This window comes from Prosopis cineraria, unplaced genomic scaffold, assembly GCF_029017545.1.
Source record: "Prosopis cineraria cultivar Desert tree isolate PC_DT_omini unplaced genomic scaffold, ASM2901754v1 PC15, whole genome shotgun sequence".
In the NCBI taxonomy this organism is placed as follows: Eukaryota; Viridiplantae; Streptophyta; class Magnoliopsida; order Fabales; family Fabaceae; genus Prosopis; species Prosopis cineraria.
In genome coordinates, this window is record NW_026555346.1 from 4,393,580 (window position 1) to 4,454,046 (window position 60,467).

Sequence of the window (60,467 nt, forward strand, 5' to 3'; positions counted from 1 at the left end):
AAAAGATATAAATGATTCATAATTAAGTTTAAGATCATTTGTGATTTTTCATTTGTGTTTCAAGACTTTTTAACCATTAATCCTACATTTTTGTGGGAGAATGATAGGTCTTCAAAATGCTCAGATGATAATTAGATATTGTAAAATGTGATAATTATTATTTTGTTCTTGAAATTTTATTTGTCAATTAATTTTAATGCGTAATGACCTTTTACTCTTTTTTTTTTTTGGGGGGGGGGGGGGGGCGATTGCCAACTGCAAGCGCATTCTTCCTTTATTCTCTTCCTTCTTATAATGATTCTGCTTATTCTCTTCCTTCTTGTTTTTCTCTTCAAGCAAAATACAAATTTGAGCCATAAACACGTGTTGGAGAGCTAAATGTAGGAATTGGCTTGAACCAAATTCAATTCCAAGATGAGAAAACAGAAGCTAGATTGGGGTGGGAATTACTAGATGAAAAAGAGATCGCTTCTAAATTCCCCTTACAAGTCATTATCCTTACTGCCGTCAAACTCATGGCGACCATCATCGAAATCATTTTAAGGTTTGAAAGGGGAGGGCCCTTTCTCCATTGTAGCCATCCGCTTAAAGTAGACTTAAGAGGAATTGAACCTTACAACAGGCAGGTTGCGATCGCCTTGGATCTTGGTGCTGTACCATTTTCAAAGCTTCTCCATCTTCTTGTGTTTAACATCACATAACCAATCGAAAGTAGGAAACAAAAAATACAAAACAAGCAAAACATACAGTTCAAAATACTTTTGACCTCTTTGCGTTCTGTTCTGTGATAACAATAGCCTCTAGGATCTCCCTCAATTGCTCAAAATACCTCATTGATGAGAGCAACTGTCCCCTTAGCAGACCAGCACAGCAATGGAAGGCGGTGAGAGGCGGATGAAGGCTGCAAAGAGCGCAACAACGGCGATATGGACGACGGTGGGAGGATAGCAGGCGGGGTGGTTGTGGAGACAACCGGAAAGGGGGATCCACTGCCAATCTTTTTATTTATTTATTTTCTAAGGTTAAAAAAGTCTTTTCACGTTAAAATTAATCGATAAATAATTCCCAGGTACTATAAAATAGGGGGAAATCACAGCTAAGAACCTTTGTAGCATTGTACCCGCAAGAAGGGATCAAAAGATTTTAAAATCACTTTATGATATTAAGATATTAAAATATAATTAAAATTTATTGTAAAATTACAAAACTACCTCTCGTCTTTTTTTTTTTAACCAAAAAATTCTCCCATCATCACTGGTTGCCAAAACACCACGAGCACTACTTGAAGTCAAACACTAGCCACCGAACCATCACTGCCAAATTGGTCATCTCATCTGCAGCCGGAGCTCTGGTAAAGGTGGCACAATTTTTAATTTTTTAAAGGTGACAAGAGGGTTTACAACCCTTTGACTAGCCAAAAAAAAAAAATGTTAGCCACTAAGCTACTAATAACTCTTGATCATATAATACAAACTTTTATATATACTATTAACTTTTTATTTTTATTTTTTAAGTCAATACTTATTAGAAGCTTAATGATTATTTGTTATTTTATAAATGATTATTTATTAAATTATTAATAAAACTTGTTAAATTACAATCTCGCGAAGACTAGAACTCATCAAAGCCTGATTCTTTACTACACTTCAAAGCCCGTTCTATTGCTCCAATCTTTTCGTCTCTTTCATCACGCCACTACTTCCATCTGTCTTACTCACCTCCCTATAATGCCTCGTTTTTTTTTTTTAATTAAAAGACAACTTTAAATAATAATAAAGGAAAAAGTTCACAATTAAAAGGTTAAACGAGAAGTCCAAAAATTTGGGTCCACCTGCTCCAGAGATTAAAAAAATAAAAAAAGACACCAGACCAAAGCCAAAAGCATGATTCAGATGTCTTGGACTACAACCGACAAGCGTTACTTATTATCGTTTAGAGCAAAAAGAGGCCTGGTAATGTTGCATATAGCAATCCATGTTTTTGCAGTATCACTTCCAGGAAGGAGTTTTGAGATCCAAGAGAGAGCTTGTCGAAGATTACATTCCTAACTCTAAAAAGAATAAAAGAAATTAGTACATGATAACCATGAAGATACAAGTTACACTAAAATCTCCTTTTTCTTCTATCCCTGCTAAACAACAGTTACGAGGAGTCATTCAACTATGCAATGTTATAAGCATTGACTCCAAACTTCCCTGCGTGGACAATTAGAATGATTCAAGTAACCTGATTTCATTTCACCAGAGGAAAGATGAAACAACAGATAGTAAAAGAAAGAAAACTAACGTGACACCTGAAACCATATGAAATAATAAATGTTATGAGTAAATAATGTTAAAAGTCCAAATCATTTTTATGTAACTAATTGGCATTGTAAGTCAACTTAACAAAATGTTTCAAGAATTAAGTAAAGAAAATATGAAAGACTAAACAAAATGTATATTTTAATAAACAAGCATAAGATATTAAGAAAATATATATCAAATGTCAACACGTTCTCAACCTGTCTCATACCTTGAAGTTAAAGTTCAAATTAGCTCACATTAATACAATCAAAAGTGATACAACAACAATCATCATTATCCCACTAAATGGGATCGATTACAATATTTGCATGATATCATTGTACTCTATCAGCAATCAAACCTTTCGGTATATTATTAACCAAAAGGTCTTGTACAGTAATAAAAAATGATACAAAAAATTTAATATGCCAGTGTCCCACTACCAATTCCTCTATCTCCACAACCATCACGAGTTTGAGTAACAGAAGCGTCAATCTTTTAGGAATGGAGACCCAGGGGGGGCAGCGAGACCAAGTTTGCTCATCACTCTCATCCGCCGCTCATTCAACTCCTGGGACGTTCCTCCAGAGGCTATTTCCTGTATCCAAAATGTAGGTGAGTCAACATACCTGACAAAAAAAGGAACTTACCACAAAATGAAATGATAAAAGTTTGAACCCTTACAGTTACAGGGCCTTGGCTTCTAAGGTTATTGTCATTCAACAGCTCCATTTGATTTGAGGAACCTTCCATGTTTTGTGCACCGTTAGATGGCTTTTGTCGTTTTGATTTATTTTTGCCTGAGAATAATTTTCAAATGAAATGAAATGCGGAATATTTAGCAAGTAGATGGAATCACACAAACAGAAAGGGAATAGAATATCCGTTCCTAAAGCCAAAGCAACAGAAGCAAACCGGTTAACAAAGGCAAAGTAGATGAATTATTTGTGCGTTCTTTTCTAAGAGAAACAATGAAGGACAAGATATGAGTTACCAGTGATACATTTCTTGAGTGCCCTATCAACATGCCCTCAACTGTTTTGGGCAAAAACCAATATAATAATTTCTAGACATCCTCAGAAGATGAACTTGTGAACTGCATATAGGAGCATAAACTGGAATATATTCACTCCAAGTTAAGCCCATATAAAGCAGTAAAATGACATTCTAGATTCAGCAATTAAGTGGTAACTTAAAAACATAATGGAATCATAAAAACGCCGAAGCAACAGGGAATAAACATTCACTCCATAGTGGAGAATGACTCTGCAGTAAATATTGCTTCATTTGTCACACCATTTTGTCTTAATCAAATAGTTTTGCCAGATATCATCTCCATCTCTCTTTGGTCTAGATATCATAATTTGACTCAGAGGGGCACATAAGTGATGGGGAAAATCCCTTTCCCCCGAACCCCCACACTAAGCAGATCCTGTGGGGATAAGGGATTTTTTTTTTTTTTTGGGGGGGGGGATGGGGAAGACAAGACTGAAATCAACAAGCCAGATAAGAAATGAGATGCCACCAAAGCCTTGGTTGTTTACCCTACTCTGTTATGTTCCTAGCTACTTGATAAAGAAAGTAAACGTCTATGTAGCTGTATTTGTACACCAACACCATGAGAAAAGGATGATAGGAAATTGGCCAACCTTTAGTCTTGGATCTTGAATGCTTTGATCTGCTGAGTTTTGAGCTAGGAAGGTCCTATATCCATAAACAACAGATGACAGCAGACAGTCAACACAAGACAGAAACGATATTTGCTGTCTAAAATGATTAAGTAAGCTGAAAACCATGCCTATAAGTAACGAACTTGTTACAAAAAATCCAAATAAAGAAAATAGGTTACCTTTTCAAGAGCCTGCCGAAATATTTCCTGGTAAGAGCCATTATGCCGCTTGAGTATCTGAAAGGCCATTTATTTGTCATAATTAGCACATAAAAATCATAATGGTATACAGTGCTCAAAATGATAGGAACAAAGCTGCATGTTTCCAATGGAAGTATGCATCAGATGCTTACCTTCTCAAACTCAGAATGACACTTAATTGGATCCACATATAAACTACAGCAGGGGAAAAACATATCTTCATTTATGGCTGGAAATTGTTAACAACAAATGCAAAAGATATGATCAAAAAGCACTAACTATTCATAGCTCCCATACAGCCGAACACAAACTTTCCCTGCTGATCTTTCACCAGGTCTAGCACTCTTAGTAACAGCCTTTTTATCAACAACCTACCATATAACAATAGATGTGATAGCAATTAAATAACCAATTATATTAATATTAGGCTCAGGATCATGAATTTAGATATGTCTGCCGGATACCTGTGCAGGCCACCATGAACCACCACGAAGCTTGACAGATATGACATCTCCCAAAGCTACTGCATCAGTTTTGACTTGCTCTCTTGATTCTCGTACATCTCCCAAAGCTGCTACATCAGTTGTGAGTTGCTCTCTTGCTTCTCCTACATCTCCCAAAGCTGCTGCATCAGTTGTGACTTGCTCTCTTGCTTCTCCTACATCTCCCAAAGCTGCTGCATCAGTTGTGACTTGCTCTCTTGCTTCTCCTAGATCTCCCAAAGCTGCTGCATCAGTTGTGACTTGCTCTCTTGCTTCTCCTACATCTCCCAAAGCTGCTGCATCAGCTGTGACTTGCTCTCTTGCTTCTCCTACATCTCCCAAAGCTGCTGCATCAGTTGTGACTTGCTCTCTTGCTTCTCCTACATCTCCCAAAGTTGCTGCATCAGTTGTGACTTGCTCTCTTGCTTCTCCTACATCTCCCAAAGCTGCCGCATCAGTCACGACTTGCTCTCTTGGTTCTCCTACATCTACCAAAGCTGCTGCATCAGTCACGACTTGCTCTCTTGATTCTCCTACATCTCCCAAAGCTGCTGCATCAGTCGTGACTTGCTCTCTTGATTCTCCTACATCTCCCAAAGCTGCTACAACAGTTGTGACTTGCTCTCTTGATTCTCCTACATCTCCCACATCTCCCAAAACTGCTGCATCAGTTGTGACTTGCTTTCTTGCTTCTCCTACATCTCCCCAAGCTGCTATATCAGTTGTGACTTGCTCTCTTGCTTCTCCTACATCTCCCAAAGCTGCTACGTCAGTTGTGACTTGCTCTCTCGCTTCTTCTACATCTCCCAAAGCTGTTACGCCAGTTGTGACTTGCTCTCTCGCTTCTCCTACATCTCCCAAAGCTGCTACGTCAGTTGTGACTTGCTCTCTCGCTTCTCCTACATCTCCCATAGCTGCTACGTCAGCTGTGACTTGCTCTCTCGCTTCTCCTACATCTCCCAAAGCTACTACATCAGTTTTGACTTGCTCTCTTGCTTCTCCTACATTACTCCAACCACCATCCATTGAATTATACCTGCACCGCATGCTGTTAGCTCTGAGGTTTTGTTAGTTTTGATGACGTTAAAGATTACATTTCAATCATGCAATGTTTGTTGAATTATCTTTCACTGATGATTATTCTAGAGATTATTACTTTGAGTATGAAGGTCAGATGAAGAATGAAGGAAATCAAATCCAAAAGATTAAAATTAATCAGGATGTAGAATAGAGAATATTCATTGAGCACATTCACCGAATGAAAAATATGAATCAAAATTTTCCTATCTTGGGACAGGACACATGGCAGAATCAACATATGGAGAAATTGAAACCTTTCATTGAAGAAATAAATGCAGAAATGAACACGCATGTGGAAATGAAGGATTTAAAAGCATGATCAAGCAACAATATCAATGAACAAATCATATCGCAAATATCCATGGATGTGATCAAGTAGGACACTTGAACGTTATGAAAAATCACAAAAGTATAGATGCAAGCTTTACTTGTAATGTTATTATGTTATCTAGCTAGTAAAAGCTGCTTTCAGGCATTGTAATCTTTATTTTACTAAGTTGGGATGAGCTTATGCAACCTTCAGACTCAATAAGCGCATGTTCTCTAAGCAAGATGTGCTTTTGAGATTGAGTTTTAGATTTAGCACAAACCTAGTGAATTGATGTTAAGGAAACCCTATAGTTTGAGTTGAAATAGAAGACCTTGCGTTGTAACTTATAAAAAAGAGCAAGAAAACCTTCGGTTTTAACACTGTTACTATAATGAGTAAAAACTATTGAGTATTCTCAAGGAAACTAGTCGTAGGCATTGAGGCAGGACAAGGATAAATTTCGCTGTTGATTTTCTCCTCTCTATCCCTTATATAGCGGTGTGCAAGTGCAATCACCAGTTTGGTTCAATTCAATTGGAAAATACATAAACCAAAATCAGTAGAGGACATGAACAGACAGAAATATTTAGGTTCAATCCAGTGTATTCGATTAGGTCCATTTGGGTATGGTCGATTCAGCCTAATTTTGCTGGCCTTTTTTAATTACATACCTGAGAAGTTTATAGAAATCTAAACTGAAAAATCCATTAAAAAATTACAATAAGCATCCAACCAGATTAGAAATCCGACCAAACTACAAAAGCAACTTAAAGAAAATTTTACATTCACTGCTAAATATATGCACCAACTTAAATGAGTTCCATACAAAACACTGAAAATTAGAAATCTGACCAAACAACAGTTAGCATTTCAAAGGCCATACATAAGTTCAGGTTTAGGGTTAGATATTTTTATCCACTGTTTCAAAAAATAAAGGTCATAACTTTATTTTCAATTCGGATCACTTTATTTTTGTTTATTATCCCCAAAACCAAACCGAGGCAAATAGACTTAACTATCATAGAAAAATAACCAAACTGAACTGAAAACTGAAAAAATCAAACTTAATAGACCGGACTTAATTGGGTTCAGCTTGGTTTTGTACACCCTTTAGTCTTGTCTAAATTATTTGCGTGCTGACCATTCCATTTTTTAGCTAGTTGACTAACAGACGACTATAAGCTATTTTTTTATTGGTGCTCTCATTGTTCCAAACATGGGCCTTAATTTTCAAAATTTACTAAGTTTAATTTCTGCAACACCTATACACCCCTCCCCCTCTAAGTGATATTCCACTTAAGTTTGGATTTACCAGCTAAGAAAACTCAAAGCTTCAATTTGAATTCCTGCTAAAGAATAAAGCCACAAAACACAACTCACCAACTCATCCAGTCATCCTCTGCCTTCGCTATGTAGCACGGATACTTCAAAAAAGTAAACATACCCGTATCCGATACGTATCCGATACGATACTTGTAGGATACTTCTACATACGTATCCCATATTTTAACATTTGTTATATGATTTTTTTTCAATAATTTTTTACTATATCACTTAAAAACTTGAAAAAACACTTAATATTTTAGTTAATTACTATAAATATCCTTATATTGCTTTAGAAATTCTTATTTAAAAATCAAAATACCTATACTTACATCATAAAATGTTGAAATATACATTATAAATATTCCCGTACCCGTATCCTAAAATTTTGAAAATTTGCCGTATCCCCGTATCATGCCGTATCGTATCGGATACTCGTACCCGTATCTATGCACCTAGTGCCTTCGACGAACAAAATTTAATTGTCATGCATAAAAATGCAATGCCTCTCCCTACTTTTGTTCAAAATTCTAGCATACATCATATTAAGCAGTTCTATACTCTTTCTTATCTCTTTTTTAACCGAATCCTGAAAACAGATTAAGGAAATCTTAATATGTCCGCTGTTAGCTATCCACTGCGGCAATCATTCTCGTCCATCATTCATCAGGCACCGAACAGCTCACGTCAAGATAAGAACAGACCAGCCAAATAATAGGGGACAATTTGTTTTTATTAATTAATTTTAAAAGCATATACAGAATAGGACGTATAATAGAAGCATTCAAGTTTCCAGTTTCTTTTAACTACTCACCCACTTCATTCGTCAAGCATCAAATAGTGCATAACAGAATAAAGAAGCTAAATACAATTACCTACAAAGCCTATCAAGATTCAAGAAGGTCGAACAGTGGACGGAAGAGACCCCGCTGACCCAAAGACAAGCAGGAGCCAAGAGCCGGACAATGAGGGGAATAGCAAGAGATCAGAGATTCAAGAATACCTCGCGTCCCGTGAAAATTGAAAACGCCCGACACCGCGAGTCCCCAGCACCACCACTCTTTACCATTTCTATACTTTTTTTCCCTTCAGCATTTCAAATTTCCAGAAAACGAGAAGGAAAGGATGGGTCCAAGGGTCCAAGCCACCGTGCGATTTTATGACGAGTCAAAACAAATTAAAACATTGTTATATTTGTTACCCCGCTCTTTCCAAAAAAAAAAAATATTTTTAAAATAAATTTATCATCTTAAAAATAAGATACTTTAAAAATATTAAAATTTTATTAAATATATTTATTTTAATATTATCATTTTTTTCTTCATTTAATATTAATTTAGAGTAAATTTAATGTTATTAAATGAATAATATTTTAAAAAATAAATTTTATAAGTATATTTAATAAAATTTATTAATATGTAAAATTTTATCTAAAAATATCTTATAATTTAAGATAAAGGGAGTACTTTTTTCAAAAAAATAAATGCTTTTTTATGATAAAATTAATTTAAATCACATCCCACATTTCCTGTTATTCATAATTTATAAATATATTATTTATGTATAAATATGATTTAAAACAACCAAAAAGTATTCATTTATAACAAAAACAAAAAACATTTCAAAATTTTTTCATTTTGAAGTTGTGAGATAAGAAATCATTTATAACTAATATTCATGCCCAATAAAATTTTTTAACTAATTAGATACCTAGAAACTCACGTGATTTTTTATTTTTTTAAGCTAAAAAGAATCTTGTTGTCTAGTTTTATAATATTATAAGTACTATAAGTATGGCAACTCAATGTGTACTCCCTTCATTAAAAAATATAAGACATTTTTAATCAAATCTTATCCTTTAATAAAGTAATTACCTACTTTTTAATTAACCCTACTTTTTATATTTATTCTCATTAAACACCCTATAATAAATATAAAGACATCATTAATAGGAACACTTAAAAAAAAAGCAATAATTGTACCATTAAAAATTAAAAATACCTTATATTTTTAAACGAAGGGAGTATAATATATATTTATATTAGATATTGATGATTTGATAATTTAAACATCAATCATTTATCAATATTCAGTATCTGTAACATGGAGAAAGTCGCAAATTACCAACCGTCTCTGAATTTGTGCAAATGCATGACCTTGAGTTGAAAAAATGAAATAAAAGAAATAAATTGAGACAGGAGGAACTTGGGTGCTTAAAATAAATATAACATCCTAATTTAAATTTTAATAGTTAATTTAGGTTAATAAAAATTTTAAAAAAATAATATTTAGAGGTAAGCAAATTAGTAAGAGATGATTATTAAATACAACTTAGGATATAATTCTAAATTAAAAAAATAATTAAAAAAATAAAAAAATTATTAAATTATTATTATAATAAAAAAGGAAAAGTATTAAAAAAAAGAGGGGGAAGAAGAAGAAAAACGAGTTTGCTTTCGACGGCCGCAATGATTACATGTAAAATAATAAAAAAAAGAAAAGAAAAGAAGAGAGAGGAAAGAGAAAAATAAAAAAAATTATGGGACCCACATTCATTTTTAAAAGCCACCATTCTCTTTTCATTTTCCTTCATTTCCTTCCTCTTTCGTGTGCGATCAGAGAGAGCGTCTGTGAGCGTGAGTCGCCGGTGCGGAAGATTTGAATTTTTAAAGTAAGAGTTTTTAATATGGATATTTAGGGTGTGATTTTAAGCTTTTCAAAACTAAATAAGTATTCTATAAATTTTTCTTAGTCATCCTTCTTCTTTGGTTTCTGAGTTTGTAGTGGTAGAAAATTTAAAATCTGAAAGAGGAATAAATTTATGTTGAATAAATATAGTTTTTGAGGTTGTTAGTAGTATAATAAATGTTTAGAGTATAAATTTATTGATGATCTTTGAATTTGTGGCTTATGGACCAAATTCTAAACTAGATCTGAAAAAATATGTTGATTTATTAAGGTTTAGATGATTATTTGGGATGAGAAATGAATTATTATGGTTATAGGATTATGATTCTCAGCTAGAGACTCAATTTTAATTTTTGGATATTTTAGGTACGAATTTATGAAATAAAAAAAATTATTATAATAGAAATTAGTTTAGAAGTTAATTTTTAGATTATTAATGTTTATTGATAATTAAAAGAGGAGTTAAAAAAATTTTACTTAATAGTATTAACTCTAGATTTGTATTAAGATTGAGATTAGGAATTATGTTATATTTTTAATTCTATTATTAGAATTATTTTATTAGTTTTAAAAATTGAAACTAATATTTATAAATAATATGTTATTTGTAGATTGTATTATTGAAGATTGTGGTGGGAGAGAAATTGTAAGGAATAATTTATTGAAAAAGTCACGAGGTAACCATGCTTTTAATTTGTGATTAGTGTTACTTCATGTTAATTGGGTGATTATTGAGAAAATTATGAATTTTATAATATTGTATAATTGTGCAATATTATTATGAATTTGTTTGATTATTGTGGGAGATGTTGAGAGACTTGCTATTGTTGTTGTATTTATGTGCCACGTGGTATGCCCCTATTGGAGCTCAATAGGTGGCTTGTAAGGGCTCGGGCTAATCTACCTTTGGCCGGGTAATTTAGCACCGAGTGAGGGCTACGGCTCGAGGTTAATGGAGGGATATAAGGATGGTTGTTTGTGTGTATTGTAATATTTCTTATATTTGTTAGAATTATATTATTTTTAATTCTCAATTAGTAAGCACACATTTAACTGTTTGTATACACTATCATAAATTGGCTTTAGTTACTGGGACTTTTGAGTCTCATTATGTGGTTAACAATTTTCAGGAGAAGAGCCATGAGTGACACGTGGAGGAGTCCCAGAGGCTTAGTGGTATAGATCCACTGTCTCTTTTAGGTATTTAATTTATGATTTATAATGTGTTATATTGCCAATATTAGGTTTTCTTTTGTTTATTGTCAATTATATGAATATATAAATGTAATCATGCCTTTCAAACTATTTCTATTTTTGGTACAATTTGGATGACTGTAATTTTAATATTTGATTTACTTTAAATTCGTTAAAATGGCATGATTATAAGGCCAAATAACTGGCTTGTGTTGAAAATTGACTAAATTACTTATTTTACTTGTTGGGAGTATAAGGATGGACAAATGTAATTTAGTTTACTTGTTGGGAGTATAAGGATGGACAAATGTGATTTAGCCTAATGGCATGTGGGAGGTAACAATTTATTCGAAATGTTATAGTGTGTGAGTTGAAATCAATTATAAAATATTTTATATTGAAATTATTGATATAAAAATGTGTTGGGTGGCTGTAACCCAACTATGGTTGAGTTAAATTATTTTAAAAAAAAATTGGTGTGTTACAACAAACCATTAACAGCCAGTTACTTCGTGTCTCTCCGGTTTACTCGAGTGTTCTTTAAATGCAATACACGAGTTCGAACTGGCTTCAAAAAAAAAAACATTAAGACTATATTGCTTAAAACTATAGTTACAACTAATTAAAACTGACGATAAAAATAAATTGAGATAAAATCAATAAGCATGCATTTGAAGTTTTTTTTTTGAATATATATATATATATATAAAGCCCCGTTATTGTTAGGTCATAATAGCGAGACTAAATATTATCAACAAATAAAAGGGATATAATTTATTTATCTGAAAATATTTGGATATTCCAATTATACTTGTATTCATGTTTGTTCTTTATGAAAAAAAAATATAGAATCTTGACACCATTCACAAAACCACAATTAAAATTTTAAGAAATATGATATTCTGATACAACATTTTAAAAATCGAAACTGCTGACATCAAGGGACGGTTTTTCAAGTTTGGGTCTTTTCTCTTTGTTGAACATAGTTAGTTCATGTTGAATGGATTTTGAGTTATCATTCATGGAAGAAGCATTTTCTTTCTTTATAAAAAGATAAACACATTAAAGCCAAAAAAAAAAAAAAGAGATCATAGCATAAGAATTTGATACAAGCGCAACATTGGAAGAAAGAAGTATCTTTGGCAACAAGGAAGAGAGAATAGATGTAAGCATTGTTGGCATTTGAGTAAAGGACGTGGAGGCAAGGAAAGGAATGAGCTGAGAGTGCAAGGGAGCTCGTGGTTTTTGTCTGATGATATCAAAGGACAAAAGTGAAAACAGGCTTGAAGCCTCCCCTCCGGATTTCCCCTCCTTTGAAAGGGAGGGATCCCATCCTCTCCAACCGAAGTACCACGCGGATGGAGGGGGTGAGTCTCTTCATATTTCGTGTTTGAGAGTAAAACAAATGGCCAAACCCCACAGTTAAAAAAATTACTAAACAAATTTGTTTAAATAAATGTGCTTGAAAATTTTATAACTATAATTAATCATTTAATAGAATGATAAAAACATTTGAAAGTATACGCACCAAATTCTTTATTCCATGCAATTATAAATTATTTTTAAATAATATTTATGTTCGAGAGGAGTACTTTGATTCCAACTATGTAATCAATAGGCATATATGATTATTGATGGAGATAAAATCTTAAAATCAGAGAGGACGACTCCTTTTTTCTTTTGAAATAGGTCTATGTAAATTTTGAAAATAATAGAAAAGTCTATGCAATTACAATAAAATAAAGATAAGTTTATTACAATTTACTCAATTATATGCTTCCTCTGATACCAACTTATATGCTCTGTAGTTTTTTTGGTCAAATTATGTCCCCTATGGTCTACAGTGAAGTTTGACTTACCCCAATGGACCTGATAGTGATATGGAAACGAGATTGTGTGCGTTCCTACTAGAACCATGCAGGATAATTCTTAGCAGATGTAGTGAAACCCTCCTTTATTCCCGAAAACAAATGTAAACTTTGACATTCTAGATTCAGACAAGGGATAACAACTTCTCCGAACCTTGAATAACCATGCAAGGGGAGCAATCCATGAGCTTCGAACGTAAAAGACGAAAAAACAAAATCAAAGAACTACGCTCAAGACAAAAAATGCCAAAAAAAGAAAAACAAAAAAAAAATTAGATGTCATAAGAGACAAAGGCGAAAATGGAATGAAACAAAGCGCTTCACTTCACTCTCTTTACATATGAATAAAAGCACTCACACAGCTCCATGCACAAGAGTCGGTCAACACTTTCAGAAATACTACTTACTAATATAAGCTGCTGCAGTAACTCGTTGAAACGTTAGATAACAGAGCAACGGATACTTCTCTACAATCGTTAAATTCCTTGATGCACCACATATACTCATTCTAGATAACTAACCAACCTAGTCTAAGCGCCTAGCATCCAATTCGGCCCGAAAAAGTTTCAGGGAAATTCAAGAATAAGAGAATTTACACGATTTGAGGCCAATCATACAATTCAGATTGCAGCACAGATACAAGCCTTTGATACTGATTACAGCTGCATTACGTTAACCATGTAGTATCATGCATGTCCCCAGCTTTATGTCTGATTAACAAAGTTTGAAAGCTTATAAATCACTTCATTGAAAAAGAGGCATGACCTATGAACTAGCATTGCCATGTGGTTGTCTTCCTTGCTGGTGAGCAAGCTCAGTAAGTAAGCTTCAACTTTCTTTCTTCTTTTTTTTTTAGCGAATAAAAGAGGAGGATTTGGATTGAGAGAAGGGTAAAGAAAGAAATCATAAAGCTGAAATTTCGGAGTGCGCGCCAATCGGCATATGTTAGAAATGCTAAAAATTGCTGTAGTATATATTCTCTAAAAGAAGTTTGAAGAAAGTTTTAGATGTGAAAACAAACTTCACAATGCATGATCATAGTAAATGATGTAAATATTACCTAATTTTTTTTTCACAACAATCACAATCGGGAATGAAATTTCCTAATGCGCTTTAATCGATATATGTTACAAATGCTCGAAAATGCTGTAGTCTAAAGTTCTCTAAAAGAAGTTTGAAGAGTCAAGTATAGATTTGAAAACAAACTTCACTGTGCGTACATGATGTAAATATCTTAATATTTTTTTTTGAATTAAAATGCATTTTTGTCTCTGTACTTTTATTTGAGAAAGATTAAGCACCCTGTACTAATAAATGGCACATTTTTCCTCCTAAATAAATGAAGCATTTTTCCTCTTAAAGCATTTTCTAAAGGAGAAAAATGTACCACTTATTAGTACAGTACATAATGCTCCTCAAAAGAAAATATAAGAACAAAAATACACTTTAAGTAAATATTAGTGACTATCTCAATGTAAGCAGTGACTATTTGTTCCATTTTGGTCATTCTCAAAAAAAAATAATAATCATTATTTAAACTAAAATAATCACAGATATTTACAATATTTGAATTTCAGTGAATCAAAAAGTTATAATTGGTCACTCCATTCAAATCATTGTCAAAAGAAAAATAATTACTTAAACTAAAAGAGTCACTACAGGGATAATTTTAGTTATTTCACGAAAAATATTGATATTAGGAGAGTCCCCAGAGACTTGAGAAGAATCATAATATTTTATAAGGTCTGCAAATTTCAGGGAGTTAAAAGTGCATTTTTTTCATGTATTTTCCTTCAAGGAACCTGGGCACCTGTATGGAGTATTTTTTCCTTTAAACCATTTTATAGGGAAACAAAAATCGAACGTTAAATATATTTACTCCTTTATAAAATAATTTAAAAGAAAAAATGCCCCACTCGTTGAAGAAAATTACCGGAAGAATTTTAACCCTATCTTTTTCACAACAAGCACATTCAGGAAATAATGTTTTCAAGTTCATTTATACTAAAAGTTATTAGCAATGATATTATAAATCTGCATTTAACTAAGATAAATTAATGACATGGAGCTTCTGCAAACCTCTAGCTGAAACAACTATAATAGATGCTACAGAGTCACCTCAAGAATCACCCATGAGGCAGTCAGTGAAAAAACAGCAAAATATTTAGATACAGTCAGGAGAAAACTGGACAGAATGAACAGTACTTACAAGTTTTTCAGCCCAGCAGCTCCGACCTTCGGTCTTCAAACCTAAGAAATTAATAATTCAGCAACAGTAATAACTAGCTCCGCAGTTGCCAAAACACCCAAATGCATTTCAATCGCACCGAACCAAAATCAAATTTCGAACTCCCATCATGCCGGCAAAGGATTTTTCCGAGGCCTTCCTCGCTTCCGCTTAACAATACCCAACTCTGGAGCAGTCCCGTTCGACACAACCGGCGTCGCCCCCTTCGAAGCCGCAGAGCTTGGGGCCGCCTGTGGTTGCCAGTTATGCATGCCATTCGCTACCGGCGCATTTGAGACCGGCGGCGGCGAATTGAGACTGGGTTGAACCGCTGACTTGCTACCCGCATTTCCAACGAAGAATCCCATTGGAAAAAAACCCCAGCAACAGTGATAAGCCTCTTGACCCGGCACAAGCGGCGGCAAAGATGGAATCGAAACGCCATGGAAAGACTTCTCGCAATTCTGGCACCTCAAACAACAGTTCTCGTAAATCTTAGGGTACTCGTATATGTAGTAACAGTACGGGCATGTCGTCCAGAAGGTCGGCCTCCGCCGGGGGTTCTCATCCTCTTCGTCCTCCATCGAGGCGTTGCCACCATTCCTCGGATCATTCCGCCCACTGGGCCCAGGCCCACCCCTACGAACCGGTAATTTGTCTTGTTGAACCCAGCTAGGCACACTCAAGTCTACCCTAGTAAAGAAGCTGAGCTCCTTGTCGAAGTGCGCCTTCTTAGCCTGGTCCGATAGCACGGCCCATGCCTCGGCAACGAGCCTGAAAGCATGATCGGCAAGAGAGAACCTGTTCTTGTCCGGGTGAAGGAGAAGCGCGAGCCGACGATAGTGTTTCTTGATGAGATCGAAGTCGTTGGATCGGCGATCCACCTGAAGAATAGCGTACCAGTCGTGGTGGTTGTTGATTCGTTTATCCGCTGCCAGAAGCACGTCGATGACGGCTAAGATCTGATCGGAACCTTCCAGAAGGGGTTCGGCTTCCTGGGCTAAAATGGCAAAGTCCCTTGAGCTGTTGAGATCCCGGTTCTGTAGGAGTTTTTCGGCGAGCCCGAGCAGCCGCTCGGCTTCCATTCTGCTGGCGCCCATTTCTTTCGACGCAACCGCGCAAGGAGAGAAATCCAGGAATCTCGAATTGCAGGATGAAGATTTATGTCAAAAAAGAACCCTAGTGGGTTTTGTTGGACTAGGATTTTGTCCCCAGCTGCTCTGCAATAAATTTTTTCTTTTTGGAACAATTAAATACTTGACTCTGTACTTCGCACATGTTTGCAATTCTGTCCGTATACTCTTTATTTTTTTCCTAATGAAAAAGCTCCTCCTTCTTTTTTTTGACTTGAAAAAAAAAAACTCCTTTAAATTTGTTCCGTGTTAATCCTTAAACTATCCAAACATTTGTAAACTTGTCGCTAGAATATCAGTTGGCAAGATGCCATCAACTTGAAAGCATGTGTGACAAATATACTAGTAAACACCTTTAAAGGTGATAGAAATTATTATATTATCCAAGTGTAAGTATATTTAAGATGATGTGAAAAATCTAACGTCGAATAAAGTTTGACTTAATAAAAAGAGGGATATATAAATATGAGTTTTAAAATTTTGAGTTAAGACATAACATTATTCTACTAATTTTGCCAATTTCTCCCCCTTTCTTTAACAAATGGTATTAAGGCTAGGTCATGTCAAAATCTCTATAATTCCATTGCTTCACACATGTTTGAGTTCGAAAAATAAAAACCTTGATTACAGTAGATATTTTTGTATGTCATCCCATTTAAAGCTCATGAAATTGGGCTAGCTTTAAAAAAAGTAGGAACTTAGTGTTAGGGTCAGGGATATATTTTATATAGAGAGTTTGTGCACTTGCACCTAATGAGGAGATTGTTATATTGTTCAAATATCAGTAAATTTAAATTGATGTAAGAAGTCCTATATTAAATAAAATTAAGTTTAATAACTAATTATGCCCTGGAGCTAGAACTATAAATTAACATGGTACTTTTTGATTGCATCTTTGCAAAAAGAAAAATACCAAAATGGTTATTTGCCTTACTTGCCAATCTAGTCCTGTCTCTGTTTATTAGCAAATTTCACGTTATATTAGAACGGGATCGAGGATATCAATTCAATAAGGAAGATCCATTACGCCAATTCCATAGCTACTAATTAGCCACACATTGTTCTTATATCGTTAAATTGATGCTTGATTTGGCTTGTAGAATCGAATTGATAATTTATAAAGTGAAAAAAATAGAATAAAAATTTACAAAGTAAAGTAAAAAATCAAACCAAAACTTATAAAAAAAATAGACTAAACAAGAAGCATTCAACTTTAAGATGCAAGAATTAGCCTCAACGCCAAAGAAAGCAATTGTAAACTGATTAATTAAGTTCAGAGAAAATGTCCCTTGGTCCTGTGAGAAATTAACTCATTGATTTTTTACTATCAATAAACCTAACCATTGAAACTAAACATGTCTAGAAAGAGCCAACCTAAGTCCTCTACATCTATATTTTACGAAGCAACCTGAAATCTCATTATTAATTAATGTAATAAGGGTGGCTTCTAATGATTTATGGTTGAAAGTATAAATTTGGCTATGAATTATTTTTTGATGAACACTGAATAGCCTATGCTATGACGTGGTGTGAAGTAAATCATGAACTATTAAAAATGGATCAACAGGCATCTCTCGTTTATTTTCAACTAACGTCCATTTTTTCTACTGTGGGGCCCTTTTTTTCATCTGATGCATCATGGTACTCATGCTCTTCCTTAGGCACCAGGTAGAGCTCCACCTCTTCCCCAACTATTGCTTTAACAACAACCTTGCCATTGTTACTTCCATCCTTCTTCTCTAAGTATATCACAATGACAACAAGACTAATGAAATGGTGAACATGAAAATCACTCACACTCTTAAGCTTGCCCATCGTACTTTGCTTGGTTGCACCAAAGCCTTGACCCCTTGATCACGATACTGAGTCCCAATCTTTTAACTTCCAAGCTGAGCTACTCCCTCATGTCATGGTCTTTGACAATGTGGATTTTGAAAGGGATTTAAGGATCCAATAATGGCTAAGCTAAGTGATAAGATACATTATTTACACACATTTATTAGTTTGTTGAGACTATTTTACATTCCTAAAGAGTCTTCTATTGCATTAATATCATGTTCTTAGTGAAAATTTACTCAAGTGTTAAATTAGATGCATTATGAGTATTTTGGTCATGAAATGCACTTTTTCACCAATGTGAGGTAATGCTTGAGAATTATATATTCTAATAGGTTAAAGTGATTGGTCAAATTAGCTTTCATTGATTCACCCTAAGCCAGGTGTTATTAAGAATAAAAACAACTTTAAGGTTATCTCTTTAAAGGGTTTTCATTTAGACTTTAATTTTGATCTAAGCATGTGCTTATCTACACTTGTGTCTAGTAAGACATTTATATTCATATTCCTTTAGTCATTTTAATATATTGGATGAATTAAAAAATTTTATCTGACTCTAATTAAATAAATGTCACACCATGATGAATTGATTATTTGATTAAAATGTAACTTAGGTAAATAAATGTGAAAATTGAAGGCATAATTCAAGGCAACCAAACAAAGCTTCTAAAGGGGAATTATAGAATGACAAATGCATGTTTAAGAGGGTGCAAATTGTAACCTCCTTAAGGTTAAATCATAATTAACTCTAAATTATGGTAATCTAAGGTTTTACCCTTAAAGATTACTAAACTACAAGATTTTAAAATGAGAATTTCTCAAAATCTTTCAAGGAAAATCCTAATCGTGACAATTTGAATCTTAAACATGATTTAATGAGCCCAAATTAGAGTTTTGAAAATAAAATAAAAGTTTAAAAATTAATTGGGACCCAAATAATGAGTTTTAAAACTCAAAAATAAATTCTATACAAAAAATGACATATGCGTCGTGACTTATGGCTCGTGTGCTGTGATGTGTCCTTTTTGTGCCATGCACCATGGCGTGAGGCACCATGCGCCATGGTGCATTACATGAAATTTGACAAATCAATGCTATCATTTGATAGCATAGGGAGTGAACTTCTAACGCGTCTTAAATCTCCATCCGACGTTCGATTGAGATAGTTTCAGTGTCTACATGAAACTTTCTCCTAGCTCTGGTTAATGGCACAAGTTTCACGTTCAAACTCATTTTTTTATAAAAAGTTGGATACCAAAATCTATTTTGACCACATTTTCACAAAATCTCACAAATGAGGTGTCCCAACTCAACCACATGAGCTAATAACTTACACCAACCCTCTGATCACACTCAATAGACTCTTGCAGACTCGTGACACACCACACTCAACTAAAAGTGCTTATTCATCAAATCATCGCTCAACCCTAATTTTCACAAAATATAAAGGGGGAGGAAAAGTTACATAAAATCAACCATTTCATTCATATTTCTTAAAAATAACTTACATAAGTATTTTGGTCCTATCAACAGGTTTACAACCAAAACTCACTAACCCAAGGCTCAAAATACGCTAGTCATACACAAAATCATGTAAGTAGTACATAAGTCTTGTCAATGAATCCTAGTTGACAATTACATTAACAAATACACATATAAGTAGCAAAAGAGAGGCATATAGAAGATTACTCCATCAATCCTAAGCTACTGTATGTTTTCCCCTACTCAGATCCGATGAGCTAGGTCCTGAAAATATTGAGAATTGAGAGGTGAGTACAACCACTCAATAACCAAGTTTCACTTAACCCTTACAATTATATATTAATTGTAAATAGATGTAATTAGGAAAATAAACATATATTTCACATAGCACTAGGCCACAATTCATAAAACTAACAACTATATGACCGGGTTTATCACAAAATACTATATCATGTTATTTCACAAAAACATAACCTAGGACTGCAACAATAACAACCACGCGCTCTCAACACATGCTGGACCACAAAACTAACAACCATGTGACCGAACTTATATGCATGATCATATACCAACCTTAAACCCTCATGTTACCTCCAACACAAAACTGGTGGCTATCTAGTGGCTACGTCTTTCACGGACTAACCCAACCTTTCACTTGTGAGAAGCTACTGGGCTAGAGTTAACATACTCATTTATGTAATTCGATTTCCCCTAATACTAACAACCATAGGGTATCGTGTCCCTAATCTAGCTTCCTTATGAACTAATGAAGACTGGTTAAGTTTGAGTCCCTTATAAAACAAGTAGGACAGTCTTAAAATAACTATAGGATAAGGACTACCTCCCGATTCTAATGGTCTATGTCAAGGTTAGTTCCTGATTCTAACGGTCACTGCTAATACCACATGGATTTCAACCAATGTACTCCTTTCCCTAGGCGAACTCTCACCAATGATCATGCTATGCACAATTTACACATAATATACATTTAACAATCATTTCTTAACACACAAACTCACATAACACATATGCTTTATAATTTAACACATAATTCACCACAATTTCTCCAACCATAGTAATGAATCACAATCAATTTTGCAAAATATTAAGGGTGGTAAAATTAAGGTTTCTTTTCAAAAACTATTTCACAAATCAAGCATTTACCAATATGCATCATCAATTTAACTCATAAACCACATTTCACAAACACAATTAACGTATAATTATAAAAATTAAGTTTTCCTCGATTACATCAAACCTTTAAAAGGTCAAAGGTTTACCTCTCACTATATCAACTTTCTAAAGTTTCAACAAGCTTGAGTGGTGCTAGAATAAACCTCTCTACATCCATATCACAAGGATATCATCATTATCTAGCTCTTAAAATTTTATCAACATAAAACTCCACAAATACTATTATATCATCTCATAATCACTACTTACTCACACCCAATGGACTCATTAAGTTCTATTAATATATATTATTATAACTAACACCTCAAACCATCATTATTGCACATTAACCTCTATCAACTACCTCATAAATATCAATTTTTGGGTATTAAATGTTCTCATAGACCAACTACCTCTAAAATCATAAATATGTTGTTCCAATACATTAAATAATTCCCATTTAACTTATTTTAACTAATGGAATTGGACCTATACTCTTATGGACCAACAATCCATTTTCCAACTCAAACCTTACCATAAATCATTCCAAATGAGGGAGAGAAAGGAAGAAGAAGGCACCATAATTTTATCTTGAGTATTTAGGAGCTTCAATCTATCAATAACATGACCAAATATCGTGCCCTAGCAGAGCCAAAACTAAGCCCTTCGTTTTCTTCCTCTTTTTCTCTTCTATTTTCATGCTGTTCACGAATCAGATATATTTGATTTTTGGCGATGCACCACGATGCATGATGCCTTCCACTACAATACATGGCATAGAGGAGCCCGTTACATTTAAATTATCTCCGTGCACCGTGACAGACCAACCACGCGCTATGGCATGTGACACAGAGAATGTTTCTTCACTTTTTCCTTGCTCGTGTGGCCTGCCATCAATCCAGACCCACTTTTAGGGCTAAAATCATATCAATTATGTCAAGTTAAGCCCCTCTGGCCACACACCTCATTAACTCACTAACTACGCTCATTAAGTTAAAAAATCAGGGTTAAAATTTTTTGGATGTTACAACTCTCCCCTCCTTTTAAGAATTTTATCCTCAAAATTCAGTCAATCATTAAATCTTACCTCACTTAAAAATATGGGCATACTATTGCCTCATTTTCTCCTCCATTTCCTAAGTGGCATCACCGAGAGTCATTCCCTTCTATATTACTTTCACTAAACGGATAGTTTTGTTTCTTAGCTATTTATCTTTCATATCAGCTATCCTCTCTAGCTCAGTCCAATAAGTCAAATTCTTCTATAGTTTCACTTCTTTTAGTTCAATAATGTGAGACAAATCAGGTTAGTACTTCTTGAATTGTGAGACATGAAACAAGTCATGTACACCCGATAAATGTAAGGGTAATGCAATTCAATATGCCAAAGGCCTAATTTTCTCTATAATCTCAAATGGACCAATGTATCTAGAAGTCAATTTCTTAGCTTGAATAGACCTCTTAATACCAATCATAGGCAATACCTTCAAGAATACATGATCTCCGACCATAAACTCTAGCGATCTCCTTCTCTCATCCGCATAACTTTTCTGCCGACTCTAAACAATCAACAATTTTTGTCAAATTATCTCTATCTTCTCTGTTGTTTGATCCACCAATTCAAGACCTAAAACACTTCTCTCACTTAACTCAGTCCAGCAAAGAGGTGATCGATACTTTCGACCATATAAAGCTTCATATGGAGCCATCTGAATATTTTCATGAAGGCTATTATTATAAGCAAACTCCACAAGTGGTAAGTATTTATCCTAACTTCCACTAAACTCAATAACACACGCTCGCAATATATCCTCAAGAGTTTGAATTATTTTGTCAATCTAACCATCGGTCTGAGGGTGATAAGCCATACTAAACTTCAACTTAGTACCCATAGCCTGGTGTAAAGCTCCCCATGGTTGTGCCAAAGCTACTTCCTGATTTTAATGCTCGGTGCCACATTTGTGCCAAGGCTACCTCTTGACACAAATTAGACTTGAAATGATGTATTGTATTGGATTAAGTCTAATTTTGGAATTGTCACAATTTCCCTCTAATTCTACTAGTTAGTTTCGGCCACATGGACTTTTAGTTGAAGGCTATAACTACTTGACAAGTTTTCCATTACTTTTCTCTCATTTTTCTTTAGCTAGTTTATGAAAAGAGCTTTCTGTGAATATAAAGATCACCTCATTTAAGCATTGGATGAAGGAATGGGGCACATTAAAAGTTGCCCCAAATTACTGTCATTTGACAGTAAAATTGTTGTATGGTATGTGCAATTGGTGTATAGCATAGAAAAGGGATAGTTGCAGTGCATTGCCCTGTTTTTCATGACTTGTTATTTTTCAACTATTTTTTAGTCCTTTCACTCTCGTGGGGCATCCCATACTTCCAAAATATTATTTCACTCTAATTTAAAGTTTATTAAGTAATGTATTAATATGATTGATTTATGAAAACTTGAGATCTCGTTTCTCTAATTGATAATTCTTATTGAGGTTAGACCCTTGATTATCTTAGATTTAAGTGTTAAATGTGATTAGGTAAGGAGATATTATAACCTATTAATGAATATTACATACATCACATTTATGCTCATACTAGTCTCATGTTCTTAATATTTTTACTACATATGCAAATTATATATTCCTCAATATTTCATAATTCCACCATAACGACAATTCATGATTCCATAACTATTTATAATATATCATATTTAATACTCCAATTCACTACTCAAACTTGCAGTACATAAATCACATACACATGTATCTTTTGCACATTATCATATTTTTATAGTCCATGCTCATACCTTTTTCCTTAAGAACATTTATAAAAAAATATACAATAAGTTATATAATTAATATATGAGGAAATTTTTCAATTATCTCAACCTCTTGAGTTAATCAAAAGGGTATTCAAAGCATATTTCCACAAGACCTCCAATCATATAAAATAGCCATAAAAAAAAATTATAACTAACATCATAGAATTTATCATTACGGGCACAAGTATACACCCAACGCTATCCATAATGTAACACAACATTCCAAACTCATTTTGTCAATTAGTTTATAGTTTTCACTAACTTTATTAAATTCGTAGTTTGTTATTTAATTGTAATGATTTTTTTAGATATAGGGTTTCAAGTTAAATCCTGTATGAAGGATGATATTGATAAATTTTACATAAAGAAATGAATTAAAAATCTAACCATTGAAAATACTGAGTTGGATGTCACAAATATAATGATAAAATTTTAGCCAGATCCAATAGTGAACAAATTTATGAAAGAAAATTTACTGAGACTACTTTTATGATAATATAAAAACAGTTACTGTGAATGACAAAGTTAATAACTCTCCAATCAAGCAACTAATAAATGATCAAACCATTAAAAATAACTAATTGGATATTATAAACCTGATGACCAAATTTAAGCCTAACTTAATAATGAAAAATTTTAAAGGAATTGATTTATCAAGACTACTCTATAAAGAGCAAAATAGTTATTACAAATAATAAAATTAATAACCCTCTAATTAATAAGCTAATCAATGATCCAACTATTAAAAAGGATGAATTCAAAGTTATGAACTTTATGATCAAATTTAAGTTCGATCTAACAGTGAATGAATTTGTAAAAGTTGATTTATCAATACTACTCTGTGTAGATGCGAAAATAGTTTTTCTTTGCTTCTCTCTAGAATGGTTGTAACTTAATCCGGATATAATATGACCTAATCTAATCCCTCTCCTATTTACTTAGTGAAACCTATATTAGGCTTCAATATTGAGCCTTTCTTCATATAAGATGTAATGTTTTGGAAAATTAATTAGGGTTTAGTTGAGTGAATGAGTAAATTAATGTGGTATGTGGCTAGAGAGGTCTAAAAAATGTGTTTAATTATGATTTCAGCCCTAAATATAGTCCTAAGTGAAGTCGAGCTATTCTAGATCAAAATGTGGTATGGGCTGCATGTGTTGCAATTAATTTTTTGGTATACTAATTGTGAGACAAACTAGAAAAAATGAAAGGCCTAAGGTTTGCTCTATTAAGGCATGGATTTTAGGACTATTAGAGCCATTTTAAAGTTTCCTAACACCTAAGGCAAGTACATTATGCTTTCTTGTCCCTTTTCCTTCTATTTTCATGAATGTTAAAGTTAAGATTTGAGTTGGGAGAGTGATTTTCAATTCCTATGAGCTATAGGTCTGAACATATTGGCTAAAATAGGTATAATAAGGGTTGTTTAGAGTATTTAAACTTCACATTTATGGTTTTATAAGTTATTGGTTGTTAAAGGCCATTATTATCCAAAAATGGCATAAATAATATCGTTCAGAGTATTTGATGGTTATTAATGGTAGTTTAATGACTCATTTATGACTTTGATGAAAGGAAAAATGTGGAATGGAATGTTAGAAATTTCTCATAAAAGGATATTAATAAATGTCATTGTGCTATAATTATAAATTAATCAACTGGCACCATTTAGGCTTGAGAAAAAGCTTTGAAAGTTGGTATTTTGAGGGGTAAACATTTGACCTCTTAAAGGTTTGAGATAAATGAATGAAATATCTAGTTTATATAGTTGTATGTTCAATGTTTGAAAACTCTTTGATGCAAATTTTGACAATGTGATGATTATGTGTGAAATTGTGCTAAGTTATTGGAATAATAAAATGCATGTTTATTTATGTGACTAATGATGATTATTTGAAAATATGATATCATGAAAATGAGGAACTTGTGATATTTAACATGTGGAGTATGTTGGAGTGAAAAAATTGTAAGAATATGATATGAGTCATGAATTGTGTTAAAAGGATATATTAAGTGTCAATATGTGTATAGCATGATCATTGGCAAAAGTTTCATATAGGAAGAGGAGTAGATTGGTAAATCCATATGGTAATAGCGACTTACTATTGGAATCGAAAGCTTACCTGACACCAACCATTAGAATCGAGAGATAGCTAATGTCTTATAGTTGATTTAATTGTCTCACTTGTTCTTTAAGGGTTCTTTAAGGGACTTGAACCTAACTAGTCTCCACCGACTTATGAGGAGGCTAGGTCAAGGGTACGACACCCTATGATTATTAATATTGAAAAAAACTGTGGTACACAAGTGAGTGAGTTAACCATAGCCCAATAGTTCTTTACAAATGGAAGGTTAGGTTAGTTCGAGTTATGGATATATCTACTTAATCGCCACCAATTTCATGTCGGACGTATTAATAGGGGATAAGGTTGGTATTGATAATGCATTTATAGTTTTGACCACATGGTTGTTATTATTGTGGTTTGGCGTGTTTTAAGAAGGATGCATGGTTATTATTATTGTGACCCTATTATGTGCATTCTTGAATATACAAGATGATATATGTTACATGCATGGTCATATGGTTGTTATTTTTGTAGGCGATGCTATATTTTCTTTATGGTGACATGATATTTGAATTTATTGTAATTTGCATCTATAATTAATTGATATGCAACTGCATAGGCCAGGTTGATCTTAATTACTGAGTAATTTTATTCACCCTTCATTATTCAATATTTCATGATTTAGCTCATCAGAGTAGGATTGGAAAAAATGACCGAAGGCCTATGATCATGTGTAAATACTAACCATATGCCTTTAGATTTATCTTTATGTGTATTTAAGTTATTAATTTGCCAACTAAAAGTTCATATCATTCTTTTGATTACTTGCATTATAGGAGATTATCTTGTCTATTTTGTATCTTGAGCTATTGAAATGTGGCTATAAAGCTTGTATAGGGCTAAAATACTAGTGCAAGTAGGGTAAAGTGCATATATGTTATTTTGGATGAATATTAATGATTTTACGCAAATTATCTCTCCCTTCTTATTTTTTTGTGAATTAAGGGGTTGAGTGGTGAATTTGTATAATATGTGTAATTGATTGACTATGATGTATTATATGAGTCCAAAAATGATCCATTGAGTGTCACTTAAGAGTTAATGTAGGCTTTTAACCACATATGTTGGTGTTTGGGCACCCTAGTTTAAAGTTTTAATGAAAAAGGAGTGATTTTTGAAAATGTTATCCAACTTTTGATAAAAAAAATAATTTGATTGTGAAACTTGTACCATTAGCTAGAGTTAAGAGAAAGCTTTTTATAGATACCTAAATAACCTCAGCCAGACGTCGAATGAAGAAATGATGTGTTAGAAGTTCATCCCAGGAGCTATCAAATGATAGCAAAATTTGTTGTCAAATTCATGTAATGCGCCGTGATGCACTTACTGTAAGCCACGGTGCATATGCTACTTTTTGTAGAGTTCATTATTTTGGAGTTCATTTACAAATGTTTGGATTCTTTCTTTAATTCACATGCTTTCGCATATATTTTAAACTATGATTTGGCAATATTAAAAGTATATGGGAGCATTTTAAATTGTGAAAACTTGGGATCCCTATTTTAATATTTTGCAAGTTTGGTGATTATCGTGGATTGAGGTGATTAGGGTCCTTACTTGTCTATCTCAGAGTTAATACAAGAAAGGTGCCCAAACTCATTAACCTTAATTTTTTCAAAACACAATTTAATTATAAGCAAATTGGTCTAATGATCATAAAAAAATATATTATCAATAAATTATAGAAGAATTTTTTAAAAAATTTGGAATGTGGCCCATTTACAATTATCATAACTGAATGATTATAAGCATGGCCCATTTACAATAATATATCACTTCGATATTTGAACACTTTTGAATACTTTACAAATAGCTTAGTAAGGTATAATATATTTCAGGTTTGAGAATGAGAATAAGATTTTAGATTTAAGAAAAAGGGGTATTTGTATCGCTTCAATTTAACTTAAATATTACTTCGGCCATACTGCAAAATATTTAAAATACTAGGCTATTATTTTTGTTTGGTCTTGTTAAATGGGCTATAAGTGCAAAAGTCTCTTTAATAATTAACTAAACCTTATAATTTTCTTGAATTAAATTCCTAAATAAAAACTAAATTTTTGTAGTCTCCTTAAATTAAAATATTAAATAAAACTAGGATGTTATAGTTTATATTTATTTGGCATAGTGCACAAAGGATGAGAGATAGCTGAGAATATGGGCGGGACTGGCCCTTAAGGGCCTAGGGCCTTGAGCCTAATTCTCCATTTTTAATCTCTTTTTTGAGGCCTGACCCTTATGTAAAGCGCTCAAGGTCGGGCCCGGAAGCCCTATTCTAAAAAATTAAAATAAAATTTAATATTATAAAATAATTAAAATATTTTGAAATTAAAAAAATTAAAATCCTCATAATATTTTAAAAATTAAAAAACATGTTTAGAAATTTAAATAACAGTAACACACATTCATGAACCAAAACTCAAATCCTCCTCAACTTCATCATCTACAGATAAAACATTAGATCCCTCGGATATAAGTGCACTTATTGAAGATAGAAATAGAGATTCAATGTCAATTACTTTTACAACTTCTTCTTCATCACCTATAATAAATATTAACCAAGTTGTATCATTATCAATCAAATATATCTATGTACTGTATATATTTAAAAGATAACCAAGCCTATCAGGGCTTGGAGAGCCGCTTGGGCCCGAGCCTTTTTTCACAAGGCTTATCAAGGCCAAGCCCTCAAGCTCGGTTCCTTTTAAAAAAATAATTTTTAAAGCCTGAAACCTTATTTAAACAGAATCTATAGGCCCGACCCTTATTCCTAATTGTAGATGAGATAAAGCTAAAGAAAGTAAAATAGAGCACAGGGGGATGAAAGCAAGAGATTGACATTGGATTTGTTTAGTAAGATGATTGAGATATTGATAAAAGAGAGGGGGAAAGGGTTTGATAAGGTAGATTGGTGAAAGGAATAGATAATGATGGTGGAGAGGAAATATGTGAAGATGAAGAAGAATGGGACAAAGCAGCAAAGGCGAAAGGGCTAACAAGGGTGATGGCAGAAATTGCATAGAGGTCAATGGTGAAGATTTGGGCAAGTAGCGAAGAGTAGGATCGAGGATGGGGAGAGAGTCATAAATAAGGGGATCAAATCAAAATATGACACATGGCTTGTTATTTTTTTTTAAGTTAAACAACTTATCAAGCAAACGTTTGTTTATTCAAAATTAATGATAGGCGCCCGTTGCTCCGTTTTTAATATTTTTAGAATTTATTTTGCACCATCTTATAATAGTTCAGTTAGTTTGTACCTTTAACTTCATTAATGTTTAATAAAATTATTATAATTATTAATTTACCTACCTAAATTAATTTTAAACATGAACCCTTGCCACGCAGATAATTTACTCATTGGAATTTATTGAATACATATTGATTAAGAATAAATGATAACTACCAAACATTTTTAGATCAATTGAAAAGAGATTGTTCCGTTTTAATTGTTGTATTTGGTTTGAATATTAAAAGTGCTTCAATATTAGAAACTCGATAATGGAGCCCTTTATTAAAGGATGTATTAATATTTTATTTAAATTAGTCTCTATGTCCTATTAAATCTTATTAGCTCTCGACAAAAGACACATTTAAGATAGCCTCATGTGCAAGTAATAAAAAATAAAGGATTAAAGTCTAACTTTACTCCTATACTATTTCTCGAGGAGCACTGGGTACCTTATATTCTTAAGTGGTGCAAATTTTCCCTCGAATTATTTTTAAAGGGAGCAAAAATCCCCTTCTTTCAATTGTTTGTTTCTCCTCACTGTGATCTACTAACTTGTTAAGGTATAAGGCCCATAAAAAATGTCCTTCTAATCATCATCTTCATTCTTCTTCTCCCTTCCACTGTTGTATTATTTCTTTTTTTTCAAGTAGGATTAAACGTTGAGCTCAAGCCACTGATTTTGGTTTCGATTTTGTGATCTCAATTGAATCCATTGCATAGGCCAAACCTAATTCAATCAACCTATCAAGTACTGAAGAGTGCCAAGTCTTGATCACTAGTTTCAACATAATTTGCATGATTCATTCACGAGCTTGAGGTCCCAAGCTAGACCTGATGAAGAACCCATCTCCAAGCATTCAAGAAGTTGTCTTCAAAATCAAAAGTGAAGGATTGTGTAGGTGAGTCATAAGTGTTGGGATCATCCATGAGGGTGGTTAAGAACCATTATTAGGTCTTCACCTTGGGTTTGCTATAGCCAATACGAGCTAATTGAAGGTTGGGTGAAGAGCTAACAAGGTTGAAGAAAAATGAAGAAAAGCTCGTTAACGGTGGATGAGAAGATATCTGATGTTGTGGTGAGAAGCTTGTGAGAGAAGCTTGCTAATAATATGTTTCGCCACTTTCACTGCCATCTATAGTGATGAATTCGTTAATTTTTATTGCATCATCAACAAATGGTGGTTTAACTTCGCCATTTCCTCGTCATCACTACTTCTACATCTAGAATGTTGCCACCACTGCAACCGGAAGAGAGAAGAAGATGGTGCCATGTAGATGGTCAAAAGGAAGTTTAACTAAGCCAAATCAGATTTTTGTGGGTCCCACACCTAGATAAGTCATTATATAATGGGAGAATAAGTAGTTATTTGATAGAAAAAATTTTTACTCCCTTAAAAAATAGTTTAAAAAGAATTTACTTTACTCAAAAGTATAAAGTGTTATGTGATCCTCAAAAAAAAAAAATACAAGACAAAATTAAAGCTTAACTCAAAAATAAATGATAGGTGTAAAATGAAAACGAGATCCCACTCCGCAAACCAGGGCCGTACGCTGATGATGTTATTATAATTTTAATTATATAATCGTAAGGACGGAGGAGGGACAGCTGGTGGTCACGGAAGAAGAAAGTAATAATCGCCATGTAATAATCGCAGTTGAAAAACTAGGTATGGTTTCATGTACGGAAAAAGGAAGACAAGATTTTTTTGTTTTTGGCCAAGAAGACAGAGAAAACAATAACAATTCACTCCTTTCATTGGTTAAAAAAAAAAAATGTTCACTCCTTTCTTTTCGTAACGTGGGGCTGGGCAGCCTTGTTCTCTATGTGTTTATCTTAAGTAAGCCATATTTGGCTATCAAAACGTGAACGAAGATGTAAGGAGAGAGACCCCCGCCCCGTCCCATCGCTCAGCTATAAAAGGAAAGCTCTTTCCTTTGTTGAAAAAAAAAAAAAAAAGCATTTCAACGCCGGTTCTCCCCCCTTTCTGTGCATCAGTGCATCGCCTTTCTAGTTGATCGCATAATACCTGACTTCTGTTCCTGTTATAGCATTTTCTTCCTCTGGGAGGATCATTCTCTCAACTCGCTCTATCATTTTATTGTTTTAGCTTTCAGTGATCGAGGTCAGCAGCAGCTCGCAAGGTCAAGGAAACCAAAATCAAAACCCAACAAGTCAAAGTGAGCTCTTACGTCTGCACGCCATTGATATTCCTCTTTTGCGATAAGTTTTTCTGGGTTGCTTCTTTCCCAGATCTGGAACTCAGTGGTTCGCACTAGGGTTTTGTAATTTTATGCCCTTTTTTTAAAAGCCATCGTTTTTAAGTTTTAACTCATATCTTCAAGCTAACTGTGTATGAGAACGTACACGCATGAACAGTAAAGATGTTATTTTTCTGCAGAAGATACAGAAGAGATGGCGAGGGAGAAGATCAAGATCAAGAAAATCGACAGCATAACGGCGAGGCAGGTGACATTCTCAAAGAGAAGGCGAGGGCTCATTAAGAAAGCTCAAGAGCTTGCTGTTCTTTGCGATGCTGAGGTTGGTCTCATTATTTTCTCTGCCACAGGAAAGCTCCATGATTATGCCAGTTCCAGGTATGTCATGTAACTGTTCTCACTTCCCTGAGATCTCTCTTGCAACAACTTAGCATATATATTGTCAGTGATTAATTAGTGATGCAGCCATGAGCACACTTCGCTTCTTTTAACTATTAAAACATATGCCTTTCGGTTATATTAATTAACAATCTCTATTTATTAAATTAATTAACACGTTAAGCGGTTAAATGCAAAATATTTAACGAACTTTTTGAAGCTTTTTTTTTAAATATCAAAAGTATGTGATAATAAAATAAATAAAAACTAATACCAGATGAGGTGAGTATTGATAATGATATATATGGCATTTTAGTGGATGTTCTTATCTCATATGCTTTGACTGTGGCTCTACGAGTCGTATCCTGATCTAGTTCTTTCGTCAGTGTGTGTATGATCAATGATGGAGAGGGAGAGAAGGATCAGATGCCTCGTGTTTCCCTCGCTTTCTTTTATTGCTTTTGTGGAAAATGTAATAATCGTTTATGATTATAGATGGGAAATTGAACATGAAAAAAAGGTTTATATAACAATTTGGCTTCTCTTTAGTAGTTTGGGATCAATGCAATTATACAAATATTGTGACCCCAATGAAGTGAAAGTATTATCATCCCGGGCCTATTTATAATAAATAAGTTATATAAATAGGCCTGGAGGTAGCCTTCTTGAAAACAAAAAACAATGATAGATTTTGATTTGATTGGGGGTCATACGAGCAGACTGTCATCGATTTAATAACTTGAACTCTTGCAGTTATTTGCTGAGGACTTCATTACATTATTACATTGTGTTCTTAGCGTGACTTGGACGTAAATGGTGAAGGAGTTTGATAGTTTCCGTACGTGGGATACTAATTAAGATCCTGTTTTGTTCTGTATAAAAAAACCGTGTCAATGTTTATAGTAGCATGAATTTGCCGTATTAGACGTAATAGAGATATAAAAGAAGTACTACATCTAAAACTTAAAAAATAGATAATGAATATAAGGTTTTGGATGAGTCTATAATTAAATATGACTTAAGTTATTTTGGTGAAGTAGTAGATAGATTATCTTTGAATATATTTAATATAAAGAATCTAACAAATTCCATACTGATATGGAAATAGGAGAGAAGAAAATTGGGGGAGATAAGAGAAGAGAAAACACTTCTCCCCTCTAGATGAGGAGAGAAACCTATAAGAAAGGAAAACTAAAAGGGATAATAGGTGAAACCTATAACCTTTTTCCTCCAAATTTTCTCTCTGCATATATTGAGATTTTGAGGAAAAAATATTTATTCGTGAGTTGCTCTCCTCCCTCTCGACTAGCCCCTTGCTCGTGTGGAGATTTTTTTTTTTTAAGATAGAATTCTTTTGAAAATATAATTAAATTTGATGTAATATTCGACTTACTTTTTCTTTTGACTTTGGGTTTTGTTAATAGTATAAAGGACATCGTTACAAGGTATGATCTGCACTGTCATGGCAGCAATCCATCGGACAGTCATTCTCTAGAGCTGCAGGTAGCTAGTAAGAAAAATAAGAATTCCCCGTTTTTCGACTCGTAACTACATTGTTCGTTCTGGTAGGGCTTGAAGGCCGCTGTCTATATATTCAATTAACGTATAAGTAACTAAAATTGCACAGGATGATATCTTTATTTTCTGGATATTTTTCCTGAGAAGTGATGAGATGTAATGTAAACTAAAAACAAAGTCCAAATTTTATTTTCTGTTCCTTTCGTTTTTTCTTGTTCATCAAATATGTAATGATTGGCCCTTCTTAGTCCTTATCCCTTACGTTTCGGATGTACAGAACAGCAGTCACAGCGAATTGAGGAACGAGATTGCTGATAAAACCCAGGAACTTCGGTATCTGAATCTTCCCATTTTCTCAGTGAACAGGGAATTAATAAATGGCATTTGAAAACTCCAGTTTCTTCTATAATAATACTGGCCAGGCAGCTGAAGGGTGAAGATCTTGAAGGACTCAACCTCGATGACTTGCTGAAGCTGGAGAAAAAGCTTGACGTAGGACTCAGTCGTGTGAATCTGATTATGGTATGTATACATATATAAATATCTATAAGCATCTCTCCGCCTCATTTGAACACTAATCTCTGGTCCATGCATGTGTATATTTTTCTAACACACGATATAACCATTAATTTAGGACAAGCGGAATATGGGTGAAATCACTGAACTTCAGAGAAAGGTTTGTCCGCGTATGGCTCATCAGTTCAGTTGCAAATCAAATCATCGTTACCAATTTCGGGATGACTCCCTAAAGGATAAGGACAATCTTGTAGCTAGTTCTGATAAAGCCAACTTGCTAGTTGTTTATAGCTTTTTTGCAGCTCCCAATTTTATTTTCTGACCATTTTGGGATATTATATTCCTCGATCGACTTTGCCAATCGTGTAGGTAGACAATTTGGCCAAAGCAAACAAGCAGATAAAGCAGAAGGTAAGAAGATAACCATGTTGTTATACATGCATGACTACGAACTACAATTCTACGTGCATGTTATTATACGTGCCAGCTATCTCGTTTTTGAGTTTATTGCTGAGTTGAAAGTGGAGGTCACAGGTGGCTATTATGTGTAAAGGAAAAGGCCCCATGATGACGAACTCAGATATGGGCGGCCGAGGAGGTGTTTCATCAGAAGCAATGGATAATAATGTTTGCGGCTGTAATAATAATGGCCTTCTCGATGATGATTCCTCTAGCATATCTCTGAGATTAGGGTAAGCGACCTGATCCCTTGGGCCTGACTTTAATATATATATATATATATATATGCATGGCTGTCATAAGTTCAACTTGGCGAAAAATTGTTCTGTTTATGTTTAACATGTCTGGTTTTTCTCAGGCTCCCCTAGCTTCTCTGATTGAAAATTGAGGAGACGACGAATTGATGTCTCGTGTCATTATCTAAAAAACGTTCGTTCCTAGATGAGACTCCTTCTGGATCTAATCTTCTGCGTCGTTTAATCTATGTACAGTTTTCAGAACTTAGTCTTTGGAAAGTCACTACTCACTAGTTCTAGTCGAGAAGATGAACGGCTCCTACTTGGCGCCTGCAAATATTGAATCCGCCTCTCACTCTGTTTTTGTAAAACCCGCCTTTATTAATATTTCCTATTCTATGCTCTTTACGTCTCATTAAAAAGCAAAAATATTCCATCCATGTAAGATAGAAGAATTAGCAATATATTGATTAAGTATTTAATTATTAACTGATAATAGAAGTGATTTAGGAGTAGTTAGTCTTTCGTCCAAAAATGAACACAGTAATTGTAGAAGATGAAGATGAACATAATTGAATAAAATTGTACATCTTTCGATATAGAACCAGAGTTCGATTTTTGATATAACCTTGATGTCTCAATATGGTTGAGATTTGAGAAGCGGAAGTGATTCAGAAAAAATAATTTGTTTGGTATGAAGATGCATGCTATTTCTCTACATAGGATCTGGTTTTGTCAAAAGTGGTGAAATTAATTTCTATCTTCGTGTTCGTGAAATTCACCATTTCCCCCCTTGCCTTTTGTGTGGGGAAGAAAAAAAAAAAACATGTACGAAAGGAACATGTTTTAAAATCTCAATTTCATCTTACTTACCTCCTCTCCCACCTCTACTCATGAAAAACTCTTCCATTCTGTACAAAACTTCGAACTCTCAGTTTCTGAGTGCAAGATTTTTTCTACTGTCCAACACTTTGGCAGCTCTTTCTAAAATTCTGGGGGGCTACGGGAGGTTTTTATGTGCTCAAAGCCACCTTCTTAGGACTTAGCATGGAAGCACAGCTAAGCTTTACAAATACCAACCTAATTAACAAAGCACTTCTCTCTCTCTCTATCTATATATATATATATATAAACAAGGCACTTTCAACATGCACAGACCAACAAGTCGGAGTTGGATGCTACTCAATGTTTGGAAGTCTGGCTGTGTATTGCTGATGTAAAGTCCGTACATACCCGATAATGTTAAAACTCTGTATGGGCTGGACTTGTCTTTATTGTTTCTTTTCTACCTAGAGGATATCAACGAAAGATTTGAAAAAGTTCAAAGAAAATTGCATAGATATCTCATAAAATAAACTTATTTTTAAAAAGTCCTGTAAAATTTAAAAATCATGGTTAGGTCCCTTAAAACTTAAATGTAATTTAAAATTTATATAAAAAGACAATAATGCCCTATTAAATATATATATATATATATATATTACATTATTCAAATAATTTACAATTATTTTATCAGTAATTTACTATTACAACTTTAACTTTTTACAACCGTAATTTATATATTTAATAATTAAATTGATTGATTATTAGATATATAAAATTATGATTGTAAATAATTAATGTTAAAATTTGTTGGTAATATTTGATTGTTTAACTATTGGATAGGTAAAGTTATTACAATTGTAAAAAGTTAAAATTATAATTATAAAATACTGATGAAGTAGTTATAAATTAATTATTTAATTAATGTGATGTATGTTTAATGGGGGCATTATTATCTTTATAACATGTTTTCAAATTATATTTAGGTTTAAGGGGCTTGACTGTGATTTTCAAATCTTACAAGATTTAATTGTAAATAAGCTTGTTTCACAGAAACTATATGTAATTTTTTCAAATAATATCAGTCATGAATTTGCACATATTAAATACTTATTAAGATTTAAATTTTACTTGTTAATTATTAATATTTACTTGTCAAGGAGTCAAATTCTTTCAAGGCTCATTCAATGATATTACTATTAATTCAAGTTATAAATAAATATATTGCATTATCTTTTTATATTTTCATTATCTTTCTATTATTCTCTCCCTAAGCATTTTCTAAGAGGTTAAATGTTAAAAAATGTGAAATATTTTTATTGTTTTGAGGTATGATTAATGTAAATTTTTCCCCAAAAATGCCTTTAATAAATGATTTTTTATGTTGCTTTTTAAATGAAACATCTTTTAAATAAGAATAAAAATAAAAAGTTTATGTTTATCCAAAAATAATTAAATAATTTATTAAAAATGAGATTCGTTAAAATTATCTTATATTTTTTAATATAGAGAGAGTACAATTAGTTATATGTTATTTCTTCATTGCAATCAATCAATCAATCTCTTTTTTTTCCTGAAAAAACGAAAAAAAAAGAGCATACAGCTTCAAGCTAGGCTAATGGTCTTGATCTTACAGGAATGAGATGCTCTTCTTATTATACAAGATCTTTTGTATGAAACATTTATGTTATAATTTAAAAAATGTGATTCTAAAAAGTTAAACAAATTTCAATTATTGTACCAGTTATTATATTGAAATGAATCCAGCAGTGTAAAACATTATGTTTTTATAAATTTGAATGGAATGTGGGAAGTTCAGTTCAGCAACAGCAGCAAGTAGTAGTAATAATAATGATAATCTAACTCACATCAATAAACATGAGGAAAAAATAAAAAGATATTCCTTTTAATTCTATTTGTAGGATACCTTTTAAAAATAATATTTAATCCAAAATGTATGATATCTCGTAATAATTAAATTATATTTTTAATTTTACTTTTTTTGGATTAGTGTTAATGTAGTTGTATCATGATTTTAAATTAAAGATAAAATTAAAAGTAAATCTAACTCTTTTGTAATAATAAAGAAAAAATTAATTTTTTTAATATATGTAAACCGTTAAAAATATTTACAATAAAAATCAGACGGAGTATTTTTTAAGATTACAAAAATATCTTATATTTTAAATTTAAACTAACAATAACTTCTAAAAAAAATGATAACGTCCAATATTATAGAGTCGCATTCATCATGCATAAATTTAAACTAAAACAAGGGCCCGCAATCCTTTTTATATACATCCCCTATTTTTTAATATAGGGCTCCTTTTAATTTTTTTTTTCACATGTTGATGGTTATATATTACTCCTTTATATTTTTAATGTAAGATGAAATTTGAATAATTTTTTTAAAAAATACATATAGGTACCATGAAATGAATTTATTTATCAATAAGTTCTATAAAATTTAAAAATCATAACCAAATTTCTTAGAACTTGTGTGTAATTTAAAATTAGGCTAAAAAAAATAACAATATCCCTATTAAATATACATTACATCAATCAAATAATTAATTTACAATTAATTTATTAATAATTTATAATTTTAATTTTAATTTTTTATAATTATATTTGTACATATCCCATAATTAAATAATCATGTGTTACTAATAAAATTTAACATTAATTGTTTACAACTATTTTATTAATAATTTATAATTATAACTTCAATATTGTACAAATGTAACTTTAAATTACATTAGTCAAATAATTAATTAAGGGTATTATTATCTTTTTATTTCAATTTCAAATTATAGCTAAGTTCTAAGAGATTTAGTTGTAATTTATGAATTTTGCGGGATTTCTTTATAAATAAGTTTGTTTCATGGAATCTACACGCAATTTTTTTAAATTTTTTTGGTCTTATGTATAAGATAAAGTTAGAGTGATGAAAGGCTTGTTTGGCAACCTGGGATCGGTTTTTTATTCTCTAAAATACAAAAATAAAAAAATTTTAGAGAATAAAAAAACTAAATATTATTTTGAAGAATGAAAAATAAAAATATCTTTTAAGTGTTTTAGGATTATTATTCTGAAGAATAAAAAAATTTATAAAATATTTATTTTTTTATTCTCTAAATATGTTTTACAAAACATTATTTTCAGAATAATAAAATAAAAATAATGTCAAAAAATTCTAATGTTTTTTTTCTCCAATTCTATTCTTTGTTTATTTTTTGTCACTTGAATTTCTGAACAACAATTTATTTGATCATTAATTACAAAAAAATGATAAAAGTGTAAAGTTATATTTTTTTCCCCTCTCTTTACAATTTCAAAATTATAACTAACGTTTTTTAGAAGTGCGGAATTTATTAACTTTGTTTTATATTAAACATTAGAGTAGTACATCTTTCAATTCTATTCTATTGCAAATTCGATTCTATGACTTATATTATACACTATATATCCCTTTTTCTATTTCCAACAAGAATAAATTTAATTTTTTTATTTTAAAACGTATTTAATGATATAACTGTATCGGTTCCAGTAAAATAATTGTTTCTAAATGTGCGCGTAGACATTATTGATGACCTGCATGAGATTTTCTGTAAATATAGAAATGTACAGAATTTTAAAATATATCAATATAAATTTTACAAAATTCCAAGCTATCATTAAAATATATCAATATAGACAGAAAATTTTCACGTTACGCACACTAAAATATATATATATATATATATATTCACATATCATATTTAATATTTAACAATTTATTACATTTTTGTTTTTTTCTTTAACAATGTACATAAATTTTTTTGTATAATATTAAATATTAATATTAATGCTTATTTCTTTCTTTTCTTGTTTTCTGCTAGCTGGGGTGATGGTGGGATCGCCGAAGCTTCGTTCGGGGAAGCATTTTTTTTCAACTGGTTTAGTGCAATTTACCCATTTAGGGCACTCCCCGTCTCGACGCGGTCCATAGTCCGTCCAGCTAGCATTTTTCCCCTGCTATTTCCCGACTTTCGTGCTAACTCACTGAGTCTACTCAACTCGTCCTTGTATTCAAGCCCTTGTCGTGTTGGGGACGATGAACAAATCTCCGCGCGGAGATCACGGAGTGTTTGATTTCAAGGAAGAGGACGAGATTGCTGGCATGGCCACGGAGAAACAGCTCAATAAATTCAGTAACTCTACCCTCGATGATCAATCCGTTTTGAAGTACGAATTCTTGGGATATGGTACGGCGATTTTTGAAATTATATCTTCCGTGTTAATATTTTGTTCCTTCTGTAGCTGGGTATGTAGATGTATCTGCTATGGTCTTCGGACTGTAGCCAAGGGATGCCGAGAGTTCATATGGCAATCCTGTGAGTTTAAGTGGAGTCACTGGTGACGAACGGGGTATAACTTTTCTCTAAAATTGGAATTGTCACCACTGTGATTACTTTATGCATTCACACATACATGTATGTATATGTGTGCGTGAGTGTGTACGGGAGTGCATGTTTTTGTGGTGGTTGTTGATTAAATGTTGGTGCTTCACTGAGAAAAGCGGCGCTGTTTTATCAGAATTGGAAATTTATCAACTTAATGTATAGGTTATTGTTCGGTGTAGATGGGATCTGGGTATAAACGGTAGTGCATTAGGCAAGGAGCTTTGATAATTTTTTGCTTCTGCCTGGGTCACCCTTAAAGTGGCTTCATAGACTCGGTAAAAAATTCGGAGACATGGTTTTCGTTAATAAACTGCCCTTAATATTTTGAAAACTGTGTTTTAGCTTGCCTTTTTCAGGCGCATGCAGAATGTCAGCTTTCATTGAGATAAATTGAACAGTCCTATTATCGTAGTATATTTAAGCATAGTTAGATGTCCTCCAATTCTTTACATGACATTCTGTGTCTTCTGCTATTATCTAATCTTAGCGTTTAGGATAGGCTAAATTGAGTCAAAATGGGCTGATCACATATGATGCACTGATCATCGTCCATGTCAAATTGAATACTCTATTTTGAGGATTAGAGTTAGATATGTATGATGTGTCCGTAAACAAGTTTGGTTTCATGAAGAAAAATAAATGGTTCTATGAGATTTATTGACGCTAAGTCATGGAATTATTAGAGTTAGAAGGGTTCATATTTTAAGAACTCTGATATTTGTGTTTTGATGCAATTTTAAAAATGGACTGAAGTTAATTACTAAGCTAATGAAATTAATTTGAAACTCGAGCCTAACAGTATTTCATATGTAAATTTATCATTTCTTGAGGCAACAAAATCAGGCGCTAGATTCATTAATTAGTTTGTAGCTTAGATCACATTCTAGCTAGTGGGATTCTCTATGCATTTCAAGTAAATATTGCCAGGCACCTTGGACTAACACATAACTAGTGTATGGTTTGCCAATAATAACACTCCAAGTATGTGATTTGATTTGGGAAACATACAGTTGTATTAAAACATTATAACTTGTTATTTATCACTGGAGAACCTTACACTTATCATATTAAATCCGAGAACCCAGTAGCAAAGAACCAAAGATACAGATAGCTGTACAAGTGTTTTTCTTATTCGGAATCACCTTGATGGGGATGGAAGCTTTTTTATTAGACCTAGAATTAAATAGATGATCCAGGCAGGGGGCAACTTCTCATGTTTTCTATAGTGTGGTCAAGGAGTTAATTCCCTGAGGCTACAATTGGTTGACTCAGGATCTAGTTGTTTTTCCTATAAAAAGGTTGAAATTTGAAATTGAATTAAGATAAAGATATTTTGGGTTGATAATCTTGCTCTTTTGGCTCAATATTTCTCCCCCAAACTTTGCCCTTTAATTCTTGCCATTTTGGTAAATTGCATTCATTCTTAAATGGTCTTTACAGTATCCCAGGTAGACAAGGTCATTGTGAAGGATCAGGATGATGGCAGTATTCCTAGTGTTGATGTTGATGTAGTGCATGGTAACTTTATCTCCGAAAAGGGTGTTTCAGACCCCACTCCGGGCACATTAGAAGCAAAGTTTGATTATGAAGAGGATTCTGCGTTGGAAGCTTCCCAACAATCTAAAGATACAAGTGCTGTTGTACCTTCACCTGAGATGAGCCAAATAGATCCTGCCCTTTCAGGGTCTCCGTCCAGTGTACTGTAACTTTCATTTGTAAGATTACATCATCAAGGAATGTTTTGATTGTGGAATTCATATTCATGTTTTAGACCCTTTCAGAATGGATCGGTTGATGTTAATTCAGAAGCCAATGAGTGTGCGATCAAGAGTACTCCATCTACTCCTGTCTCTGAGGCTACAGAGAATGGTGTATTTTATCATACCTAAACATTTGATATTCATTAACGCCATTACATATGATTTACAAATATTTTTGTTTCATTACTCATTGAACTTTTTTGTAATTTCAGTTTCATTGAATGGCTATGGATTGAACCGTTGCATAGAAGATTCTGACATGGTAACTCAACCAACTTTTGTTAAATTAATGGATTTCTTTAATGTTCAGGGACTCAAAAGTTAGTACACTTTAAGTTGTTCTTGTTCTGTCTTGCGTTTGCCATGCTATGAACTGGTTTGAGTCTCTGGCATTGGTCACCCCTCACCCCAACTGTGTTAAGGTTTTTCTTTTCTTGATAATACAATCTAAAATAGAAGCTATTGAGGCTGCAAAATAAGCACTTTGTTTGCTCTGATGTAACTATATATTCAACTATTCAAGTACACTAGTACTGTTTTCTTTGCATGTTGTGCTGACTTAGCTTTTGTATTGACTATCGACTTCAATTTTGCAATATTCAGGATGATGCAGATTTGCAAGTTGTCTAGTACTGTTTTCTTTGCATATTGTGCTGACTTAGCTTATGTGTTAACTGTCGACTTCAATTTTGCAATATTCAGGATGATGCAGATTTGGAAGTTGTTCTTTATCCTGATTATATTATGTATCAGGATAATTATTATTGGGGGACAAAGTTAACATTTACTCACTGTTGCATCAAGATTAATAATTCAACTGCGTGTGGAAAGCAAGAGGCCTCTGATGTTGACTGGGCAATTGATGATGTTGTTGATATTAGGTGTAATTTGTTTCAAAGTGTGAGTTTTATAGTCCGAATGAAACTTGGTGGTTGTATTTATTTTTTAATGCTGCAGTACTGATGTATAATTTGTTCAGAATGAAACTGTCATGATGAAGATTCGTGTAATATCCAGCAATGCATGCCTAGCAAATAATGTTGACAGAACTGAAGGTCAGTGTTACAAAGTTGTTCATTGAGCATTTTTTAAAGAAAAAAATTAATTCAAGTCCTTTTGTTTTTGGATAATATCTAGTGTTATGAGCTCATAAGATTTAATTGCAATAGGGTTTCTTATGTTGCTTATTACAGTTGGGAACCTATATTTTTTGTCAGGCATTGAGGAACTGAAGGTTGTGATTGCTGATTCCAATTGGTGTGTGAAACATGAACAAATCAGATCTCTTAATGTGAAATACTCGGCTATTTGGAATGTTAATCTTGAGTAAGTCTTTAAATGATTCTTTTAAATATTTTCCTTGGTCTGTTAGTTAAAAATTTTTCAGTTAGGCTCATCTACTGGCTAAAGGTCTAATGTATTGATATGGATTTGAACTGTAAACTTGTGATTGTAACATAAGCATAAACCAAACTCTGTTTCTTGCAAAAAATTGATTTATGTTTGATATCATATTATTTCATTTTTCAGCATAAAGTTTACTCATTGATTTTAGGGTAAAGGTGCATTTTTGCCCTTGAAGTACCTTTCGAGGAGCACTCAGTATTCTAAACTTTTAAGAAGAGCAATGTTACCCTTAAACTTGAAAAAAACGTAGCAATCTTACCCTGCTGTTAGATGAAAGTTCCTTTGACTGTTTAATGATGAGGTGGAGGGTGTTGTTAACTAAAAATGGACAAGCTGTCCTGGCACATGGATATTAACTTCCTCCCAATTTCTATCCCATAGATAAAAGCTTGAACCTTTGATACTCTGTCTCCACCAGAATCCAGACCTCTGCTACATCTTGGATTCTTAAAAACCTCCTCAATGGGTATGTTTTCTGGCATTCGGAAACACACAGAACATAACCAAGACACCCATCATTGAATCAAACAGACTGGGGAAGAGAACATACAAATTGCAAACCATAAAAGATTCAAGTGATTCAGATCTGTTATCAAATCCACAGCTTCCTTCAACACAGCCTCCAATACTTTGGACTCGTCCTCCCCCAGAACCGCTCACATTGCCAACCCAACTTTCTCTAACTACAAAAGCATTTAGAAAAATAGCAAGAAGTGAGAGGGGCACTTTGTTTTGTGGATTGTAGTTGTAATCAGCAATGGCAGTCCATGAGAGTCCCACCTTACAGCTTTGCTTCTCTTGTTTTCTCTTATTTGATTATATTATATATTATATAATAATATGATTTTTATTTGATTACTGGGCTACCCTGAATCGTCAAAAGACTCCTGATTGGTTCCTTAACAAAGAAAATATTTGACTTTGGAAGTCAGCCCATGACGCTACAATGGCAAACGAACTGTTCTCTATATCTGGTAAAGGCGACCCTGGCGTTTGGTTGGCAGGAGAAGAATCAAAATTTGTCTTTGTTGGTGAATTGGGAAATTCAACATCTCTAACAGATATCTTAGGGATACCACTTGGAGCTCGCTGATTCCAGGGCTTATGATTACGAAAAATAAGAATGAATGAATGAAATTGAAACTGGAATCGGTCTCCTGTATTGTCAGTATTCTAGGACTCAGGTTTGTTGACGACCGAATAGTTCTCATGGGGAGGGTCATGACCTCGGGTTGACAGCACGGCGGTGGAGAGGGAGAATGCTTGGGTTTGATTTGATGTTTAGTTTTCATTTTCCACTTATTTAGGATCCACGTGGTAGGACACTTGGCATTTTGGATTATATTTCTTCCTATCTCTCCCCCAATTATCGGTCAACATTTAAGGATTTAACGTCGGGAGCAATTTTTATTTTTTTTTTGTTTTAATTACTTTAAAGGCAAAATTGCTACGACGAAGAGTTTAGGACACTAGGTGTTTTTTGAAGAATACTTTTCGGATAAAAATGCATCTTTACCCTTGATTTTATATTACATGAAGTGATGAAAGAGGAACCCTAATGTTGACTGTGATGGATTATTGTCTTGCAGCTTTGTTCTCTTCTGTTTCTTCAGTGTTCTAAAAGCCTTTTTGTGTCATTTAGTTATTGTATATTTAATTGACTTTATTTGTGTAGTGGGGATATGGATGACGATGGGAATGATTTACATGGACCAAAGTGCTACTTCCCTAAGTAAGTAAAATCTGTTTAATCCTTTTTTTTTCTCCCCTTACCGCTACTTTGAAGTCATGATGGCAGCGTTCGTTTTGGAAAATAGTTTCTGGAACTTACTGTATTACTATTTATTTTCTGTAATTCATGTAAACATCCCTTTATTATGTTCTTTAGTTATTCTTTTGCTGAATGAAAGGTTGAAAGGTGCTGGGTTCTTTCTTCTTCTTCTTCTTGTTTTTTTTTTTTTCGAAGTGGCAACTGAGTCCTACTGAGTCCTAAATAACTAAAAAGATTGCATGGGCAAACAGTTGTGCAGAAAATTTTGGCTTAGGATCTTGCAAATATACTCAATATTTTCTATGTTGGAAAAGTGAGTTTGGATGTTCGAACATGTTTTTAGTGCATAAAAGTAGAATCATGCACATTGTTTATTGACAGCATTGAGTGTAAAATTACATTTGCTTCGCTGGGTCCTCTTTTAAGGTTTTTTTTTTTTTGTTGGTTAGTGTTGAATGTACAAACTCTTGATATCTTGTTTATATTGGTTACGCATAAAACGCATTGCAGCCTAGTTCTAGTCACCTGGCTTATGATGATACATTGTTTCATGAGATTTGAGCTTCAAAATATTTTGATTTAGTCCTTTTTTTTTGGGGGGGGGTGGTTGTTCTGGTTAAAGCTCACTAATTTTGTTACTTGATTTGAGACAGCTTTGACTTGCCTTTTGGTGAAGTTATTTATCCAAAAGGAGATCCTGATGCTGTTTCTCTAAGTAAGAGGGATGTTGATCTATTACAACCAGACACATTCATCAATGACACGATCATTGATTTTTACATCAAGTAAGTTTGCTGTACTATGCATGTTTTTGTTTATCTTGCTCTTTCAGTTGAAAATCAATATCAATACAAGATATAAAATCTGTAGTAAGTAGATGTTTTGAAGGTTTTAAACATCTTTATTATGACAGGTACCTGAAGAATAAGATAAAAGAGGAGGAAAAACACAGGTTCCATTTTTTTAATAGTTTTTTCTTTCGAAAGCTGGCTGATATGGACAAAAACCCTTCAAGTGCTTCTGATGGCAAAGCTGCTTTTCTTCGTGTCCGTAAGTGGACAAGAAAAGTAAATTTATTTGAAAAGGATTATATCTTCATACCTGTAAACTTCAAGTAAGATTTCTGTTATACTTCTGCGTCTGTCTTTTTTTTATCAGAACACTGTGCTGACTAGCATTTACTTTGTGTTATAATCGCAGTCTTCACTGGAGTCTATTAGTTATTTGTAATCCTGGTGAAGTGGTTACTTTCAATGGTAAGTTCTTGGCACGTGTAATTCCTGTCTTACGAATCTCTAGTCTCGGATAATTATGTCATAAGCCATATTTCAGAGGAATGCCTGGATGAGTCACTTAGAGTACCCTGTATAATGCATATGGATTCAATTAAAGGAAGCCACAGTGGTTTGCAAAACCTTGTACGTAGGTATGTTAGATCTTCTTCATTGTGCCTTTGCATTCATTCCCTTCCCCTTGATTGAGAAAAGTTTGTCTCTTGTGCGTGACTTCTCTATGTGCTGCATATAAGAGAAGGTATAAATGAGGAGCAGTTTTGCTCTAAGAGAAGAAAAACAGAACAATAAAACAAAAATAAATGAAAAACAAGGCTGCTAACCGTGCAACAAGGTTGCCTGAGCCCCTTGTGTATCCCTAAGAAACTTCCTTAAAAAATTTTTTTGGACGATCATTTAAAGTAGCTATAAACAGAATCCATGTGTACACATTCTTCTCTAGCTATCTATACATTCCTGACGACTGCATGACCATTAATTGCCACTAGGATTTAACATGCATTCTGGAAGAGACTCTAGGATGATTGTGCTTTTGGGTTTCAGTTTAATGCTTACGGCCTTGTGGGCATGTGAAAGAAATAATTATATGAGCAATGATAATATGCATATTTTTGTCTTGCATCGCATTAAAAAGTAATCTGTACTGTGGAATGTTGAATGCCTTTTAACTGAAGCCCTTAGATTTTTTCTTTAAATTGAACTGGAACGCTTGAAATTGCTTTATTCAGCTGAATTTATACTGAATTGAAATGATGATGATTATTTTTATTTTTGATTTTGAATTATTGTTGGACAATTTGACTTTGAATAATCGTAATACAAACAGGAAAACCAAATTCATGTACATGTGAGGGCTGCCTTTACCTTGCATTAATTCATTGTGTTTGCTTAGTAACCCTCAGTCTTTGGTTGTCTAGTATAATCCATTTTTATTTCTAGTATCTTCCCATTTTGAACAAGGAATTTGGTAAAGTTATATGTTGACTCTTTCCCTTTTAAATTGGCAGTTATTTGTGGGAAGAATGGAAAGAGAGGCAAAAGGATAAATGTGATGAAGACCTTTCATCAAAATTCCTCAACATGCGTTTTCTCCCACTTGCGGTATTGCCATTGATCATTTATCTGTATTCGAGAAACAATTTGGCAATTTCTTACAAATTTTGTTCTCTTCAAAGTTGGAAATGTATAGAAGCAACTGCAATATAATATGCTTATGATTTATTTTGAGATAGAAAGGAAAACCTTTTTGTTCCCTCTTCTTGAGGGTGTTACTGTTACTAATTTTTGTGCGACTGAATCTCATGACAGTTGCCACAGCAGGAGAACTCGTACGATTGTGGTCTTTTTCTTCTGCACTATCTAGAGCTCTTCCTGGCTGAAACTCCTGAAAATTTCAATCCACTTAAACTAACCAAATTCTCTAACTTTGTAAGTGGCATTCCTTTTCTCTTCTTTTTCTTGGGCTTTTTCCTGTGCTGGAATTGTTTTTATCTTTTATGCTTTCTGACATTAAGTTGTGTAAACTTTTATCATGAAATTTTAGCTGTTGCTCGCCCATTTGTCAGCAATTTATCTTTTTTAAACATTTCAATGGAGAAACCATCACCTTTGTATCGATTTTTATGGTTTATTATATGATTTGAGTCATTTGATGACATAATAAATTTTTTTCCAGCTCAATGTGCACTGGTTTCCACCTGCAGAGGCTTATCTTAAGCGAACTCTTATCCAAAGACTAGTCTTTGAACTCTTGAAAGACCATTGTAATGTCTCTACCTCTGAATACAGTGGTGGCCCCCATGATGTCCACTACCTAGGAAATGATGAAAACAGAACAGGAGTTCTGTGTCTTGAAAGAGGGTTTAGTTCTTCTGGTATCAATGGGCTGTCAACATCATCTCATGCTGCCCAGGGAATTGAGATCACTCTATTATCGCCATCATCTTTGGATCCTAATTCAGGAGTGGTTCTTAGGGAGCTTTTCGAGCCTGGAGCTTCTGCAGGTCTACTGGAACAATGCCAATCTTTTGATCATAGATCTTCTGATTACCGTCTCAACAACTCGATGTTTCCAATAGAGGTATCTAATTTGTACGCATGTTTCTTTTTTCTTTTTTCTTTTTTTGGGGTGTTTGTGTATGCCTGCATGTGCCTTTGTGCTGTTGAAATTTGTGGAATTTCTTCCTCTTGACACGTTTAGTGTTCTCCCCATGTATTGCATGGGGGCATGGATGGTTCGCTCACCCCGCAGTGAGATTTTAAGCGTCCATGCTTTGGAGACTTTAATGACACTTGAAGTGCTACCTGCATTAAAGTCCCAGGTTGTTAATTATAGCCTATTCTATGATTATGATATTTTATTTTACAGTTATACTCAGTGCCTTGTTGATTTCAACATGTTGCCTTATCTGCCCATGCCATTGACTTGAATTTACAGTGTCTCTGATTATTGTAATGCTGAATCTTTCTTACTTCCATGCACTTTTACCAGTATGTGCTTCAGGTCATGTTTGCTTGTCTGTTGCCAAGATTGTTTTTAGTGCATAAAATTGTGAAATGTGTCTGGTTTATCCTTCAATTTTCGTCTAGAATTGTCTGAGTAGGTAATGCTGTCTGCCTTTCATTCTGAGAATTTTTTTCTCCTTAATATACTGATTATGAGCACGGCAAATTTCCCGTGTTCTACTTATTATTGCATTGATATTGCCATACTAACCCCTCCCCCTCCTTTTTCTCTGTCCTTATCTATTTTCCCTGTTTTTTCATAGGAAGATACAGAAACCAGTGAGCAGTTCTTGTATCTGACAACAGACGCTAACTTCCAGCAAATAGCAGGAATTTCAGCGCAAACCTCTGAGCTGCCTTATGTATCTAGAGGTAGTGGAGCCCAGAATTGCCATCAACCAGGGACCAATATGCAAGCAGAACATGACAAGACTGGGCCTTCCGAGGTTGCATCGGACTGTGTCTCCGATGATTCAGATGATGTAGGTGTTATTGAGAGTCTTTCAGTTGGAAATGAAGCAGGGTCATTTGAAGAAGATAAACCAGATGAAAATAATTATTCTTCCGTGGGAAATCTTTATGGTTTAACGGAAATTACTGGTTCGGCTCCCGCTAGAAACTTGCCCACATCTGTTGTCGTGGAAAGTTCACAAGACTCTGATATGATGAGTAACGGTAACAAGGACGGAGTTCTTCACTTGCATCAAGTTTCTGATGTAGTTGACGAGAAGATCACAGGTGATGTCCGGATGACTGATGAATATTGTGAGGAGCAAGATGCAAAGAGGAGGCGGCTTATGCCACTGGAATGTGAAAGTGATTCTTTGGGAGTCTTGACGAAAGAGTCCTCTTAGTATAGGGATGTGCATGACTTCATTTCTTTTTTTGGTGATATTGAATGATTTCTAGGTTCTGCGCGCCAAAGATGTGTATAGTTCCCTCTTCTCTCTAGTGGTCGTTTCTACGACTTGCATGTAAAAACATATGCTACTTTAGATTCACTTCAATCTTAATAGATTTTTTGTTCGGGAAATCTGTTTTATCACAGTGCATGCATGCATCCCTATCACACGGAGTATTGTTTAATGTCCAACAAATACTCCCTCCACTCTGAAATATAAACATTTTTTTCCAAATAATTTTGGTTTAGAAAAAATAGCATTCAAGGACTGTTGAAGAAAATTATTAGCAGTCAATGACCAATTAACTTTAAAATTGTACTGCAGTTTTTTAATCCTTGATTAATATTAATTTTTAAAGTCAAAAGTTTAAAATGCCTCTCAAGTTAAAAAAATAAAAAAAAAAACAAAGAAATCTTACCGTTGTCAGCACTAGCTGTCGGACCACCATTGCCGACGAGGTCGTCGAAGTCCCTATTGCCGGTGGTATTGCTGGCGGTCAGTCATCAAAGCTCCAGTACTGATAAAATTTTATTTCAAAAAAAAATTAATTTAAGTAGTTAAGGAAGAGTTTGATCTCATGACCCTTTACTACTTAAAAAGTTTGGTGGCCTAGTGGCCAATAAGCCCTTTGATCATATATAAAAAAAATAGTAAATTAAACTTCTAACCATTTTCATTTACTAATATAATGGTATTTTGTTAATTTTTAAACGAAACTTATTATTTTACAAATGTTACTTGTTAATATGACATCTAAAACTATAAATCAGGAGCTTTAAAATTTTACGCATTTTAATTGTTAAATGTCTAAAGGTGTTGTTATTAATCACAAATAGGTTATTAAAATCTAAACGAATACTTGTTAATAAATAACTAACATGTACAACTAAGCCCTTCCTATTAATTTTTCTAACTTGTTAAAACAACAACAAGTTGTTAATTTCAAATAAATTTTTGTGAAAGTCTACATGTATACTTGTTGATCGCAAGTCTAACACATACAATTAAGCATATCTTATCCCTTTTTTTAGCTTGTTAAAGCTTAAATATACTGTTATTAATTTGAAATGACTTGTTTTCAAAACTCGAATGGATATTTGTTAATGATGATTAAAAGCGCAAGTCTAATGGATTGTTATTTTCTAGTTTGTTATCTCAAATGGACTGTTATTAATTTTGAATTAGTTGTTATTAAAACTTGAATGGATATTTATTGATAAAAAACTAACACATACAATTATACTCATCTTATATGCTTTTCTAGTTTATTAAAGCCCGAATGAACTCTAATTAATTTAGAATGAATCGTGGTCAAAACCCGAATAGATACTTGTTAACAAAAGACTATTATGTACAATTATGTTTATCTTATATGCTATTCTAACTTGTTAAAGCCAGAATAGACTGTTGTTAATTTAAAATGGCTTGTTTTTTACACACCTATTTTGTTAGACCTGTGCTTTTAATCATCAGTATCAAGCATTCATTCAAATTTTAACAACAACTCATTCTAAATTAACAACAATCTATTTATGCTTTAACAAGTTAGAAAAGCTTAGAGGATTGACATAATTGTATGCTTCAGTCTTTTATCAACAAGTATCTATTCAAGTTCTAATAACAATTCATTCTAAATTAACAATAATTCATTCAGACTTTAATAAGCTAAAAAAACAATAGTTCATTATACTTGTGATCAACAAATGTATATTTAAGTTTTTACAACAATTTATTCAAAATTAATAACAATCTATTTTGATTTTAATAAGTTAAACAAATTGATAGAAAATGGTTAGTTGTATGTGTTAGTCATTCATTAATAAGTATTTGTTTAGATTTTGACAACAACTTATTCATGATTAAGAACAATATATTCAAAAGTTTAAGAAGTAAAATGTGTGAAGTTTTAAATCTCTTAATTTGTAATTATCTATGTCAGATTAACAAGTAATATTTGTAAAATGATAAGTTTTGTTTAAAAATTGATAACACACCATTATGTTATTACATGGAAGTGATTAGAAGTTTGGTTTACTACTTTTTTTTTTTTGCTATATATAATTAAAGGGTTGGTGGCTACTAGGCCACCAAGCTTTTTAGGTGGCAAAGGATCTTGGGATCAAAATTTTCCTTGACCACCTAAACCAATTATCTTTGAAATAAATTGTCGTTGGTATTGGAGCTCCAATGACCAGCCGCTAGCAGCAGGGAATCCAACGACCTTGTTGAAGGTGGTGGTTTGATAGTTAACAACAGCGACGGTGGGGTTTCTTTTTTATTTTTTGTTTTTTAACTTGAGAGACATTTTGGACTTTTAAATTAAAAATTAATATTAATCAAGGACCTAAAAATTATAGTGCAATTTTGAAGTTAATTGATCTTTGATTGATATTAATTTTTTCTAGTGATCCTTAGATGCTATTTTCCCTAAAATATAAGTAATTTAATACGTATGAATTTATTTTCCATTTTATCTATTATATTTATTAATTTAGATTATTGTGTAAAGTGTTTTCACTCATCATGATTTGCATTAGTAACAAGAATTAGGAGGAAAAAAAAAACAATATATACTTGTATAAGAATGAGAATTTTATTCGTATGTGGATTTGTTTAAAAAACTGTTTATATTTTAGATTGAAGGAAGTATGAATTGGTGGAAACAAATAGTTTTTTCATTTTTTTTTAGTTTAGGATAGTTATATTGTTTTTTTCCTGTCCATAAGCCTTAGCCCAGTATTAAGAAGAAATTAAAAAAAAAAGGTGGGATTGATATCCCAAACTATCTTGTTGCACCAGGGTCCTCAAGTGCTGAGGCAGTGTGTCATGAGTGCGAGAATTATTTATGCTTGCTTTAGCTAAGCGATCCATAATAATATCGTGCTCCCTGGGCACATGCTACACTTGAACTTGCCCTTATAGAATTATCATATGTCTAATTTGAATAGGAGTGAGAATATGCTAGGCTTCTATTAGGTGGCTTATGACTTGGACTATTTAGGGCTTGGCTTGTTTATAAATAGGCAAGGTTTAAGGCTTGTTTAAAGGCTTATATATTTAAGCAAGCTTATATATTTTTATATGTTATATTATATTTAAATTTATATGTTTATAAATTATATTATATTTAAATAGGTTTTAAACCTATTTAAAATATGAAATATGTAGGTTTTAAAGTCTATATGAAAAATGTGGGTTTGGATAATCTCAAAGCTTAACTAAATATTTTAAAACTAAAACTTCAAAGTCTTTTTAAATGCCTACATATGAAGTAGGTTTTAAAAAAATTTCAAGTCATAAAGCTTATTGTAAATTCAAGCTTAAATTTAAAAAAGTTTGTATATAGGTTCAGGCTTAAGGCCTATATTACAAGCTTAGGCATACTTGATTAAAAGTTAATTTAACCTATTTTTATTTCTAAATTTGAAGAAATATCAAACAACTAGTTTACATAGAGTTTAAAAATTGTTCAACCAAAACCTCTTAATAAGATTATGACACGAAGCAAGAGAAGCTCAAATCCTTCAAAAACAAAAGGCCTTTTAGCATAGTCCATTCTTCAGCCTCTTAAGCACTGCAATGGCCTATAAAAAAATGAAAAACCAGCAGTCCAACTCCCATGAAAATCCAGAATAACGCGGCCATAGCCTACATGATTATTCTTAGGTGACACTGCTCCATCAACATTTAACTTTACCCACTAGGATGGAAGGGGAAGCCATGTAGAAATATGAAACTCAGTTAAACCTGATCAAGCCTAACCTGACGGGATGGAGAAAAAAAACGTCCCATGGGAAAAAGAAGACTGGGCCTTGGACAAGCCCTGAATTATGACTAGTTAATTGATACAACTTGGGAAATTCCATTTTAAAAAAAAGAAAAAGAAAATACCATATGAAAAAGATTTCTGGAAAGTTTTTAAAAATCAACCTATGTTCTAATTTTGTTTAAAATACAGCAGACGGAGCACTATAATAGACGTACATAAAGCTGTGATTTACTTCTAACTCTAAGAACGAAAAGTGGCGACCGGCGTAATTGTTCAGTCACAGAGAGAGAATGAATTTGATCAGGAGGATATCCATAATTACAGAGATCAAATGTGAAGTGGACATTTTGCACAATAAAAAAGAAAAAAAAATAGTACTGATATAACTAAGAAAAATAATACTAATATAACACAGAAAAAGCTAATATTAAATTAATAAATTAAGTTGATATGAAATAAATCAAAACAGAAAGTAAAATCTCAGATTAAAATGTATTTAAATAAAACTTAAAATGAAAGGCTTAATTTTTTTTTAATTTACGATTTTGTTACTGTGATGAAATATTTTCCAAACTTGTTTTCGGAAAATTTCTCTTTAATCAGATTTAATTTCATTTAAAACTTTTAAAATTTTAAAATTTCACTGCATAATTGGGAATTAAAATAAAATTAAAAAGTTGACCAAATAACTTTATTGTCTCTAACAAAATTAGACACATAAATAATTCATATAGAAAAAATAAATAGTTAATATATAAAAAATAAAAAATAGACATACGTCGAATAAGAATTATAAATTCATAATGATATTTTATTATTAATAAAAGTGACAAATTTTACTTATATTAATTATTTATTTTTCATATATTAATTACTAATTTTCTTACCTGAGTTATCTACGTACATAGTTTTATTAGAGATTATAAAATCATTTTAATCAATTCCTTAATTTTATTTCAGCACTCCACATGCATGAAATTTCAGAATTGTAGGGCATTAAAATTAAGTTAGATCAGGGTCCTCACTGAAACTTTCCCATTTCTTTGCCTTTTAACTTAATTTCCCAAATCGCTGGAGTTTCCACCTCCGCCTGAGCTTCGATTATTTCTTCCACTTTTCAACCATAGTCCAATAGGAGTGGGGAACTTTTTCTCTCGGTTGATCATCCGCTCCGGACGATCCATAGAGCCATTTAGTTATTGCTCCCTCGATTATGTAAAACTCTTAGTATGATTCATTGATCTAAAAATCTTTTGATTCTTATGGCGACAACAAAGCTTTTCTTGTACAATCACCTAAGCCACTCTCATAAAGCCGCCTTTGCTGGGGTTTTCGTGATTCTGTTGCCGGCTTTTGTTCCCAATCTGTTTGGTCCTTTAGGTGGCGCTTCGCCTTTAATGTTCTCTGTAAGTGTTTATTTTCCTTCCCGTTCATTTTGTTGAACTCAGTCGTGATTGACATGGGAATCAGTGGTGGATGAATCGTGGAGAACGGTTTTGTCAGAGTTTGCACTTGTGTAGTAACCAAAAGGAAATCTTGAATGAAACGCTTGGGTCACGGAATTTGGTCTATCTGGATGCACCTCAGCTTTTGAAATAATTGCCATTCATCAGTGTAGCTGCAACTAATTAAACACTTAAAATCTTTTTTTTTTCAGAAAATAAAAATCTTGCCGATTTCATTTAAATATTTGCCGCCAAGGCTTACGTTTACATGGATAACGTTAGTTTTTATAATCTTCCTTCACTTGTGTACTCCCTCTTCTGCATGGATGTAAAGGCCCAACTTGTTTAGTTGCCATTCCGAGATACTGGGAAGCTTGTCTTGAGAAGAGCGTGCAGCTAATTTTCTCTTATGACTTTTTTGTCTTTCCAAAAGAAAACATTTAGTTTCTAAGTTGTGGCCATTTTATCGCAGGAGTGGAATGCTCCAAAACCGATGCACGAAGCTCTATTAGAGGGTGCGTTGCAGCGCCAAATTGTGGGTAAACAATAACTTGGCACCCCCCCCGGGGGTGAAATGCTGAGCATTTCATTATAAATTGCATTTTATTTCCTGATTTTCTCTTTTTTTCCCAGTTTCAGTCTGTTGATCAACAAATCAGCCTCTGGTCTCCATTAGCCAACCAAGGATGGAAACCCTGTAGTGAGTCTCCGAAATTGCCTTGTAAGTTCAAATAGTGAACTGAAATACATGAACCTCTGTTTTTCTAACAATAATTCCTGTGGTGGATATATCTGTTGAATTGGTGATTGTATTATATATTGATAGGGTTGCTTTTTACCTGTTCACTACTTAATTTCCTGCAGCAAAACCTGTAAAGTCTCAGGGTTATATCCAGGTTTTCCTTGATGGAGGGCTGAACCAGCAGAAGATGGGGGTATGTATCTGTTGCAAGGATGTAATTTAATCAAAAAGATATACTATGTCTATAAGGATAAGTAGTTTTTCTTCTTTCTTTTTGGTTGTTATTGTGTTTAGATATCTGCCTTAGCAGTTGATCACCATCTAATGTCCTACTCTTGATGTTCATTTTAAAAGATATGTGATGCTGTTGCTGTTGCTAAAATTTTGAATGCAACACTGGTGATCCCACATTTTGAAGTGAATCCTGTTTGGCAAGATTCAAGGTATTTCCTTAGTTTGGCATTGTTGCAGCATTTTTATTCTTATTGAAAATTAGCCATTTCTGTGAAATTGTCATGTTTCTACAGTTCATTTGCAGAAATATTTGACGTGGACCACTTCATTAGTGCCCTCCATGATGATATAACTATAGTGAATGAGCTTCCTAGTGACTATTCTTGGAGCACTCGGGAGTATTATGCCACAGGCATAAGAGATACCAGAATAAAAACCGCTCCAGTTCATGCTAATGCTGACTGGTATATAGAAAATGTCCTGCCTGTACTTAAGAGGTATGTAAACTGTTTATTGCCAGATTTTCCTGTATTTTTTTTTTCTTTTCAACTGGAGTCAGATTGTACAAGTATAGGAATTACTTTAGTTGGATTGTTACTTCTATTTACTCTAATCAGAATTGTTTCCCATGCCATGCACAGGGCCCATTACAAATTGCTCACTATTCCTAAGCCGAATAGCTTCCTGCAGATTTTATAGATGCAGAGATATAGATATATAGGTTAAATATGGCTAACAAGATCTCTTTGATTTTATGATATTTGGTGCTGATGGTTACAGTAAATTCTTGTATATAACTGACAGGCCTCACTTCTCAAGATAATGATTTTGATAAAGGAGCTTCAATAGTTCTCCATGACCTTGTCCCTCGTAGTCACTTTTGATTTCTAGAGGGCTGTTTTGTAGTCTCTTTTTTGTAGTAATAAATGAAAAAGGAGCTTCGATAGTGACCATGGAAAACATATTCCCCTTTAACAATTTACCTCATCAATAATTGTAACATGATAAAGAATCCTAGGCAGATGTTTTGAGAACAAATATAGTTCAACTCAAGAAAACCAAATGATGTTGTACAGATAACGCATATTTCTCTTACAAGTTGAGGCACTGGCTTTGCATGCAACCTTGTTTGGAATTTAAGGCTTCAAGGCTTCATGTACCATTGTATCTTACGAGAACTAACTGAATGTATTCTTTTAATAGTCTTATGAAACACAAGTTTTTTCTGTTATAAATATGTTCTAGGACAAGCATTTAACTCTGTAGTCACTTTCTATCCAAATATCTCTTTTGCCATGATCGCCACCCACAACTTCCATTATCCAAGAATATCTTATATCCTAATGATAGCAAAGCACTTCCTATGAATTAACAGCTAAGCAGAAACATCAAATGCGCACCATTGATAGGCAATTCTCATCAATTGGTCCTAACGATGTTATACAATGTCATTGACTATTATCAATTGGCATATCTGACGTCAGAAAATTTCAAGAGATTTGAGTACGAAATAAATCATATTTGGGTTGGCGATATCATTCTTTTTGGTGAAAGAAATGGTGCAGATTTGAGATATTTGATATATATTATATTCCTGAAATAATCTGATATAACAAAAATATTTATGAGAGCACAAATAACTATCTGCTTTCAGGGACTATCTTTTTAATATGTACACAATTTTAGGTATTCTTAAACATTAACTTGGTGATGTTGATATTTCATTGATACAGTTATGGAATTGCTGCTATTGCACCATTCTCTCACCGTTTGACTTTCAACAACTTGCCCCCAGACATCCAGCATCTTCGTTGTAAGGTCAACTTTGAGGCTTTGATTTTTGTTCCTCATATCAGGGAATTAGGAGAGACAATTGTTCATCGCCTCCGCTATAATCCTAGCGTAAACAAAGTAGCAGGGAATAGGTATATGCTGGAGGGGGCTAAAAAATCTGGAAATCAGCAGAGTGGGAAGTTTGTTGTCTTGCATCTGCGTTTTGACAAAGTATGGTCCTTGTTTGTTTTGACAGTGTGCTGGGATTTAAAGCTTATTTATTTACAATTTGTTAAATTCTAGAATTATATCACATTCTGCTTTTGATTTGGAATGTCTTTTTGGTTTTTAATGCACTGAGATTGTAATTTTTAAGATGCTTGTGGTTGATTGCAATTAAGATGCTTGTGGTTGATTGCAACTAAGTGTCAACTTTGCTGCTTTATATAAGTAGGACTAATTTATATGATGAGTGCACCGGATTATTGCTCTTGTTATTTCAATGGTGACCCATTACCTATATCGGCAAAATTACATATATTAAAAATGGTGATCTATGCTTCCGTTGTTGGTGAGGCAAATGTTGCATGTCTCTACAGGGCAACAAGTTTTTTCTTCTATATGGCTATTTGGGTTATGTTCAAGTATTGTTGGGCCCAATTGAGGCAAGCTCTTATAAAGGTGTTTTCTACATTCACACAAACTTGAACCTAAGATTTTATGCTTAAGTGGTCATAACTTCTTTCACTAAGACTAATGCATGTTGGTACTAAAGAAGATTATTCTGTTGTGAAGATCTTTACAATATAAAATAAAATGTAATGGAACAGTGCTTTCATGTTCAATTCTTTATTTCACCCTTTAATATATTTTATTGGTGTAAAATCCCTTGTTCCTATCAAGCTTTGTAATAATTACATCTGTTTTTATAGGTTAAATAATGATGACTACGTCTTTGATTCCAATGCAGGATATGGCTGCTCATTCAGCCTGTGACTTTGGAGGTGGGAAAGCTGAAAAACTTGCTCTGTCTAAATATCGGCAGGTTATTTGGCAAGGAAGAGTGTCAAAATCTCAATTTAGCGATGAGGAGCTGAGAAACCAGGGCCGTTGCCCACTTACACCTGAAGAAATAGGATTGCTCTTGGCAGCTTTGGGGTTCAACAATAAGACGCGGCTTTATCTTGCATCCCACAAGGTTCAGCTGCAGCAAATAATTGGTAGCATATTATTATTATGTGGCAACAGATATTTTAGGGGAATTGCCATTGAGGAACTCATAAACAGGCTTTGCATCAAACGGTAGATTGATCCAATATATATGGTTGATTCATTAACCACTCTACCACTTGTTTAGGTTTAGTTTTGCAAACTGAGTATGTGTGTATTTTCCCCCTTCTCTAGAACTCGTAAATTTTCTTTCTCCAGTATAGTTATGTCAATATTGGTAGCAAGATACTTTAAGTGGTCTTTTGTACATAGTAATTTTAATTTCCGAAGTGGAAAATTATTTATATGATATTTGGATATAATGAATATGAAAAATTTGAAGATGGCATTGTATGCTTTCAATTATGACCTGAGAGATTGGATTTGATGATATTCTTTCAGGTTTATGGTGGCAAAGCTAGGATAGCCACTTTAAGCAAATTATTTCCCCTAATGGAAGATAAGAAGAGCATAGCCTCAGCTGGTGAACGCTCCAAGGTTGAAGGCAAGGCATCTTTGTTAGCTGCTGTTGATTATTATGTGAGCATGCACAGTGATATCTTCATTTCTGCTTCCCCAGGCAACATGCACAATGCTCTGGTAAAAATCATCATCAAATACTCCATTTCATACTGAAGCGTTGTCTTGATAGAATTGAGGATTTGGATTCGTTGTGACTCTCTTTTACTTCTGAGACAATTTAACTTTAGAAGATCTTAAAACTGGTCTTGCTATTGGTTTGTATTCGTGCAAGAAATGAAGCACGTCTGAAAAATTCACGATTTTTACGGAATATTTGTTGCGTCTCTAGGTGGGTCATCGAGCTTATTTGAATCTCAAGACTATCAGACCAAACATGGCACTGCTGGGTCGGCTATTTCAGAATAAAAGCATGGACTGGTTAGAATTTCAACGTGCGGTTCTTGATGGGCATAAGAACAGACAAGGGCTTATCAGATTAAGGAAGGAGACGCAATCAATCTATACTTATCCTGCTCCTGATTGCATGTGTGGAGCTTGACGTGAACTGGTTTACCTCCAGCACTTGTAAATTAATCCATAGTACTGCTCCATGCGGTTTATCCCTGTTCTGTGTTCACTATTTATCATGCCACTCCGAGGTTTTGACCAACTGTTGCAGAAGATTCGAGATCTAAGTAATATTATTTTTATTTTTATTTTTTTTTTTGGGAGCAAACCGTTAGTTTACAGTATAAATGTGCACAAATTTTGTCCGACAAATAACATATATACAAGGCTTTGACTATTTCGTCACATACATTAATTGTGCTCCTGGCGATGTCGACTTCACCACGTGGAGAAGGTAATATGTGAATTGAATCCTCTGCGAAAACAAATACAGTGAGAACTGAAAATACAGAAAAGGATGTAGATTAAAACATATTGGTTATTTTAAAATAAAAATGAAATGAATTTAATTTCCATTAAAAGTGTATGATATGCTAGATTGACTAACTTTTTTGTTTAATCAACTTTGGGGCTGTGATTTTTGGGTGTTAGTGGATGTTGACATTAAAAAACTTTTACAAGTAATCAAATGAGGTGCACTAAAATATTCAGATGCGGACCCTTTGCTGCTTATAACGTTACACTCTCCCCTTTGCACTTTAGATGGACGTTTGAGAAATTGAAATATTTACCCGCTTTGTTTCAATCAATTAAATCAATATGTAGTCCCCTCGGGATCTCTGGAATTTTATTATATAAATATCGTGATATACATTAGAGGTCTATAATATTAGTCCAGTTTCTTTGCTTGTATACAGGCTAAGCAGGATAGACCACGCTAGAACATAAAATCTATAGTCAGTAGAAACCGAAACTATTCAAGTATCGTTGCCTTAAGACCACTGTTATGTTTCAAATTGAAAAAATTTGGTGAGAGTTTTAGCATTATAAGCAGGTGCACT

General features: G+C 33.3%; 5 protein-coding genes across 14 annotated transcripts; 3 read left to right on the top strand and 2 right to left on the bottom strand.

The window, feature by feature from the left end:
• Positions 1 to 2,458: 2,458 nt before the first annotated feature.
• On the bottom strand, positions 2,459 to 8,491 carry LOC129294120 (uncharacterized). 3 transcript variants are annotated; one of them, XM_054932256.1, is made up of 8 exons: positions 8,230 to 8,491; positions 4,620 to 5,673; positions 4,435 to 4,526; positions 4,308 to 4,350; positions 4,135 to 4,191; positions 3,935 to 3,989; positions 2,970 to 3,085; positions 2,459 to 2,883 (listed from the first exon to the last, which is right to left on the bottom strand). In XM_054932256.1, exons 2-8 carry the CDS (start codon positions 5,661 to 5,663, stop codon positions 2,776 to 2,778), a joined length of 1,515 nt encoding a protein of 504 aa, XP_054788231.1. In that variant the 5' UTR covers positions 5,664 to 5,673; positions 8,230 to 8,491; the 3' UTR covers positions 2,459 to 2,775. The 3 variants fall into 3 exon arrangements, with proteins under 3 accessions (XP_054788231.1, XP_054788230.1, XP_054788232.1); XM_054932255.1 differs by having other exon boundaries at positions 8,226 to 8,491; XM_054932257.1 differs by having other exon boundaries at positions 8,354 to 8,488.
• Positions 8,492 to 15,098: 6,607 nt separating this feature from the next.
• LOC129294085 (uncharacterized) lies at positions 15,099 to 16,569 on the bottom strand. The gene has a single exon (XM_054932199.1). The coding sequence runs from the start codon at positions 16,425 to 16,427 to the stop codon at positions 15,456 to 15,458; it is 972 nt and encodes a 323-aa protein (XP_054788174.1). The 5' UTR covers positions 16,428 to 16,569; the 3' UTR covers positions 15,099 to 15,455.
• A 14,519-nt stretch (positions 16,570 to 31,088) lies between these two features.
• On the top strand, positions 31,089 to 34,914 carry LOC129294806 (MADS-box protein AGL24-like). 5 transcript variants are annotated; one of them, XM_054933303.1, is made up of 9 exons: positions 31,089 to 31,402; positions 31,536 to 31,731; positions 33,156 to 33,234; positions 33,527 to 33,582; positions 33,672 to 33,771; positions 33,884 to 33,925; positions 34,135 to 34,176; positions 34,300 to 34,457; positions 34,583 to 34,914. In XM_054933303.1, exons 2-9 carry the CDS (start codon positions 31,550 to 31,552, stop codon positions 34,590 to 34,592), a joined length of 669 nt encoding a protein of 222 aa, XP_054789278.1. In that variant the 5' UTR covers positions 31,089 to 31,402; positions 31,536 to 31,549; the 3' UTR covers positions 34,593 to 34,914. The 5 variants fall into 5 exon arrangements, 4 of the variants coding, with proteins under 4 accessions (XP_054789278.1, XP_054789277.1, XP_054789279.1 ...); XM_054933302.1 differs by having other exon boundaries at positions 31,089 to 31,314; XM_054933304.1 differs by having other exon boundaries at positions 31,295 to 31,308.
• Positions 34,915 to 39,179: 4,265 nt separating this feature from the next.
• On the top strand, positions 39,180 to 49,495 carry LOC129294400 (probable ubiquitin-like-specific protease 2B). Of its 2 annotated transcripts, none has more exons than XM_054932739.1 (16): positions 39,180 to 39,529; positions 41,168 to 41,424; positions 41,509 to 41,596; positions 41,700 to 41,749; positions 42,190 to 42,387; positions 42,467 to 42,542; positions 42,705 to 42,813; positions 44,570 to 44,626; positions 45,319 to 45,450; positions 45,579 to 45,779; positions 45,866 to 45,921; positions 45,998 to 46,091; positions 46,965 to 47,058; positions 47,266 to 47,385; positions 47,633 to 48,037; positions 48,726 to 49,495. In XM_054932739.1, exons 1-16 carry the CDS (start codon positions 39,379 to 39,381, stop codon positions 49,314 to 49,316), a joined length of 2,679 nt encoding a protein of 892 aa, XP_054788714.1. In that variant the 5' UTR covers positions 39,180 to 39,378; the 3' UTR covers positions 49,317 to 49,495. The 2 variants fall into 2 exon arrangements, with proteins under 2 accessions (XP_054788714.1, XP_054788715.1); XM_054932740.1 differs by having other exon boundaries at positions 42,241 to 42,387.
• A 4,656-nt stretch (positions 49,496 to 54,151) lies between these two features.
• LOC129294278 (O-fucosyltransferase 31) lies at positions 54,152 to 59,721 on the top strand. Of its 3 annotated transcripts, none has more exons than XM_054932501.1 (10): positions 54,156 to 54,539; positions 55,051 to 55,113; positions 55,218 to 55,299; positions 55,443 to 55,513; positions 55,675 to 55,763; positions 55,848 to 56,051; positions 57,288 to 57,558; positions 58,298 to 58,525; positions 58,939 to 59,136; positions 59,348 to 59,721. In XM_054932501.1, the coding sequence occupies exons 1-10, from the start codon at positions 54,396 to 54,398 to the stop codon at positions 59,555 to 59,557; spliced, it is 1,560 nt and encodes a 519-aa protein (XP_054788476.1). In that variant the 5' UTR covers positions 54,156 to 54,395; the 3' UTR covers positions 59,558 to 59,721. The 3 variants fall into 3 exon arrangements, with proteins under 3 accessions (XP_054788477.1, XP_054788476.1, XP_054788475.1); XM_054932500.1 differs by having other exon boundaries at positions 54,157 to 54,539; positions 55,212 to 55,299; XM_054932502.1 differs by lacking the exon at positions 59,348 to 59,721 and having other exon boundaries at positions 54,152 to 54,539; positions 55,212 to 55,299; positions 58,298 to 58,629; positions 58,939 to 59,099.
• Positions 59,722 to 60,467: the final 746 nt, after the last annotated feature.

Bases quoted from the DNA above. Each gene is read 5' to 3' on its own strand.
- LOC129294400 (XM_054932739.1), top strand. From the start codon at position 39,379: ATGAACAAATCTCCGCGCGGAGATCACGGAGTGTTTGATTTCAAGGAA. The intron at 41,597-41,699 runs GTGTATTTTATC...TTGTAATTTCAG, and splicing joins CTCTGAGGCTACAGAGAATG to TTTCATTGAATGGCTATGGA. The intron at 45,922-45,997 runs GTAAGTTCTTGG...GCCATATTTCAG, and splicing joins TGAAGTGGTTACTTTCAATG to AGGAATGCCTGGATGAGTCA.
- LOC129294085 (XM_054932199.1), bottom strand. From the start codon at position 16,427: ATGGGCGCCAGCAGAATGGAAGCCGAGCGGCTGCTCGGGCTCGCCGAA.
- LOC129294278 (XM_054932500.1), top strand. From the start codon at position 54,396: ATGGCGACAACAAAGCTTTTCTTGTACAATCACCTAAGCCACTCTCAT. The intron at 54,540-55,050 runs GTAAGTGTTTAT...ATTTTATCGCAG, and splicing joins CTTCGCCTTTAATGTTCTCT to GAGTGGAATGCTCCAAAACC. The intron at 56,052-57,287 runs GTATGTAAACTG...TCATTGATACAG, and splicing joins GTCCTGCCTGTACTTAAGAG to TTATGGAATTGCTGCTATTG.
- LOC129294120 (XM_054932256.1), bottom strand. From the start codon at position 5,663: ATGGATGGTGGTTGGAGTAATGTAGGAGAAGCAAGAGAGCAAGTCAAA. The intron at 4,192-4,307 runs GTAAGCATCTGA...ATGGCCTTTCAG, and splicing joins GTCATTCTGAGTTTGAGAAG to ATACTCAAGCGGCATAATGG. The intron at 3,990-4,134 runs GTAACCTATTTT...TTATGGATATAG, and splicing joins TTCGGCAGGCTCTTGAAAAG to GACCTTCCTAGCTCAAAACT.
- LOC129294806 (XM_054933303.1), top strand. From the start codon at position 31,550: ATGGCGAGGGAGAAGATCAAGATCAAGAAAATCGACAGCATAACGGCG. The intron at 33,235-33,526 runs GTAGCTAGTAAG...TCGGATGTACAG, and splicing joins GTCATTCTCTAGAGCTGCAG to AACAGCAGTCACAGCGAATT. The intron at 33,926-34,134 runs GTTTGTCCGCGT...CCAATCGTGTAG, and splicing joins TCACTGAACTTCAGAGAAAG to GTAGACAATTTGGCCAAAGC.